The 72089-nt window shown below is 40.6% G+C and overlaps 1 long non-coding RNA gene across 1 annotated transcript; it reads right to left on the reverse strand.

Moving 5' to 3' along the window:
- Positions 1 to 38130: 38130 nt before the first annotated feature.
- Positions 38131 to 48980, reverse strand: LOC144330615 (uncharacterized). The gene is made up of 4 exons (XR_013396910.1): positions 47552 to 48980; positions 45847 to 46006; positions 40550 to 44941; positions 38131 to 40102 (listed from the first exon to the last, which is right to left on the reverse strand). It is a non-coding gene; the product is annotated as an uncharacterized LOC144330615 (long non-coding RNA).
- Between the last annotated feature and the right edge of the window lie 23109 nt (positions 48981 to 72089).

Raw genomic sequence — 72089 nt, forward strand, 5'->3', positions numbered from 1 at the left:
AAGGACATCAGAGATTGAAGATCAACTTAATGAAATAAAGTGTGAAGAAAACATTAGAGAAAAAAGAATATAAAGGAACAAACAAAGCCTCCAAGAAATATGGGACTATGTGAAAAGATCAAACCTACATGTGATTGGTGCACCTGAAAGTGACGGGGAGAATGGAACCAAGTTGGAAAACACTCTGCAGGATATTGTCCAGGAGAACTTCCCCAAACTAGCAAGAGAGGGCAACATTCAAATTCAGGAAATGCAGAGAACACCACAAAGATACTCCTCAAGAAGAGCAATCCCAAGACACATAATCATCAGATTCACCAAGGTTGAAATGAAGGAAAAAATGTTAAGGGCAGCCAGAGAGAAAAGTCAGGTTACCCATAACGGGAAGCCCATCAGACTAACAGTGGATCTCTTGACAGAAACCCTACAAGCCAGAAGAGAGTGGGGGCCAATATTCAACATTCTTAAAGAAAAGAATTTTCAACCCAGAATTTCATATCCAGCCAAACTATGCTTCGTAAGTGAAGGAGAAATAAAATCTTTTATAGACAAGCAAACGATGAGAGACTTTGCCACCACCAGGCCTGCCTTACAAGAGCTCCTGAAGGAAGCACTAAACATGGAAAGGAGCAACTGGTACCAGCCATTGCAAAAACATGCCAAATTGTAAAGACCATTGACACTGTGAAGAAACTGCATCAACTAACATGCAAAATAACCAGCCAGCATCATAATAACAGGATCAAATTCACACATAATGATATTAACCTTAAATGTGAATGAGCTAAATGTCCCAATTAAAGGACAGAGACTGGCAAATTGGATGAAGAGTCAAGAACCACCAGTGTGCTTTATTGAGGAGACTCATCTCACATGCAAAGAAACAAATAGACTCAAAACAAAGGGGTGGAGGAGTATTTACCAAGTTAATGGAAAGCAAAAAAAAAAAAAAAAAAAAAAACAGGGGTTGCAATCCTCAGCTCTGGTAAAACAGACTTTAAACCAACAAAGATCAAAAAAGACAAAGAAGGGCATTACTTAATGGTAAAGGGATCAATGCAACAAGAAGAGCTAACTATCTTAAATATATAGGCACCCAATACAGGAGCAACCAGATTCATTAAGCAAGTTCTTAGAGATCTGCAAAGAGACTTAGACTCCCACACAATAACAGTGGGAGACTTTAACCCGCCACTGTCAATATCAGACAGATCAACAAGACAGAAAATTAATAAGGATATTCAGGACTTGGACTCAGCTCTGGACCAAGTGGACCTAATAGATGTCTACAGAACTCTCCACCCCAAATCAACAGAATATACATTCTTCTCAGCACCACATCACACTTATTCTAAAATTGACTGCATAATTGAAAGTAAAACACTCCTCAACAAATGCAAAAGAACCGAAATCATAACAAACTGTCTCCCAGACCACAGTGCAATCAAATTAGAACTCAGGATTAAGAAATTCACTCAAAACCACACAACTACATGGAAACTGAACAACCTGCTCCTGAATGACTACTGGATAAATGATGAAATGAAGGCAAAAATAAATAAGTTTTCTGAAACCAATAAGAACAAAGACACAACATACCAGAATCTCTAGGACACAACTAAAGCAGTGTTTAGAGGGAAATTTATAGCACTAAATGCCCACAGGAGAAAGCAGCAGAAAAGATCTAAAATCAACACCCTAACATCACAATTAAAAGAACTAGAGAAGCAAGAGCAAACAAATTCAAAAGCTAGCAGAAGACAAGATATAATGAAGATCAAAGCAGAACTGAAGGAGATAGAGACACGAAAAACCCTTCAAAAAAGCAATGAATCCAGGAGCTGACTTTTTAAAAGATTAACAAAATAGACCACTAGCCAGACTAATAAAAGAGAAAAGAGAGAAGAAAAAAATAGACACAAGAAAAAATGATAAAGGAGATATCACCACTGATCCCACAGAAATACAAACTATCATCGGAGAATACTACAAACATCTCTATGCAAATAAACTAGAAAATCTAGAAGAAATGGATAAATTCCTGGACACATGCACCCTCCCAAGACTAGGAAGAAGTCAAATCCCTGAATAGACCAATAACAAGTTCTGAAATTGAGGCAGTAATTAATAGACTACCAACCAAAAAAAGCCCAGGACCAGATGGATTCACAGCCGAATTCTACCAAAAGTACAAAAAGGAGCTGGTACCCTTCCTTCTGAAACTATTCCAAACAATAGAAAAAGAGGGACTCCTCCCTAACTCCTTTTATGATGCCAGCATCATCCTGATACCAAAACCTGGCAGAGATACAACAAAAACAAGAAAATTTCAGGCCAATATCCCTGATGAACATCAATGTGAAAGTCCTCAATAAAATATTGGCAAACTGAATTCAGCAGCACATCATAAAGCTTATCCACCAAGATCAAGTCAGCTTCATATCTGGGATGCAAGGCTGGTTCAACATATACAAATCAATAAATGTAATCCATCACATAAACAGAACCAGTGACAAAAACCACATGATTATCTCAAAAGGTGCAGAAAAGGCCTTTGATAAAATTCAACATCCTTCATTCTAAAAACTCTCAGTGAACTAGATATTGAAGGAATGTATCTCAAAATAATAAGAGCTATTTATCACAAACCCACAGCCAATATCAAACTAACTGGCAAAAGCTGGAAGCATTCCCTTTGAAAACTGGCACAAGATAAGGATGCCCTCTCCCACCACTCCTATTCAACATAGTATTGGAAGTTCTAGCCAGGGCAATCAGGCAAGAGAAAGAAATAAAGGGTGTTGAAATAGGAAGAGAGGAAGTCAAATAGTATCTGTTTGCAGATGACATAATTGTATATTTAGAAAACCCCATCATCTAAGCCCAAAAATCTCCTTAAGCTGATAAGCAACTTCAGCAAAGTCTCAGGATACAAAATCAATGTGCAAAAATCACAAGCATTCCTATGCACCAATAACAGACAAACAAAGAGCCAAATCATGAATGAATTCCCATTCACAATCGCTACAAAGAGAATAAAGTACCTAGGAATACAACTTACAAGGGATGTGAAGGACCTCTTCAAGGAGAACTACAAACCACTGCTCAAGGAAATAAGAGAGGACACAAACAAATAGAAAAGCATTCCATGCTCATGGATAGGAAGAATCAATATCATGAAAATGGCCATACTGCCCAAAGTAATTTATAGATTTAATACTATCCCCATCAAGCTACCATTGACTTTCTTCACAGAATTAGAAAAAATTACTTAAAATTTCATATGGAACTAAAAAAGAGTCGTATAGCCAAGACAATCCTAAGCAAAAAGAACAAACCTGGAGGTATCACAGTAGCTACCTGACTTCAAACCATACTACAAGTCTACAGTAACCAAAACAGCATGGTACTGGTACCAAAACAGATATATAGACCAATGGAGCAGAACAGAGGTCTCAGAAATAATGCCACACATCTACAACCATCTGATTTTTGACAAACCTGATGAAAACAAGCAATGGGGAAAGAATTTTCTTTTTTTTTTTCTTTTTTTCTTTTTTATTTTATTGTACTTTAAGTTCTAGGGTACATGTGCACAATGTGCAGGTTTGTTACATATCATTAAAGACTTAAACATAAGACCTAAAACCATAAAAACCCTAGAAGGAAACCTAAGCAATACCATTCAGGACATAGGCATGGGCAAAGACTTCATGGCTAAAACACCAAAAGCAATGGCAACAAAAGCCAAAATTGACAAATGGGATCTAATTAAACTAAAGAGCTTCTGCACAGCAAAAGAAACTATCATCAAGGTGAACAGGCAACCTACAGAATAGGAGAAAATTTTTGCAATCTGTCTATCTGACAACGTGCTAATATCCAGAATCTACAAGGAACTTAAACAAATTTACAAGAAAAAAAACAAACAATCCCATCAAAAAGTGGGCAAAGGATATGAACAGACACTTCTCAAAGAAGACATTTATGTAGCCAACAAACATATGAAAAAAAGTTCATCATCACTGGTCTTTAGAGAAATGCAAATCAAAACCACAATGAGATACCATCTCAGGTTAGTTAGAATGGCAATCATTAAAAAGTGGGGAAACAACAGATGCTAGAGAGGATGTGAAGAAATAGGAATGCTTTTACACTGTTGGTGGGAGTGTAAATTAGTTCAACCATTGTGGAAGATAGTATGGCGATTCCTCAAGGATCTAGAACCAGAAATACTATTTGACCCAGCAATCCCCTTACTGGGTATATACCCAAAGGGTTATAAATCATTCTACCATAAAGACACATGTACATGTATGTTTATTGCAGCACTGCTCACAATAGCAAAGTCTTGGAACCAACCCAAATGCCCATCAATGATAGACTGGATAAAGAAAGTGAGGCACATATACACCATGAATTACTATGCAGTCACAAAGAAGGATGAGTTCATGTCCTTTGCTGAGACATGGATGAAGCTGGAAACCATCATTCTCAGCAAACTAACCCAGGAACAGAAAACCAAACACTCCATATTCCCACTCGTAAGTGGAGGTTGAACAATGAGAACACATGGACACAGGGAGGGGAACATCACACACTGGGCCTGTCGGGGGTGCGGGGCTAGGGGAGGGATAACATTAGGAGAAATATCTAATGTAGATGACGGATTGATGGGTGCAGCAAACCACCATGGCACGTGTATACCTATGTAACAAACCTGCACATTCTGCACATGTATCCCATAACTTAAAGTATAATTTAAAACATTTTTAAAAATAACTAAATGCAAGTAAATAATTACAGTTTTATGTGACACATGTCATGATAGTGGTAGGAACAAGAGTCAATATTAGGAGCATCCAAAAAATCTTCATTCTACATGGGATGCTGAGGTGGGAGAACTGCTTGAGCCCAGGAATTGAGGAACAGCATGGGAAACATAATGACACCCTGTATCTAGAAATCTTTTTTTTAATTTAGTTTTTTAAAAATTTTTATGGTGACACGTACCTGTAATCCTAGCTATTTTGGAGGCTGACGCAACAGGATCCCTTGAATCCAGGAATTCAAGAGTACAGTAAGCTATGATTGTATCACTGCACTGGAGCCCAGGCTATAGAGCACGACCCTGTATCTAAAGAAAAAAGAAGAAGACTTCCTTGAGCATTGCTGTTCCACTTGGGAAGTGAAGACTGAGTGGGGGTTTTCTAGGTTTACAAGGAGATGTCTACAAGGAGGAGGAGAGCATTGAAGAAGAAGGAACAATATGTGAATGGGTAAAATCAGTGTCTTGAAGGATTGATGATGGCTATGTGGTCAAAATAGGAAATTTTTAAAACTTTCTTTTTAGTGATAGGGGACTTTCTGCCTTGGGTTTCAGAGAAAAACTAGTCTCTCATTTTTAATGCTCTAAAACTTTTTATGTGTCTCAGCTCAGAAGCATTGCAATTCAGTTGCTCCATAGCCAATCACATAATTGAATATTGACTACACCTACCAGATGTAAGGCACAGAGCAAGGCACCATGGGGTCAAAGGATGCATGATACAGCCTCTGTCCTCAATCAAGCCACAGTTTAGATAAACCATCCAGATTAGCAACACAAATTAGAAAGAAATCACTCTTTTCTATCATAGGTAAAAACATCACAAAGTTTTAGAAGAAACTAGTTAATTTCTTAGTTTAAAATGTATAACGTGGTAAGTTCAAAAAAACTGAGACATTAACATATTTTTCTCCCTGAAAAGAAAGATGAGCATTATGTCTTTATAGTAGAAAAGGAAATAGGATGTCAACTGTGTAGTTACGACCTGTTGCTTGCTTTCTCTCACTGCCAGGGAAGACCCACCTACTCAAATGGGGAGGACTGCAGGGAGCACCTAGGAAAGTTGGGTGCAAGGTAATAGGGCCCTGGAGTCCACAAGCCATACTTTCCCCATGTTTTGCATAACAGAAGCAGAGAAGCAGGCCCTTAAAAGTCCATGTAGCCTTATCAGTAGTATCAGCATGGACTCATAACACAAGGCCTAATGTGTATTGGGCTCTTACTATGTTGCAGTGTCATTCTAAGCACTGTATTGACTTATTTATCCTTATAACAACACTACCAGGTAAGCACTAATATCACCATCCTCATTATAAACAGGAGGAAACTGACAGAGAACTGACTCGCCCATGGTCACTCCACTGTATTGGTTTTCTGTGGTTGCTGTAACAAATTACCACAAACTTGGAGGCTTAAAACAACAAAAATTTATTCTCTCACAGTTCTGGGGAACAGAAGTACAAAATCACTGTGTTGGCAGGGTCACAATCCCCCCAGAGGCACTATCGAAGAATCCTCCTCTGCCTCTCCCAATTTTGGGTGGCTCCTGGGGTTCCTTGGCTTGTGACTGTGTCATTCCTATCTCCGCCTCCATCTTCTCATGGTCTCCTGCTCTGTCTGTGTCTTCTCTCCTTCTTCTAAGGACATTTGTCATTCCATTTAGGGCCAGGATGATTGAGAGTCTTAACCTACATGACTTCTGCAAATACCTTTCCTTCCAAATAAAGTCACATTCACAGGGCTGGACTATTAGGACATGGACACATTTTGTGGGGGGTACCACCATTCATTCAACTCACTACAACAGCTATCAAGGAATGAAGCTAGAATTTACAACCAAAGCATTCTGACTCCAGGGTGCTTCCTCTCCAAGCCCACCCCAATATACTGCTTTTTACAAAGACCAAGATATGGGGAAAAGGGGTAAATCAGAGAGAGCATTCCTGGATGTTCTGCATTAGGTAAGATCGCTGAAAACTTTATTTGACCCTGATCAGTGGGGAAGATTATTCCAGAAATGACTGATACATAATTTCTTACTACCTCATGTTTAAAGGTAAGATGGCATTTCTTTAACCCTGGATTGTGGAGTAAACTTTATTCCTGCAACTATAGAGGATTAAAGCATAACCCTAGGTCATTTTTCCCCATTTGCTGGGAAATCAGGTAAATGTTCAAACATCAAAATTCACACTATGTTTTCCAGGCAGTTCAAGGAGTTAAATCATTTAGCCAATCTCAGGAAAGTAGTTTCTCTATGATAATGGAAAAAGAGAAATTTGCATGTTGGGAAGGAATCTCAGCTTCTAAGGAAACTAGACCCTTAAGTTAATTAACCAAAGATCTCTGGTCTGGAAGTTGAGACCTCTAGCTATCCAGGTGTACTTTTCTCCAACAACCCTGGACAAATCTCATGGCATTTTAATAACCTCAGTTTCCTCATCTGTAAAGTGAGATGGTTAGAATAAATAACTCTATCAGTTTATGATTTGCTGTAAAAATTTTTGCTCAGAAAGGTTTTTTTGGGTTGACAACTTCACTACTATGCAAAAAGACCTTGAAGAAAAACCATTATATTTAAATATTTATTTTTCTATTGAGTTATATCATATTCCACTTAATTTTTAGCAAAATTTTTAGCAATGAACTTCCAAAAGAAATTTTCTTTAGAAATTCTCCACAAACTTGAAACGAATTTTGCATACATCAACTGAAAGTTCCACAGAGAAGAATTTCCTCATAAATTAATGATTTTAACATCTGCTGGGAAACATCAACCCTAATTATCTCCTAAAAATCACAAAATAATTGGTAATGGTACAATTTCTACCAATAAATCATTTTCAGTGGTAGAAGCTCCCATTTTTGGAAAGTCTAAATATATCATTGGTAATTCGGTTGTAAGTTGCTAAAGTAGTTGCATGAGAAAATGCACAGGACTTTTGGAACTATTTTAATGCATTCTCATTGCCTCAGTTTTGCATCAAGTCACTTATAAATATCTTTTGAGGAAAGAATACACCTTGAATGGACCAGTAGGTATTAAGTGTCAACTTCTCATATTCAAAACTATCAATAATGATTTCACTGAAGCCAGGTGACTAGCTTTAGAAAATGGTTCTTTATTCTCTCCCCAAACTTCTGAAAAGAGCTGTTTAATTGAACAATGATGTTTCACTCACGAACTCCACAGCCACCATCATATTGTAGGCACTCATCATATTGTAGGCACTCATCATATTGTAGGCACTCGTAGCACCTCAACCACAGTGGTCATTGAAACAGAAGACACAAAACACATTTAATCTGCAGGTAACATACTGAAATTTAAACTTCCCATTTTCTTTGCATATGTTCAGAACTTTAAAACTCAGCCTGAAATAAGAAAATATATGTCAGCAAGAGCATGAAATATCTTGACAACCACTTCTGAGCAGACGCCCTCAATTTTAATGTGAGGGGCTTCACCAGCTCAGTCTGCCATCACTCAAAGTACCCAGCGACAAATAAGGTTAGCCAAGAAAAATAACTTCTTTCTTTTTTTTTTTTTTTTTTTTTTTTTTGAGACAGACTCATTATGTTGCCCAGGCTGGAGTGCAGTGGCACTGTGTTGGCTCACTGCAACCTCTATCTCCTGGGTTCAAGCAATTCTTCTGCCTCAGGCTCCTGAGTAGCTGGGATTACAGGTGCCCACAACCACGCCCAGATAATTTTTTAAATATTTTTAGTAGAGATGGGGTTTCACCATGTTGGCCAGGCTGGTCTCGAACTCCTGACGTCAGGTGATCCACCCGCCTCGGCCTCCCAAAGTGTTGGGATTATAGGTGTGAGCCACCACGCCCGGCCCTTATTCCCAGGAACCAATTTCCCCACTTGTCTCACAGTCAACATTTATAATTTCACCCCCTCTTTTTTTATTTTAATGTCTTATTTTGTCCAGTGTTTCACCTGGATCATCCTAACAACTTTCCTCGTGTTAAATTAAACTCTTGTAAATACTTTACCATCCCCAACCCTTCATTACCTTCCCCAGAGGAAAGAGGTGGAGTTTTCACTCTGTTCACTCCTCACCAGTTTTGCTGTCTCGCTATATCATTTCCCCCTATTACCGGAAGAAGATGCTTTCAAAGTTACAGTAATCTACAAATTGGATTCATAATAAAACCGCTATAGACTGATTCTTTTGTTCTTACAGTATATACAACCCTGGGGTGACATTTAGTTTTTTATATCTGAAGCAACATCACAAAAATAGGGAGTCAGAAAGTATATTGTAATGCATAGCCTTGCATAGCTATGCTTTGAAATGTAATTCCCTGCCTAAACTCTCACTGAGAGAGAGAGTGATCACTTCTTGGCCTTTTGGCTAAGATCAAGTGGAGTGATAGCGTGACTCTTTATAAAGTACATGTGCAGCAGTGTGAGTGCTACAGGGAGAGAGCAGAGTGAGCTGGCAAGGTTAGGGAAGGCTTTGTGCACAGAGGAAGTCCAGGATGGCCTCTGAAATAATGACTGAGACTGCCCAGTTGGAGGATTTTGTGGGAACAGCATGGGCTGTCTACCGTCTGCTACTTTCTTGGTGACTTCTGTCGAGTTATCATAACTCTTTGAGTCTCTGTTTCTTCATCTATATAATGGGGAGGGCAGGCCAATGCCACCATTTAAAAATTCAGGTAATACTCTTCATTTCTAGTATTACTTGATCTTTTTGATGTTATTAGACATAGTTCTTTCTCCCTTGGTGTTTGAGATACCACTTATTTCTTTATTTCATCCTGGTTTTAAGAAAGTTTTCTTTGCCTTAAAGATTGGGGGTCTGGCCTGGGGTGGTGACTCATGCTTATAATCCCAGCAGTCTGGGAGACTGAAGTAGGGGTATTGCTTGAGCCTGGGAGTTCCAGATCAGCCTGGCAACATAGGAGACTTCATCACTACAAAATATTTTAAAATTAGCTAGATGTGATGGCACACCTGTGGTTCCAGCTACTTGAGAGGCTATGGTGGGAGGACGACTTGAGCCCATGAGGTTGTGGCTTCACTGAGCCATGATAGTGCCACTGCGCTCCAGCCTGGGTGACAGAGTGAGACCCTGCCACCAAAAAAAAAAAAAAAGAAAGAAAGAAAAAGAAGAAAAAAGATTGAGGCTCCCCATGATTCTCTCTTTAACTTTCTTCTCTTCTTATTCCCAGGGCAATCTCGTCTATACACACAAATTTGAATAACATCTCCATAGTTACAGTTCCCAGAGTCATGGTTCTGGCTTAGTCCTTTCTCTTCCATTCCATGTTATAAATACTTCTTACCAGACATCTCCACTTGATGTTCCCCAAGCACCTCAACCCATTATGTTCAAAGTTGAACTCATCTTTTCCTCCAAATCGGATTCTCTTCATATATTCCCTGGCTCCATGGATGGCACCACCATTTACCCAGTTGATTGCTTGTACTTGGGGGCCTCTGAAACCATTCTCAGCTTCAGTAATTCTCTAGAGAGGCTTGCAGACCACATAAAATCTGTAATACCCACTGTTACAGTTTGTTGTAATGAGAGGATACTGATTAAAATAGGCAAAGGTAAAAGGCACATGGGGCAGAGAACAGATGAAACCAGGCACAAGCTTCCAATTGTCCTCTCCCTGTGGATTCTTACAGATATTGCTTAATCCTCCCAGTAACAATGTGTGTCAGCACACACCAAGTACTACCGACCAGGGAGGTTCCCCAAGCCTTATGGTCCAAGATTTTTATTGGGGTTTGGTCACATAGTTGTGGCTCACTGTCCACATGGCTAGCATTAGTTATTTAGTGTCCATTCCTTCCAGAGGTCAAGTTGATACTGCATGACCTCAGGCTCCCACCATAAATTGCATTGTTTGCATGGATGACCTGGCACAACCCAAAGCCTTAGGTAAATAAAGACACTCCTAAAAAACAGGATATTCCAAAGGCTCAAGAATTATCTTTCAGGAGATGGACAGGGCCCGGTTGGGGTTTTTTTTTGGAATATGCAGGGTTTGAACAATTCAGACCTGCTAAGCTAATCGTTCACTACACATGATCAAAGCCCAAAATGCACTATTTATAATAAACTCTATTTTGTAGCTTAGCACCCATATCCAACTGGTCTATAAGTCTTGTTTCTTCTATCCTTATGTCTCCATATATCCACACATCCATTCTTATCCACAGCTCTTCCTTCCCCAGCCCCAAACAAATCTGTTACCAAGACTTATTTATTTTCTGCATACTGGTCACCCAATCTAACCCTTTTTCACCTTTCCCAACTACTCCTGCCTTGGTTTTGACCCCCATCATGTCTAACATTGGCTTTTTCTGCCTCCTACCAGTCATCCTCCATACTGCTTTCAGAATGATTCCTATAAAACAAATTTGGCCACATCATTCTGCTTCATAAAGTCTAGGAAGCAAGTATGAGTACCTCTGTTTTGTTCATGCTCCTTAGCATATCCTTGAATAATATGGCTGCCAACTACCTCCCCAGCCTCCTCGCTCATCGTGCTCCAGACTATCCAAAATGCTTATCTCCATGTCTTTGCATATGTTGTTTCTTCTACCTGAATGTCCTTTCCCTCCTACAGTCCACCCATCCAGCCAACAATTTCCTGGGCTAACTTCTACTTACCTGCATGAGTCAACTCAGACAATAGTTCCCTTAGAATGTCTTACCTGCCTCCAAAGTTGTGTCATGTGTCCCTTCTCTGTACTTTGAAAACATTCTATTCATGTTCGTCATTTTACATCTCACCTTATTCCACTCACCCTATATATTTCTTCATCTCCCTCACTGGACTAAGGGGCCCCCTAATGACAATTATTGCATGTTTCAAGTGGCCATCCCTGAAACACAGTGGATGGTAGTCACAGTGCATGAAAGGGATGTACTTCTGAAGACTTGACATAACTCAAAACTGGCACAATTGCAAATCCAATCTTAAGAAAGAATAGCAGGTATTAGTGTTTCTGGTTAAAATGAGGCAACAATATGGCAATGGCATAAACACATTTTACCAATTCCCCATGCCTGCCATCTTTGTAAATATTCAGTATTTTCATGAATTTTTAACTTGGGAAGGTTTGCATAGTTTCAATTTTTTTGCATAGAGTGAAACTGTAATATGCAATTCATATTATTTGAAATTTATATAATTTAAATTCACAACAAATGTAATGCCCACGTCCAGTACCTTATTTATAGTAAGCCCTTAATGTCAATTTCATTTCCAAATTGTCATCCCCATTCCTATTCCTATATCTTGTTTACTTTCTTCATCATTTTCATATTCATCACCATAGTTATCATCAGAATTATTTCCAAAAATCTTAGAAAAATGAAAGCTATATCTTTTCAGTCCTCTCTTATAAGTCATAACAATTTTTCCAAAAATTATGAGTTCCGAAGTGTAAGCAAATACACTCTATATTTCTCGTTTTTAAGAAACAGACTTCTTGTCTCTCATTTATTCTCTATAGCAGAGTTTGGAATAATCATCAGAGAACATGCTTTTAAATCTGCAATGATCCTGGCATATCTGATACCAGATGCAATATGAAATATTATCTCAGTTAGTGAGGTCACATTTTTAAGTAATCTAATCCAGATAAAACCATATCTAAAAAGTGGATTTTAAAGGTTTTCAAATTCTTAACTATTACTTGCATTTTTTTTAAATAGTTGTTGGGCCTAGAGTTGTTGCAATGTGTGGTAGCAATATTAGTAATTTTAAAAATAATAATAAACTTGTATTATCCTGAAACTAAAAATGTATAGATTTCTTTAGCCTAGGCACAAGATTTTTTTCTGTGCATTATAGACTTTTTAAAAAAAACAAAGAATTCTGTTTTAGCTTTATTGGCTGTCTGGCAGAGAAGCAGTATAAAAATCAGAACAAAGAAAATGGGTTTTTTTTTATTTTTTAGCATATAGATTAGTATTAATTACCATGTAATGAGCTGAAAATTCCTGCCAAGAAGCTGAAGTTTGTGGATCCTTTAATGAGTATTTTCTTCCCACTGGGTGAAATAAAATTTTAAAAGTGTTAGGGATTTGCACTTGGAAAACATCTCTAAGCTATTTATACAAGCAAGTCAATAGGAAAAGCACATTTTCCATTTATAGCCTTTGTAGTGCATTTATGGACCTGACGTTCCTGGCAGTGTGTTGCTGCTAGTGGTAGCTCTGAGTTGTGGCATTGGGCAGACTTCAGTGTAGCAGGAGGGAGACCAACATCCTCCACATCCAGACGGGCTTCTCAGGCCAGCCTTGGGCTGGCAGTCACCTAATCTATGTTAAGAGTTCTCAGCCCCCATTTAACTTTCCAAACTGGGAGAAACCACAAAAGTGTGCTTTCTTACTCTCACCTTCAAAATGGATTCAGCCCATGACAGACACATTGACCACTGAGGGACGCCAGTAACAAGAGGCCACCAGTGTCATCATTTTTGGCCTTGTCCTAGTTGAAATGTTTTTGGCCAGTTTGCCACCGCTGCCATCTCTAAGAATATTTTTGAGGAGGAGGAGTCTAAGCACAAACAGATACAAACAAAGCCGGGCTGCTCTGGAGGCCATGCAAATGCACCATGCTCTCTTGCTGCGAGAAATATGACTAACGAATGGCGCTAGTTTCTGGGCTCTGAATCCACCACCACGATCACTGCTCTCAGCCAAAGACCAGGACACATGGCAAGACTGTGCCTGCCACAGCTACTAGGCAAGACCCAGGCCTGAGAATTGCAGAGCTCCTCAGATGGGCAGCTTTGGAGTGAGGACCTCCATCAGCCTGGCCAAAAGCTTTGTAGAACTGCACTGCAGACCGAGACTCTCCCTGTCACCCTCCTTCCTTCCCACTCTCCTTTGCAAGACTCTCCTCACTACCTTTGGCTGCCTCCCCTTTTCTCACCACAGATGTTTTCTCCAATACGTCTTTTACATGTCAAATCCTATCCTGATGTCTGTTTCTATGACAATTCAGACTAAACCAACCATTGTATCTGTTAGGATTATGTTACCTTATATATATTAGAAAATTCAAAATAACACTGTCTCAGTGATGGCTGAATTCCATTTTTCTCTCAAGCCCAGGAGCATAAAGTTCAGTGCTGGTGTAACTGAAGAGGTTTGTTCTGTTGTGTTGTGTTTTGTTTTGTTTTGTTTTGTTTTGTTTTGTTTTCTCCACCATCCTAATACTGGTTTTCATCCTCAAGGTCACCTCATGGTACAAAATAGCTGCTAAACTTCAACAATTCCATCTGCTTCAGGCAGCAAGAGAAAGTAATGGCAGAGGACCGAAGTGGTGTTCCTCCTAATCAAGCTCTCTTTAAAGAGCCTTCTTGAAAGTTTCACACAACTTCCCCTGTAGTTTTATTGGCTAGAACATAACTATATTGGCATATCTAACTGGAATGGGGGCTACAAAAGTAGCATTTGAGCGGAGAACATTGACATCAAGAATAGCACTGGTGTTCTATTACTAAAGAAAATTGAAAGTATGGCTATTGGGTGGCAACCTTCAATCCACCCCTGTCCTGCGCTCCCCACCACCCCCACCCTCATTCCCTGCTTTCTTTGTCCATGTCTTGTAGATAATGAGAAACAGGATGAGGTCTGGCTCTCTGAGAGAGGGAGACCTGCTCATGAACCCATTCATCTTTGTCCAGTGAGGCATCAGCATGGCCCTGTGATTTCTTATTTAGCTTTCCAGAGGCCCAGTCTCAAGATTTCAGGGTGTAAGTGAAAGTCTTTAATTATCCTGACTAGACAGACACAAGTATAAATTCTATGTGTCTTCAAAATTACAGTGTAGTGTTTAAAAATGAATGGGCTTAGATGTCAAAAAGAATTAGACCCAAATCCCAGCTCTTTTTTTGCACTAATGATGTGAACTAATGACCAATAAATCAAGCCCTTTCGCCACATAGTAAATGCTCAATAAATGTTAGTTAGCTATTGGTTTAATATTTTTATGTGCGGTGAGAAGTGAACCATTATAAAAATGTGGGGAGTGTGAAAAACAATCCTATAAGTTCTTTGGCTTATAACTTAGCTCATCCTAAACGCTATACCCCAAAATACCAAATCTGCCCTTTTTTATAATGTTTTCAAGTATCTTTGTAATAGCTCTGCTTTGAATACTTCCTATATTCTTTCTTGTCTCTAGCCCTGTGCTATCATTCTTTCCCTGTGTTTCTGTTTCTGCCTTTTACTTTTTCACTTTTTCATTTTCTAGGCTTCCTGGCCTTCTAGGATGTTCACCAGGTCCCCTTTCTAACCTCCAATAACACAGCCTTGTCTTTTTAGGTTTCTCCCAGCACTGCACACCAGGCATCCTCATGTGGCAGCGCAGACTCACCTGAGCTCTGGGCTTCCTGCTATCTACATGTTGAGGATCACCAGCAAATGGTATTTGGTAAGCATCTGCTCCCTGCATATTTTTAATCATTTCAGTACTCTGAGACCAGAATACATATTTCTAGCCAATTCATTCAGATTACATAAACATACAGCAGTGTTTAGCTAACTTGAACTTAATTCTAGATCAGCCAATGAAGAGACGAGAATAATCTCCTTATCTAAAGGCTTCTTGTAAAATCACATAGGAAAACCTTAATAATCTCTAAGCTTGCAGATGGAATGTTAACTACATTGCATACTGTAACAAAATATAATCTCTCAAAATACTGTGTTTATTTGGATATCATGGCTAAATTTGTTTAAAATTTATTGTTTATAAGTACATATTAATACTTCATCTTTCTGTACTACTAAACTCTGGTAATAATCACTTGCCCACATGCTACAGTTCATCAATTTGAAGAAGAATTTTATTTTTTTAAGTCTTTTTAGATTCTTCATAAAAAGTTATATTGAGGTCAGGTGTGGTGGCTCACACCTGTAATCTCAGCACTTTGGGAGGCTGAGGTGGGCAGATCACTTGAGGTCAGGAGTTCAAGACCAGCCTGGCCGGCCAACATGGAGAAACCCCATCTCTACTGAAAAAATACAAAAATTAGCTGGGCGTGGTAGAATGCGCCTGTAATTTCAGCTACTTGAGAGGCCGAGGCAGGGAGAATTGGTCGAACCTAGTAGGCGGAGGTTGCAGTGAGCCCAGATCATACCACTACACTCTAGCCTGGGTGACAGGGCGAGGAAAGGGAAAGGGAGAGGGAAAGGGAAAGGGAAAGGAAAGGAAAAATATGAACAATAGCCTATTATAGCTTTTGCCTGCCTACAAAGTTGAAATAATTTTTCAACCAGAGATAGCTCCCTAGGATCCTATACTTCTTATGTCTGTGGCCTATGAAAAGTTGCTTGCCTTTCCAGGACTCAGTTATCTCAGTTATCATTTGTCAAGAGGAGTTCATAACAGCTACCTGATGGGATTGTGGTAAAGGTCAGCGACAGAGGCAAGGAAGCACTAAGCCCCGTGCCTCCTACTTGATAGGCGCTCAATAAAAGAGGGCCATGGTGGTGGTGATGATGATGATGATGAAAATGGTGATGATGATGATAGGAGGATGTGAAACTGGAGGAGATGAAGGGAATAGAGAAGGAGGGTGCTTTTGTTTTCTATTGCTACAGTAAAATTTTGCCACAAACTTAGAAGTCAGAAGTTCATGGGCTCAGTTGGTTTCTGTACTTTGAGTCTCACCAGGCCTAAAGCAAGGTGTCAGCAGGGTTGTGTTCCTTCTGGGGACTCTGAGAGAGAAGTTTGCTGGACATTTCCAGCTTCTAGAGGCTGCCTGCATCCCTTGGCTCATGGATTCCTTCCTCCATCTTAAAAGCCAGCAATGGTGTGTCAAGTCCTTCTGGGGCTTTGAAAGAGAACGTCTTTCAGCTTATCTTTCTGACTTGCTGCTCTGCCCTTCTCTCCACTTTTAAAGGCCCACATATTCACATTGAGCCCACCCAATAATCTCCATATATTAATGTCAATAATTTTAATACCACCTCTAAAACTCCTTCTGCCATGTAAGACAACATATCCACAAGTTCTTGAGACTAGGGTGTGGCCCTCTTTAGTGACCATTCTTCTACCTACACAGAGGAAAAGGAAAATATCAGTCATCATAGAAATAATTTATAAATTCAGACATTCTATTCTAAAGAATTCAGGCTTCCTCAGTGTTCAAAGGGAAACACAAGCTTACATGATAAAGTCAGCTTGCTGCAGTGGAAAGAACACTGACCTCAGTTCCATCTCTAGACCCCTGGGTCAGACATTAAGCATTATTACCTGGTTGCTCATCTATAAAACAAGAATGTCAGTTTCATGATATAAAAAGTTGTTTCCAGTTACAAGATTCTATTATTTAGTTAGAATAAATGCAATAGCCAACAAAGAGCCTCCTGGATCCTTCCATGAATTAGAATAACATTATTTCACCAAAACTAAAGACAAATTTAAGATTATGCTATGGTCCATGACCCATGTAAAGAATTATAATGAAGATGAAGCCCTGGTTTATTGTTTAATGGATTAGTCATATTAAAAGATAAGCACGTGTTGTCAATTTCTCAGCATGGTAATTCTCCTGCTGCGAGCAGTCTCCTCTGCGAAAGAACAGAAAAGCCAAGCAAAGCATGATACAGAGCTCAGCCTGAGCAGACAAGAGCCATTATGTGCACATATCTATTACTTCTAGGTACAGAAATGCATTAACATCTGTAAAAATGTGATAGCTATTCCTCTCTAAGTTTCTACGTATAAAAGTGTCCCAGGTGGAGGCCAGATTTTTAGATTTTGTCCACTCTTCTATAATTTTCCATTCTCTTAGGTATTTCCCATAGCTAGATTTTTGTATGGGGGTTTCTATTAGTAAATGCAGCAGAAAGATGTTGGTTTATTTGTAACAGTGCAACCTGTTTCTCAATCAACTAGGCTTCTTAATGGTGTTTTAAAAATAATATTTATCATCAACTAATTCAGAGTGATTTCTTCTCGTCTCTGTACCTCTTGCAGTCATGTGAATTAACCCATCTTTAAAACTCCAATGTGATAGAAAATGGTTTTATTCAGCATCTTTAACTAAACACCCCCTTACTTACAATTTCATTAACATTTACAGAATATCCTATCTATACTCTGCATAAGTCTAGACATTGAAATACAAAGATGACTGGTATGTAGATTTTCATTTCAAGAATCTCAAAGCCTATTAGGAAGAAAGACACATTAAATTAAATAAGTAAAATAATAATAATTGTTATTAAAATGCAAGAGGTAACTGCCATTGTAATAACATCTACACAGCACAGAGACGCCACAATGAATATTGCCAGAGAAGTATAAAGATGTCAGAGAAGCTTCAAAGAAGTAGTCAAATATAAGCTGGCGTTTTATTTTTCCAGGTGCACCAAGGAGGAAAGGGAATTTTATGCAAAATTAACAAAATGTACACAAAGAAAAGAGAGAGCATGCATTTGTTTAAAAACCCTTTTTCTGTCAAATACCAGTGTACATTAATTTATTTCCTTACATTTTTTGACATGGACAAGAAGTTCTGCATATGCAATTTGCTAAAATTGAACATTACTTCCATTGGTAAGAATTCCAAAGAGACCAGGTTTTGAAAAGTGAAAAATTATGTAATAGAGGAGTAGAAATTTTACATTAAGACCTTAGGATATATAAAAGAAATTTTTAAAACACATTGGAACTTCATTCCAGTAACTTAAGAGGCAAGAAGACAGCTGTACAAAGCAAGCTGACAGAGACAAAACCCAAGGAGTTTGGAAGTAAAATAGGAATGAAGGATGGGAGATACGTATGATCAACTCCAGAATCATAACATCTGAAAACTCTTCAATATCTAGAGAGAGGACCAGACTTAGGGGAAAATGTCTTAATATGTGTATTATTTGCAAAAGAAAAGTTTCTAATCATCTCATTAAAGGTGTTAAGAAACATTTTAAAGAGTTTCTAATCAGGAAAGGATGGCATATGGAACAGTTGCCATCATTAATAATTTGTTATATAATTGTTACTATTTTTATTTAGCCTTTTGTCTTTAGTAGTTAATATTATTAGAGTTAATAATATGTGGAAGGTTTATGTACTATTTTTGTTTATTAATAATTGGAGAGTTTACATACTACTTTTATTTATTAATAATTTTATTGTTTTAGAGGAAGCTGCCTGCTTCTTTTTGCTTAAGTGGATAGAAAAACTTTTCTTGAAGATTTTCTTTGTCTCTTCCCTAACACTTGAATGTCTCTTCTTGGCTATGATGATTAGAATAAAGTAAAATAGGATCATCTGTGGCCTAATAGAGACTACTCCTTCCAATAACTTTAGATTTACAGGCCTGATAATGGCAGGGGTGGGGAGAGGAAAGAGCAAATCTTAATAAAATCTAAGGTAAATTCTGGAAGAAAGAGATTAATACCTGAAACATCTGTTCTTCAGTGATCTCATATAACTAGACTCTCTTTAATTGGTTCTCATCGTCTTAACTAAGGTTTTCTGCAAGAAAGGAAACCAACAGCCCCAAAATAAAATTCACCACAAGGCTGGATCAACATATGTGACTGAAGTTTGGAGCAGAAGAGCTAGTTTTGCACAGCATTGATTAACTAGAGCCCTTCAAATAGAACAGCCACACTGTGGCAGCAGTGACTGTACACGAGTGTACGCATGTACACTTTCTGAGGCGGAGTTGCCCCCTGTCGCCCAGGCTGGAGTGCAGTGGCGCAGTCTCGGCTCACTGCAACCTCCGCCTCCCGGGTTCAAGCCATTCTCCTGCCTCAGCTTCCCAAGTAGCTGGGACTACAGACTTGTGCCACCACGCCCAGCTAATTTTTCTGTTTTTAGTAGAGACGGGGTTTCACTGTGTTGGCCAGGACGGTCTCGATCTCTTGACCTCGTGATTCATCCACCTTGGCCTCCCAAAGTGCTGGGATTACAGGTGTGAGCCCCCGTGCCCAGCTGAGTGTACATTGTTTAAAGACCTGTAATGTTAGGAGCTCACAGGTTAAGGCCTACTGTGCAGGTGGCTAGGCCTGTAAGGGCAGCCCTGGTGAACAAGAATGCATCAGACTGTGTTAGACCGAGTTCTCATCAGCAATATTACAAAGAAATCAGATTCTGGAACACAGACTGGGGTGTAAGTGGTTTATTGGGATCACCATTTGTGGAGGGAGGGAGGGAAGCTAGGATAAGCCAGAGTGAGGAATTTAAACGTGAGACACCTTCAATAAAGGCCTCCACTAAATTCACAAGGAGCTTTGTAGCTAAGATGGCTTTTCAGAGTTGTCCCATGGAAGCAAGGAGGCTGGACTTACCTTTATTGGATATGGGTTGCTCGGCAGGAGGGTATATAGTGGGAGGTTAGTGTGAGTTCTTGGGTGAGGTGGATTTCACTGGCCTCGGTCAATCCCCACAGAGGGACTTAGATGAGAATCTCCAATGCTCTCGGCAGCCAGAGTAATGAGAGCCTGGGTCCCAATGGGGTGATCTGGCAGTGCTTCCACAATGGCCACCACAGCTAGCTACCAAAGACCTGGGCTTAGTGAGAAGATCTTCCAGCTCTCAACTATGTGGAATATGTTCGGTGATAAAAATCAGTAAATTATACAATCAGAAAGAACACTTTTTAACTTTTTATTTCTGACAAATGCATGGGAGTGTAGATAAGTAAGAAGTTGTGCTCTATGAGATATCCCCCTGATTTGCTTTCTATAGTTCCATGAAGGCCTACATTTAAAGAATTTTTTTATAATTTTAAATGATGCCTCTCCAGATCATGAAATACTGACTATGAACCATGACTTTTTCTAAGTTCTGTTTTTGTGATTTTTTTAATCCACTGGCCCTATGCTTTCACTCCTCCGCTCCTTTTTAATTCCAACTGAGGTGACTGCCCCTCCCCCCTTCTCTATGTCAGCCCTGTTACAAAATTAGGACTAAAAATGCTCGCAATGAAATTTTGCCAGTGAATTGCAAAAGCAGAGTGGTGAACAGTGTAATCATCAAACCATGACTCCTTGCACCTGACACTTCTTATCCAAGTTCTCTCCAGTGTGCTGTCCTCTGTTTTGGAAAAGCTAGCTAGTATGGGCCCTGCACACTGGTCATCTCAATCCTCAGGTGGTGATTTGCACTAAGCCACATCATACCACCATGCAACAGACAGAGCAGGCAAAGAGGTGGAAATGCTTCCAGGGAATCGAAGAGAGCCAAGTGGAGAGCTCTGATTAGAGGTCAGTGCCATGTAGCCCATGGCTAAGTCCTTCCACATACCCTCAGTCACTAGCCCAAGTAATTTACAGCAATAATGGCTGAAATAATAGACAGAAGATTCAGGAAATAGGCATTGGAAAGAATGTATTAAATACAGCTAAACAACTCCTTGCTTTCTCCTGCTTTGGAAACCATGGAATAAATGGTGTTCTCTTGCATTCCTTAGCATCTGTACTTCTTCACAGAACAATAGCTTTCTGCTCAACTAAGAAAACAAATCCTCAGTTTGAAGCTGAGAAAACACTCACTTCAAATTCAATTTTTTAAATAAAACATAGTTTTGGCCAAGCTTATTTTTATAAACAAAAATATGCATAAAAAGTATTCTGGACTAAATGAATTCATAATTGTAAGTCCTACAATATATTAAACATATTTAATCAACTCAGTTGAGTTCATTCTCAGAGGAAAAGTTACAGTACCTGGCTTTGAGAGTCAACATATGTTCAAACATTTTTATGATACTATTTTCATAAAGCCCAAGTATGAATTACTAATCTAGTTGCCTTGGAGGGAAATGGATGAATAGCTGAGTATGTTACAAGAATTGACAAGGCTCTGGACTAAGCAAACTTATCATACAGAGAACAAGATGGGAATAATTCTACATTGGAAGATCTGCTTTGTGTTGAGTAGTTACATGAATTCCTTCTTTTCTGTATAAATCAGTTTCTTAATTACCACGTTTAATTCCTGGCAACTCGAGCCATTTTGTCTTCTTTGGATTATCTAAAATGAGAATTAAATGGTGAACTTTTCATTTTTTAATGTTCTACATTAGTGTAATTTAACAAAGTTAACCTAACTAGTACTATTTTTCCTAGAATATTTCATCTTCTTATTGATATCTTTCTTTTTACTAATCAAGAATCTTTTCAAGTTTGAAATTCATTTTTTCTAAAAGCTAAGCAATTAATGCTATTTTAGTAACACACACACAAGCACACACACAAGACTTCTCTAGATATTTTTATTCAGAAACATTTCATTTTCTTAATTGCATCAATGCTCAGTAACATAAAATCTGCTCTAATAACCATGAAAAAAAGGAAACAGGTTAAGAACATTGCATCAATTTAGACTAAGAAAATGGATATTTATTTCACATTATAGTGGCCAACACATAACTATATAACTTTATTTAATTACAGGATAAATATCAAATGGATAAAATGTATAGACACCTGAAAAGAAAAAAATCATCTCTCTAAAATTATTATAACCATTTCAAAAATAACAATCCAATGAAATCAGTGCTGCTCTGAGGCCTTTGTGAAAAGTTCAAGGGTATTTTCAGGGGCTCTGCATATCACAAGCCCATGCACAAAATAAATGTATTCAAGTGTACGTGGATATCTTGGTCAGTTCAGAATTCAACATGCAGTGCAACCCGCAACCATTGGTGTTCTGATGTTTAAGAACCTGCTCAACTGGTCAAGGGGACCCAATTTATAATGTGTGCAGATTCCCAAGGTGTAAATGCTCCCCCTATGGCCAATGTCAAGCTCCCAATGTGACATTACAATCTCAGGGTCAGAAAAGATGCTCTCAGTGGATTCTCTAAAGCCCACGTGAGTCAGCTCCAACTAGTGCCTGTGACTGTAACCATCTCCTCATGTGACTAATAGATAGGTCGTCTCCTGTGCCATGTGTCTGTGTATTAGTCTGTTCTCACACTGCTAATAAAGACTACCCTCGCCTGGGTAATTTATAAAGGAAAGAGGTTTAACGGACTCACAGTTCCACATGGCTGGGGAGGTCTCACAATCACAGTGGAAGGCAAAGGAGAAGCAAAGGAATGTCTTACATGGCAGCCGTCAAGACAGCTGTACAGGGGAACTCCCACTTGTAAAACCATGACATCTCATGAGACTTATTCACTACCATGAGAACAGTGTGGGGGACACCACCCCCATGATTCAGTTATCTCCACCTGGCCCCACCCTTGACACATGGGATTATTACAATTCACAGTAAGATTTGGGTGGGGACACAGCCAAATCCTATCAGTCTACTAAACTAAAGGTGACTACCAAATGTTATGAAGTTTTCAGTGCTGGATTTCTGACAGTGCCAGAGACAGATTATGCTTTGGAGTGTGGGGAAGATTTGACAGGTGGAAATTTTTAGGTAAGGAAAAGGATAAATTAATTTGTCAAATCTTTTTTTCCAACCATTTGAATGCAATAGCTTCTTGCATAAGAACATTTAAATATCAAATGATATCAAATTTGAGTAAAAATAACATAAATTAGTGATTCTGCTCAAAATAATAAGTTTTGTAAAATAGATTCATAATAATTTATAAATTATGTATGTTTTATTTGATTACTCATTCAGATATCATTAGCCAATCAACAGAACATTCAGGCAAACACAAGAATAACTTCAGCCATCTTTGGTGTTTTGACAAATTTCAGTCATATTAATAATGTAATTCTGCACATTTATTTTGTCATATTAAGTCCCATTTGTCAAGATAGAAACTAAAATGTATTTTATTTAACAGGTTAATTGATTTGTAACCTTAAATATTTGAACATTACTAATTAATTGGCTACATTATTTATAAAATTGCTTTTCAGTATTATATTTGTTGTGCAAAGGGACCACCAGTTATTCTTTTCAAAATTTTTAAAAAATTGTCAAGTATAGTATAAATATGTAATTAGAAATTTAACGTTGAATTTTTCAAGCAAGTTGTATTTTTCTCTCAAAATTGAATAAAGCCTGGTTATTGGCTATAAATGCAGTCATGTAAGCATTTATATTGGAAACCAGGTTAATGACTGGAACCAGATTAAGGACTTTGAAGACAGGAAGCAATACTTTTACTTTCTTCAAGACTTTCTGAATTCCCAACTCGTCTCTCTTAAAATTCTTTACTTATAATCTATGTATTGTCTTAATTGAGCCTAAGTTGAAATCATGGTTCTACAACATACCTCAAATCAAATAAATAAACTTCCCTGAGTTTTAAACATCTTATCTGAAAATGGGAAATAAGGATAGTAGATATGCATGCATCTGCACTGTAGCTTGGTGTATCATGAGATAATATGTTGCAGCATCTAGCATGAGATGGACTTGCACTAAATGTTTGCTGTCTTCTCATCTCTGGAATATGGTTTCTACAGCAATCGTTTAGCAGGTGTTGATAGTCCAATGTTACTGTTTAACTAGATTTTGACCCATGGAAGAGAGGGACTATGCCTCATTCAGTTCTAAATCTCTTGCCCTAAAGCTTGGTGTCTGGTATGTTTTCCAATGTTGGACAATGTCTACACCTTAAACATAAATCTGTTATGCCATATATTTGCATTGTGGAAACTCAAAAAAGCAATCTATGTGTAAGCAATGTAAATGCTTACTAGGTGATGTGATTCGAAGCAGTCCAGAAAGTGCTGTTTTTAAAAAAATCCAATTCCATATCTCACATTTTGTTATTGGAATTTAATTGCTTTCAGATTTCCTTGCTTAGGTCTTCTTCTAATATGTAAATAATCTTAAGAAGTTAAAAAAATTATTCTCCTTGGGGATACAAGGACAATAGAACCAGAAGCTGGTAGAGAAGTAAACCCAAGGCAAAGTAGAGATTTTTGCAACATTTTGCCAAAACAAACTCTAGGTACTTGCATTTGATGATTGTAAATGACCTATCATATGGATCTTTCACAGTTAGTAACACTGAGATTTTAAAAAATAGATATTACACTTTGGAAGTCATAGTATTTTCTAGCATTTCAAACAAAAATGAGTCATTTGTACTCTATATTTTTGTTCCCACACTGTAACCATTATATGCTGCTCCATCCTTCCAGAGCCATAAAAAGAAGTTAAAAGAAATAACTTTTCATCCGCACTCATCACTCTCACTTTCTTCCTATATAGAAATGCAAATCAAACAAGAAGATGAAAAATTTAAGACATAGACTATCTGCCAAGATCTGGACAATCACAAAAGTTAAGTGGAAAATGATAGAATAAATGAAGTGAATGCAAAAGTTCTTTGTCTTGCTGAGGAAGAGATGGGTAGAGAGAAAAGCAGGGGAGTGATGGGGTGGGAGAGGGGCCATATGTAACACATATGTTACAGAAAAAGTCAAACATGTTTAAAATCAGTTCATTTAAACCCATATATTAAATTGTGTTTGATCCCGCTTTATTAAAGTTGTTGATGTTGTTTCTTGAGTTATTTAAGGCAAAGTCATTAGAGACCATCCTTGGTATACTCTACACAATGGGCAAGCAAGGTTTTTGGCAAGGAATGGACCCATTAATGTCACTGGGAGTGGAAGTATCTTACAGCAGGACCCTTCTGATTCCTCAAGAATGGAATGGTCCTCTGGTGTACAAACACCGTCAGCCATCTAGAATGAGCTGTTTTGTACACATAGCCTATTTGTCAGTTTAGTGTCTACATAGAAAACTATTATCTTTGTTTTGCTTCTCTGATATAATCTAGTTTTGAGAGATTGTTTCAAGCCCGTGAGCATACATACATACATATATATGTATATGCACATATATAAAGTTCCTGTGTGAGGGTGCTATGATTTGAAGGTGTCCCCCGCAAAAGTTCATGTGTTAGAAACTTGATCCCCAAGCAACATCGATGGGGTAAAACGTAAGAATAAGGGTGGAATGCTTGTGAATGAATCAATGCTGTTATTGCCAGAATGGGGTAATGATGATAGTGGGTTGTCATAAAGTGAGCCTGACCCCTGGTGCCTGTCTCTCTCTCTCTCTTTCTCTCTCTCTCTCTCTCTTTCTCTCTCTTTCTCTCTCTTTCTCTCTCTCTCTCTCTTATGCTTACTTCTAGCTTCTGCCTTTCTGCCATGGGATGACCCTCACCAGATGTGGGCCCCTTATCCTTGGACTTTTCAGCCTCCAGTACTGTAAGAAATACATTTTTCTCTGTAAAACACTCTCAGTCTGTGGTATTCTGTCATAGCAACACAAAACAAAGACGGGATAACCAAGAACAGAAATGTAGAACTTGGTCTGGTACTTAACTCTCAATTTCTTTGCTTATTTCATCAAAGTAGATAATCTAGAAGAGTGGCTAGGGAATCTAAATGTGGTAATGTTGCCTACTGTAAAATTCTAGGTAAAATAACTGCTGATATAGCCTCTTTATGATTTTCAATGCACTTCCACAGACATTGCTTCATTCAGTCCTCACAACAACCCTGCATGGTATCAAGAAAAGTTTTATTTTCAGATAAGAAAATGGAGATTTAAAAAAATGATTTGGCTACAGGAGTCAAGGAATCAAGCAGTCAAGCCCAGTCTGTTTCTTTTCTTTTCTTTCCTTTCCTTTTTTTTTTTTTTTTTTTTTTTTTTTTTTTTTTTTGAGACAGTGCCTTGTTCTGTCTCCCAGGCTGGAGTGCAGTGACACAATCTTGGCTCACTGCAACCTCTGCCTGCCTCAGCCTCCCAAGTAGCTGGGACCACAGGCGTACACCACCACGCCCAGCTAATTTGTGTATTTTTTTGTAGAGATGGGATTTCGCCATGTTGCCCAGGCTGGTCTGAACCTCCTGAGCTCAGGTGATCCACCAACCTCGACCTCCCAAAGTGCTGGGATTACAAGCATGAGCCCCTGCACTTGGGCCCACTTTCTTTGTTTCTAAGTCTGTATTTTTTCTGCCATATCATATTGCATGCAAAAGACCCAGGTCTTCCTTTAACTTGGGATCTCTTGGGAACTTGTTTCCTGCATTTTTTTTTCTTTTTCATTTTAAAATCAACTTTATGCCTAAAATTTCATTATTCTAGTAGCTGTTTATTTTTTCACTTCCTTGTTTTTATATCTCATTCACATTCTTCATCTAAAATAATTAATAGATGTGATAGTTAAACTTCATGTGTCAACCTGACTGGAGTAAGGGATGCCGTGATAGCTGGTAAAACATTTTTTCTGGTTACACCTTCTAAGATGTTTCTGGAAAACATTAGCATTCGAGTCAGTGGAGTGAGAAAGAAATTCTGGCATCACCAATATGGGTAAATATCCAATATATTGAGCAACTTAATAGAACAAAAATATGGAGGAAGAGCAAATTCATTCCCTTCTTGGCCTGGGACATCCATCTTCTCCTGATTGGAAATCTTGGTTTTGGGAATTACACCATCAGTTTTTCTGGTTCTCTAGCTTGCAGATGACATATGTGTACTTCTCACCCTCCATAATGATATCTGCCAATTCCCATAATAAATTTTCTCTTAGATAGATATATAGAGAGAAGTAGTTTTTTTTTCATTTTATGCATATATTTTTATGGCCTGAAGGGGCCAGAAGAACAAAAGTCATCTCACCTTCCCTACACAGGCCTCCGTGGTCCGGCACATGCTTTCCAGTTTGCAAAGGGCAGTTGTGGTCCTATGCACTTTAACTCTCAAACTGTCCCGAATTGAACAATAAACTGTTCCCTTGGGACCAATCAAGGCAAATCCACTTCTGCATATGCTGAGGATAAGTGAAGGCATTTTCCTCCCTTTGCAAATCCATCAAAGGACCTTCCTTTACAAGGTTCTATCAGCCTCCCATCATAAAGATGTTTGCTCATTATTCTGAAGCTGGTTCACTGATAAACTGGAATATGTTTTTTGTTTTTTTTAAGACAATATCTCCCTCAGTCGCCCAGGCTGGAGTGCAGTGGTGTGATCATGGTTCACTGCAGTCTTGACATTTTGGGCTCGAGCAATCCTCCCACATCAGACTCTTAAGTAGCTGGAGCCACAGGTGTCCACCACCATGCCTGGCTAATTTTTTATTTGTTGTAGAGACGAGGTTTCACTATGTTGCCCAGGCTGGAATTGCATATGTTTATAGCAATTTGATTAACTGTGACCATGAAGAGAAAGGGGTGCCTATAATCTAAAATGGCATGCTTTTCAAAAGTCATTCATATTTGACTTTGAAATTCATCTTTTTATCCTGTTGCAGCGCCGCTATTTTCACATTATGTTCTACTTTGGCAAGAGTATCCCAGATGCCAATCCACAAGAGTTCAGAGTCCCATAACATAGTAATAGCTGTTCTTTGAAAGCTATTTGTTTCTTACGTTTGAGAAAACCCATGGCAAATAAGATTCTAAAATAAGTATAAAAGCACTTAATATTCTGTTGTGGCCCGTGCATCTTTGGGAATGGAGTGATAGGTAATATGACATGTTTACCAAATTGACTTGACCATGGTACAGAGCTGGAAAACAGTGGCTTAAGCTCAGGTTTATGCTATTATAAAATACTTTTAATAGTGTTTTATATATTAATTAGCAAACTTTTTAATTGATTTTAATTTCCCAAACAGACACTAGCTTAGTGATGATGTTGTTAACAACAAATCACTAGGTTGGGTGACAAAAGTGTTTTGAACTAAAGTGGAAAACCTGCCCTATGAAATTCACCTAGGAAATCCTGGGAAATCTTAGCAGGAAGAGATGTAATCTGTAGTCTGTAATCTGTAGTCACCGCATGAAGAATTAACTGTTTAGCTTTCTACTCAAAAGATGTCCCTTACAAATTATTCTGCTAATATTAAGTGCTATATAGAGGACAGTAATTGACTGAAAGGATTGAGAGGTAAATTACTACTGTCTTACTTTCAAATTTGAAAATGAAGTCAGGTTCAGAACCAGTATAATTTATTTGTACTAATGTGCATGCGTGCATGCACTTGTGTGTGTGTGTGGCGGGGGCAGCACCTTGTACAAGCCTCAATTTTGTAGTATGTACCACACTGTGGTGATGGTTGCTGTTGTTTTTGTTGTTGTTGTTTCCAACAAGTTAGCAATAGATTGTCTTTTTTTCGTCTCTGTAATCCCTAAAACCTATACCAGTGTTTTCTACAAAAGCACATAGATTATGTGAATATGCCAAGAATCTCACAAGCATTTTTAGGACAAATAAGATCACTAATTCTTTCTTATTTATTTGCTTGTTTTCTTGTTAGTAATTTCTGATCACAAAGATGACATGAATTTTCAATATGTGTACAACTAAGTCCTCAAGTCCTCCTTCCTATTAGGTTAGTTTTTATTCATTTGGTAAAGAAAATTTGTCTTTCACAAATATTTATTATATGGATATCTCACTTATTTGAGGGTCTTTGCTGGTATATAACTTATAATGGGGTATTTTAGTTTTCAATAACTGACTTTCCTTGGGGCCCAGGAAAACTATCTTGTTCTAAATTAATCTTTCCAGCTGCAAAGCTAAGAAAACTCTATTAAGATAGATACCTCTTTAGTTTTGGTTAAGTTTTATTTTTCTGTTGAGCAATTTAATATATGCCATCCCAAGTGAATTAGAACTTTTTATATTTATAATATATTTTCCTGTCCAATCCCTTTTTATGTAGTATATTATTTCTATTTCCAAGAGCTATTAAGTTTAACTAACCACACTTGAATCTTCTAATTACCACCTCATGTTATTTTTAGAATGAGGCTAGACATAAATAGACAAATAAACAGAACAGGTAAACATTCTTAAATATTTTTCTTATTAAAACATTTTCCAATGAATTGTGCAATTACGCTTGCACTCTCTTTCTCAGATATATGATAGCATCTTTTGAGACTTTCTCTAGAAATTGTGTTTGTATAATGACAAACATAACAAGAAATCTAAATGTGAAACATTTACTCATTTGTGGCCAATTCAGATATTTGCTTATGTTCAGTTTAGCTTGAAGAGATTATTTTGTGCTTTGACTTTCTGGATTTTATAATTTTTTGATTTAATTTTCTGCTTACTTAAGATAATAATAATAATCGGGGAGTGGTATTAGAGTTGTAGTACTTTGTGATGATTGCATTACGTGTATTCTTTCATTTAATCCTCAAAACAATTCTATGAGATAGATGTTATTATTGTCTTTATTTTATAGATACAAAAGATGAAGCTATGATAATTTAAGTAGCTTTGTCAAAGTATCCAGTTTAAAAATTATGGAGCCAGTGATTAAATCTCTGACCCCATGCATATAACCATAAACCCTAACAAATATTATTTTTATATTGATTCAAGTTTCAATGGTGAGACATTTAAAATGATCTTTTAAAGAAGAATTCATTAAGCTTACTTTACTTTCTACTGTTTCAAAGATAGCATTCTTGGCTCCTAAAAAATATTAAACCATTTGATATTTATAAATTGTGAGGGAAACATTTGTTTTAATTAGCAAGATCCTTTTACTAAACAGAGGAATTGAAGTCAAATTTTTCTTCCCCCATAAAAAAGGAATTAAATTGAAAAATTGTTCTTCTATAAAAAATTAAGAAGAAAATGATTCATAAGAACGTATTATTATATTACATATAATGTTATCTTATAATATTAATATATTGCTAAATTGATGGCTTACAAGATTTTTTTAATTCAGCTGAGAACAATTTAATTTTTCTATCAAACACTAATGCTAGCTGGGTTTGGAGTTTTCCTTTGGCAAGGAAATTGGATTAATGTTTTAGAGCCCTAGGATTTGGCAGTAGGTGGATTCAATATCATGTTTACATACTAGGTCCTTGAATTTCTTTTTTCTTTTTTTTTGTAAAAGAGAATAAAATCTAAGGCACTATAATCTGGAAACTCCTGTAGATAGATATAGCCCAGCAAAGTCAAATACATTCCAATGAAAATGAAATTCTCTATAACCAAAAGATAACATTTTAAATCCTCAAAGTGTCTATTGTATCAAGTGTTTTCCCCTATATTCCACGTGAGCAGTACCCCGAATGTAGAAAATATGGTTTCCTTATTTTTATTGCCCTTGGAATATTATGCCTGCCAGTCTGTGACTTACACATTTTAGACTTAGGAAGTAAAAGAAATAAATGTGTCAGACTCTAATATTTAACAATTCTTTCAATTCTGATGAAGTATCCAACATTATTTATTATGCAGTTAGTTTTACTGATATGTTTATCACGTTTTTTGTGTGTGGTACTAGAATTTTGAAGCACTGTGGCAAAGGCGAGGCTGGAGGGTAGAGTGGTAATATGGGTAGAGTGTCACTGTATTTGACCATTTCATTCTTGAAACTCTCCCACACTTTCTAATTAGGAACATCAACTCTTCCTACACTAAAGGAACTCAGAGTTCATCATGTCTAACTCCTTAGACTTGTGAAAAAACTTACCACTGGTAGTTCTCTTCAACTGCCCAAAGTCAAACAGGAAAGGAAAAACTAGAATTAACTCCAAATCCAATCTTCTTTCCACTACACTGTCTTTCTATGATTAATCTGCCTCTTTTTCCATTACTGGCTTCTCCTCAACTTCATACTGCCTAACTGAGGCTAGTCTGAAAAATCTGACTTTCAAGTCTTTTCTTCAAAGATGATTACATACTCTGAGTCTTCAATTTATCAAATGTGTGCATTCACTCCAAATCTATACTTCTCATGCCTTTTCACACCTAAACCATACTTCAGCTGAATGGTCTATACCATTTTAGTTCATCTTGTGCTGCTATAATAGAATGCCACAGACTGGGTAATTTACAAGGAGCAAAAATGTATTTCTCAAAGTTCACGAGTCTGGGAAGACCAAAATTGAGTTGTCAGCACCTCACAAGGGCCTTTGTGCTATGTCATCCCACTGTGTAAGGTGGAAGGGCAAAGAGAGGGTGAGAGAAAGAGCAAGAGAAGGCCAAACGTATCCTCTCATCATGAACCCACTCCCACAATGATGGCATTAATCCATTTATGGAGATGGTGTACCCATGACCCAAACACTTCCTGCTTAGACCCCACCTCCCGACATTGCCACACTGGGGATCAAGTTTCCAACACATGAACTGGGGAGCATATTCAAAGCATAACAATAACAGCTGGGCACAATGGCTCACGACTGTAATCCCAGCAATTTGGGAGGTCGAGGTGGGTGGATCACTTGAGGCCAGGAGTTTGAGACCAGCCTGGCCAACATGGCAAAACCCCATCTGTACTAAAAATACAAAAATTAGCCTGGCGTGGTCATGGGCACCTGTAATCCTAGCTACTTGGGAGGCTGAGGCACGGGAATCCCTTGAACCCAGAAGGCAGAGGCTGCAGTGAGCTAAGATCATGCCACTGCAGTCCAACCTGGGCTGGACCCTGTCTCAAAAATAGCAAGACCTTTTTTGAGAGCAAGACCCTGTCTCAAAAATAAAAATAAAAATAATATAAGAATACCAATTCATGGAACTTAGTATGGGGAAAACTGAGAGCATTATTTTACTCCCCAAATCAGCATTCCTTCCTACCATATTTTACTGCTAATTTTATCAATACTGCCGGGCGCGGTGGCTCAAGCCTGTAATCCCAGCACTTTGGGAGGCCGAGACGGGCGGATCACGAGGTCAGGAGATCGAGACCATCCTGGCTAACACAGTGAAACCCCGTCTCTACTAAAAAATACAAAAAACTAGCCGGGCGAGGGGGTGGGCGCCTGTAGTCCCAGCTACTCGGGAGGCTGAGGCAGGAGAATGGCGTAAACCCGGGAGGCGGAGCTTGCAGTGAGCTGAGATCCGGCCACTGCACTCCAGCCTGGGCGACAGAGTAAGACTCCGTCTCAAAAAAAAAAAAAAAAAAAAAAAATTTATCAATACTTCCCTAGCCCCTTAAATTGACAACTTGGAGAACTTAAAAAATGATGCTATTTGGGGAACTGTAGCATGAGTTAAGTTGGTAAATACAATAGTCCCCCTGTTAGCCAAGGTTTTGCTTCCTGAGGTTTCAGTTATCTACAGCCAACCAAGATCTGAAAATATGAAATGAAAAGTTTCAGATATAAATGATTCATAAGTTTTAAATTGTGCATCGTTCTGAGTAGCATGATGAAATCTCACAGAATGCCACTTCATCCCTCCCATTACTGTACAGCCAAAAATATATATATATATGTATATAGTGTAAACAGGATCTGGTACTCTCTGTGGTTTCAGGCATTCCCTGGGAGTCTTGAAATGTATCCCCACAGTTAAGATATGTGTAATCTTCAAAATGTTACGTTATAAATAATAATGTACCAAAAAATTGAAAATGGGTTCCCACATACCACAAAATAAATCCATAAGTTCTTTCCAAAAAGTTTTCCATAATGCCTTTCAGATTCAACCCTTTCTTCCCATTCTCACGATTACTGCCCTTTCTTTTTCAGATGTTTATGTCTAATTTATGGGAAATGTTCTCTGGTCTCTTTTCCTTTAGACCAATACCTAACACATGAGATAATTATCCTTAAAGTTTCTTATTATATTACCCCTTCATTCAAGAACTTCCTCTGGCTACCTTTTGACCATGAGATCAAATCTAATTTTTTCTTTCTTTCTTTTTTTTTTTTTTTTAGATGAAGTTTTGCTCTTGTTGCCCAGGCTGGAGTGCAATGGCGCAATCTCGGCTCACTGCAACCTCCACCTCCCAAGTTCAAGGGATTCTCCTGTATCAGCCTCCCAACTAGCTCAGATTACAGGCATGCAACACTACATCCAGCTAATTTTTTTGTATTTAGTAGAGAGAGGATTTCACCATGTTAGGCAGGCTGGTGGCGAACTCCTGACCTCAGGTGATCCACCTGCCTCAGCCTCCCAAAGTGCTGGGATTCCAGGCGTGCACCACCATGACCAGCCCAAATCTAAATTTTTGACCCTCCAACCTGACAACTGTTCTTCCCTTGCTTATCTAACCACTTCCTCATTTATCTCTAACATGATTCCTCTTGGGTTGAAATAATTAGAAAAGGAAGACTATAGGTGGGAGTGAGCAAAGAGAGATGAAATTAACAGCAGAGTGAAGACAATGTGGCAGACTAAAAAGAGCATTAAGGTTTGAAGCTAGACAAGCCTGGATCTTCATATATATCTGTGTGTGTGTGTGTGTGTGTGTGTGTGTGTGTGTGTGTGTGTGTGTGTATACCTTCTATAAAATCAGGACATTAACTGTACTAAGTTGCTCTGAGCATTAGAATAAATGCCAGGCACACAGTAGGCATTCCATGATAATAACTACTGTTGTGTTTATACAAATATTGAAAACATTCACTTTGTATCAAGTACTATGCTAAGGAATTTAAGTATATTAGCTCAATTAATCCTCAGAAAACAACCTTCCAAGTTGTCATAGAATATACTGCTCATTGTTCCCCAATAGCCATTTTCCTTTCATTCATCTAATAAGAACTCCCCTACCTCAAGTTTTGTCTTGAGATGTGGATGCCCAGCACATTTCCCAGGCTCCCTTGCTGCTAGGTATGGGCATCTAACTAAACTTCAACCGAGGGAACATAAGTGGAAGTGACATGTGCAGCTTATTGGTCTTATCCTTCATGGAGAAATTATTTGCCCTCTACTTCCACTTCCCCCACCTCCAATGAGCTGCAGTATGACATGGCCACAGTTGGTGGAATAAGGACAACATTCATGATGGTGGTAAAATAATGAAAGAAGAGAAACCTGGTTCCCTGAGATGACCTTGAAGAGCAACGCTCTCTACCTATCCTGGACTACCTCCCTCTCACTTGCTAAATGAGAAAGAAGTAAGCCTTACTATATTGGAGCTGATTGATATATTTGAGGGAGTTTCTTTGTGATAGCAGCTTAGCCCATGGCCTCATTAATAAAGGCAGGTACTGCTATTACCTTGATTTTACAAACAAGAAATCTGATATCAATGCAAGAAACTTTGGGACAGAAAAAGATAAAGTGAAGTACATTTGTGTCTCAGAAGAGCATTTCTGAATCTGTGAGGAGTGAGAATACTGGGGCTTGCCCAAACAGGAAGATAGAGTCGAGCCAGGCAGCTCAGATACTTGTGAAGCTGTGGCACGAAGTCAGCACGAGGGTAGCTTAACAGGGAAGGAGACATAAGAACCATCTTTGTGTGCAAGTCTCCCTCACTGAATTGCCCCCTGAGCAGAACAAGCTTTTAGTCATGTTCGTACTCAGCTCCTAGGTTAATTTGACTACCTGCAGCTGCAGTGATGAGATTTAGTTAGAAAATTCAACATTACTCCATATCTGGTAGCCAAATTCTGTCCTCATCTATACTCACCTTTTCCAGCAAGCGGGATTTGCTTGCATTCAGTCTCACTGCCAGGAGATTTTGTTCTTTGGTGGAGACATCAACAAAGTGGATTACAAGAGAATCTTAGAAGATTGTCATGTAAATGTGCCTCCCAGAAAACAGACCTCATTATGCCTAAGAGGCCTTCCAGACCACTCATGATGCGCTCAGCAAAACTTTATTGACTGGCAACATTGAGTCATGATTAAGAAGAGAGACTCTGGAGTAATACTGCACCCTTAGCTGTGTCTCTGGGACAGTAATTTACCTTTCTGGGACTCACTGTCCTCCCTTGTACAGAAGAATGTACACATACTCATGGAGTGTTTGTGAAGATTGGATTAAGTAAGTAAAAGCACTTAAAACAGGGCGCAGCACATATGAAGCCCTCCATAAGTGTTAGCTGCTATCGTGTATTTATTGAGCATCTGAGTGTCAAATCCTAAAGAAATATGATCATAATCTTCAGGAAGAATATAGTCTAGGCAGAAGAAACAGACCAATGTATGCGATCTTGTGTTGTAGGTGTGGATTCCATAAAGATCCCACGGGTATTACAGATGGCAGAGCCAGCTTTCTCATGTCAAGGTCATAAAAGGCCTCCTGGAAGACAAACATTCCTTTCTTTGAAGTAGACATCACTGTGCTTATGGTTTTTTTCCCACCAGGACGTATTTACGTAAGTATATTTATGAGGGTAGTGGTGTCGTAGATAGAACACTGAAGTCAGAGTTTATAAATATTAGTGTCCAGTCCCAATTCTGAAGTGTACTAACTGGCTTGGAAAAGTAGCTTTTGAGCCTCAATTTCCACCAGCAAAATGGAGTTAGTAATCACTGTTTCATTTCATTGTTTTTGTGAAGCTCAAATAACATAGCTATGAAAACACTTTATAAGCTATAAAGCACTGTATGAATAAAATATATTATCTTACAAAGTCCATAATACTTTCTCCTCAGAAGAGTGCCAGTTCCAATTATTTGGCAGTGATTGCCTACAATGCTGAGTGAAGATATGAAGCTATATCTGTTCCGTATTGAGAAGAATACCCTGATCAATAAGCAATGATTCCCTTTGGTACATGCTAGGGACAAGGGACATGGGTTATCTCATATTTACAGAGTTTGTTCATACAATATCAGAACCAAAGCAGATAAATGCTTCTGCACGGATGTAGCCTAGAAAAGGAACCTAGTTTTATTGCAGCATTAAACAACAAAAAGTTATACATGTGTGGAAAATAACTGCTTCTTAATGGTTTCAAATTGTTATTTGCTAGAAGCCAGTAAAAATTTCTGGCTTTGTTTTAAAAGGCCTACGCTTTTCACGATTCTTCATACAGGTGACCAAAACACTGATTAGTGCTACAAACTGAATTTTGTTCTCCCACGAGTCCTATATTGAAGTCTTAACCCCCAATGTGACTGTATTGGAGATAGATTTCTTGGTAGGTAAATGAGGTAAAATGAGGTTGTAATTATGTGCTACCAATCCAATAGGAGTTGTGTTCTTATAAAAGGCGACACCAGAGAGCTCCCTTTCTCTCTTTCCATGAGTGCTCAGAGCATGAACCATGTGAGTAAAAAGCAGCCACCTGTAAGCCAGGAAGAAGGATCTCACCAGAAACTGAATTTGCTGGAACCTTGATGTTGGACTTTCCAGCCTCTAGAACTGTGAGAAAATTCATTTCTATTGTTTATACTGCCCCGTATCTGGCATTCTGTTATAGCAACTCTGGCAGATTAATACACCTAGTAATATTCATAATTACCATGCGATATTCTCATTACCAGGAGAAGGTGAGAGGGTCATTCTGGAGCTGTGACATTGTCATTCAAGTACATGGTCACCTCCAGAGTAGCAATCAGGAACATAAAACCCAGATAGCATCAAGGCTGTGGAACGCAGGACAAACCAAGTTATCCAGGAGATAAAGGCAAGAGACAAAATTATCGCTAGTGGTCAGGAAACAGAGAGTGAGTAGTCACCAGGCTTAGGCAGTAAGAATGAGGCTGGATGCTGGGAATTAGTGAAGCCTGAGTGAAAGATCGATGGCCCCACAGCAGTGATGTGAGCCTGGCGCGAAAGTAAAGCCTGTTTCATTGTATAGTCTTCTAGACTTGCTGCCTGGGCAGGACCTGGTATGACAGAAAAAGGTAGCTCTGAATTCAGGGTGAAGCTGGGAAAAAGTCACCACTTTCAAGTGTTCGAGATGAGTACCTGTTGGTAGATCCAGATATTAATTTCTCAGGAAGAGAGGAACCTAAGACTACAGGTAGATAGGTTCCAATGGGTAATTTGCAGTTTTAGAGTGCAATGTGCCACTATATACACAACATATTGCTTGTTTGTGAAAAATTGTAGGTGACTTATTTTACCTCTTTTTTTCCCCAGTAACCACAACTAATACCATGCCTTTACTACTTTAATTAAGCATGGCCTCTTACATAATAGATTCCCTGGGGTGCAAGTAATGGTACCTAGAACAATTTGAAACATGCTTACTCATGCACACTGGAGAAGAAAGGGCACATGAGGATAGACTCCCTTCAGTTACCAAGAGGAGCTACATGACCTTTTTCTGTGGAGCTTTTCAAATACAGAATTACAGCTGCTCCACGGGGCAGGTGTGATCCTGTGGGGATGGGCTTTCCAGTTTCCCCTGTTGCTCCTAAAATTACATACATAGAATATGTTCTCTGGAAACTATCTGCATAACATCTGTTCTCTTCATTTCTTCCTATTCTGTAGAAGACTATTTAATTAGAAAGATAAAATAAGGAATTAAAGCAATAGCGTTTAATGTGTACCATTCACAGGAAATAACTTTTTTTCTCAATTTTCAAGAGACTCCAGGTGAAAATTGAAACATGTAGATAACTACCTCAACTTAATACTTCCACTTGCACATCTTATCACAGTATACAAAATCCAAAATTTAAAAAGAAAGCCTTCCATAAAAATCATGTTTTCTTACAAAAAGATAGCATCGGTTTTTGTAAAACAATTATATTTCTATGAAATGCAAGTAAAAACCAAATGGTAGTTTACACTGTGAAAAGTTAAGCATTGAGTCTGGGAATGTTTCCCAATGAAAGTTAGCATTATCTAATCTAGGTTATATTCATTTCCTGTTGCTGTGGTAACAAGGAACCATGAACTTAGTGGTTTGAGACAATAAACATATTATTTAACAGTTCTGTAGGTTACAAGTCAAGCACAGCTAAAACCAAGGTGTTGGCATGGCTGCCTTCCTCCCTGAAGGCTCTACAGGAGAATCCATGTCCTTGCCTTTAACTCTTTTGCTTGTGGCCCCTTTTCAGCATATTCAAAGCAACTTTGAGTCGAGTTCTTCTCACATTGCATCACTCCAACCTTCTGTAGTCACACCTGTCTCTCACACTGTCCCCTTTTCCTTCTCCCTCTTCTACTTTGAAGGACCTGTTATGATTACATTGGGCCTACCCAGATAATCCAGGATAATCTATTTTATGGTCAGTCAAATAACAACCTCAGTTTTCTTTTACCATCTAACCCAACATATTCACAGGCTCCAGGATTAGCATATGGACATCTTTGGGATATGGGTGGTGAACATTATTCTGCCTACTATTTCTAAAATAGCAACTAAAAACACCATCTCCTCTGAGTATCTCCCAACACAAAGAACATGGACTCACCAATTTGTGAATAAAAGAAATGCAAGATCAAAGCCACCTCCTAACCACAGATCTGGCAGTGGAAGAAGAATAGATTCTCCAGCCCAGGGGAGAGTAAAGGGTTACAGGTCCCATTCAGTTAGAAAGAAGGTGGGTGAGGGAGGCAGCCTAAATCCTAAAAGATTCGTGGGTCCATTTATTGTCCAAGGGATTGATAGAAATATGCCTTGTGAGTACAAGCAAAGGTAGCACAACTGCACGGGCGAGAGGTCCTGCCTTGTCATCTTATGGGCTGGACGTTTATGGGAGGTGCTTCAGAGCTACTTGAGAGAGGCCAGAAAAGAATGATGGGCTGCCCATTCACAGGTAGCTACCAAACCTTTGAAATTACACACCTGAAAGTCAGTCCATCCCTTGCATATCAGAAATACTTGAGTCCGAGTAGAAACTTCCTATAACCCACCCTGCTTAAAGCCTAATGGGTTCAAATACATTAGGAAATAGTTTGATCATAAAGGAAGAAAATTCTGTAATAAAAAATATCTATTTGGGGGTCATAACTCCAAAGGGAAATTATTCTTTGGGCCTTTCAAAATACTTATGAAGTAAAACTTTATAATCTGAATAAAAGGAAATAATCACATGTCATTTAGTTTGACATGTATCCTTAACAATCAAAATGTAACTGGAAACTTTTAAAATTCATTCTGAGTCAACTTTCACATAGGTAATTTGACCCATTTTTGCTCATTGCAATAACTAATATGTTTACTTACAAAGGTGTCAGATTCCTTTATGCTTCTTGATTTTTATTCTCACTTATCCTTGCCTTTATTTCCTGTAGTTTGCTATGTTGACTATGTTTTCTTTAATTTTATTAAAGATTTTTATTAAATTTTAAATTTTATCTAATTGATGTTGTTCTAGTTTGAGGGTCGTGCAGCTGGAGACCCTAGGAGTAGCTGATTTGTTCTATTTTGAGGGATGTGGAGCTGTAGACCTGGGGAGGAGCTGTGTAGTTCTAATTTGAGGGTCGTGGAGCTGGAGACCCACGGATGAGCTGGTGCTGCTGTTGTTTAAGTCTGAGGGTCGTGGAGCTGGAGATCCAGGGAAGAGTTGGTGCTGTGGTTCAATCTGAGGGTCCTGGAGCTGCAGCACCCAGGAGAAGCCGGTGCTGACACTGATGTCTTAGGTTTTGGAACTGTAGACATGTGGAGAAGCTGGGCTGGTGTTCTACTTTGAGGTTCCTGGAGCTGGAATCCTGGTCAGGATCCAGTGATGCTGTTTAAGTCTGAAGTTTGTGGAGCTAAACATGGAGCCACGGTTGGGGAAGTAGAGAGAGAGAGAGAGAGAGTTACAAGATGCTACTTGAAACTATAGATGTGGCTGAATCCCCAGCAAGTTAATCCTGAGAACTTCTCAGTGATCAATGCATCGTTTTTTCTTTTACCCAGTATAGATTTGTTTTCTGTCTCACAAGACAGAAAGACCCTGTTAATACCCTCAGAAACTGAAAAGCTTAAAAAAACTAAATGATATTGGTATAATAATAATAGATATTAAACTATGATTATCCTGACTGACAGAGACAAAATCACACACCACACACAATATGTATCTTTTCAATTAGTTAGTAAAATAAAATATAAATTGAAAAATAGACCCATGCAAAGCTATAAAAAGTTATTTCAGGGAGAAGCAATCTCAGAGATTAATCTGAGAGTTACTATTAATGGGTAAACGTAGAACTTACCATTTTTTCTTGTGAGGTTTCAGTGCTGATACTGATATTCTGTGAGTTCTGGCAGCTGAGTTCGTTCACATAGCCTGGTGATGTAGCAGGTGTCACAGAAGGACCTTGTCCCAGCTGGTCCTGCTCCACTGCTATGATGAGTGCAGCCTCTGATCTCTGACTGCGTCTTGAGGGGAGACCAGGCCTTTGATCACAAGCGTATCCATGGCGAGGTTCCGTGGATGGAACCTTATGGATGTTCCTGATGTTCCTTCCCGACGTTCATCTGCCATCTTGCTATTTAATGCATCTTGTTTATAACTGTCTTCTAAATATTGAATAGAAATGAAGCATTTGTACAATATGGGTAAGGTATAAAGAATATCGACACACATTGGACACAGAGGACCTCCACCAAGTTTAGGGAATAGAATCTGAAGACACATACATTTAGATGCTCCCTCGAGGCCCTGACTGAGTCCCAGTCCCTTCACTTCTCCTACAGAGGGAATCACTTCCTGCTTTAGTCTCTATTATTCTCATACTTTTCTTCATAGTATGTTTCGTTCACCACATATGTGTACATCCCTAAAAAATATGCCATTTTTTGAACTTTCTGTTGTCTTTTTGAGACAGGGTCTTTCTCTGTTGCCTTGGCTGTAATTTTGAACTTTGATGTGAAGAAATTCGCCTGTGTAGCTGCTTCTACACTGTATGGTTCTGAGTATCCGCTCAATGTCTATTTTTGTCCTCCATTCTCTTTCTGAGACCCACCCACATGGACATGATTCATTTTCATTGCTGCGTGACCTCTTGTCGTATGAGAGGACCATGGGAAATGCCTTCATTTTCCTGTTGATGAGTGTTTGGCCAGGTTGAGGCCCTTAGGACTGTGTTTTGCTAGGAACATTCTTGGGCATTTCTTTTGTACACAAGTGCAATTTTTTTCTGGTCAGTAGCTTTCAATTTTTAAAATGTCATCCCAGGTAAGAAACGTAATTTTCCTCATAACTCACAACACACACCCTTTCATATACAAGCATAACAAAAATATATTTCACAACCAATCTCAGTAGTGCCTGATGTTCCTGCTACTCTCCATTCTCTCCAACACTTGCATTGATTGGGTTGTGGGATTTTTGCCAGTCTGGTGGGTGTCACGTGATATCTCCTTCTGTTAGGCTGAGACCTTCTTCATGTTTTGATTAACCATTCTTCCACATTTCATTTTCCGTGGAGGGCTGGTTCAACTCTTTTGCCCAGTTTCTGTAAAATTGTTTGAATTTTTGCCTTTTTCTTTCATTATTACTATTACTATGTTTTTGTGACGGAGTCTCACTCTGTCGCCCAGGCTAGAGTGCAGTGGCACGATCTCAGCTAACTGCAACCTCCACCTTCTGGGTTGAAGTGATTCTCCTGCCTCGGCCTCCTAAGTAGCTGGGATTACAGTCGCATGCTACAACACCCGGCTAATTTTTGTAATTTTACTAGAGATGGAGTTTCACCATGTTGGCCGGGCTGGTCTCAAACTCCTGAACTCAGGTGATTCTCCTGCCTCAGCCTCCCAAAGTGCTGGGATTACAGGCGTGAGCCACCATGCTCAGCCTGCCTTTATCTTTTTCAAGAGGACTCTTTATAGATTATGCCTATTCATTCCGGTGACTGTGTGGCAAAGATGGGTTTGAATCCACAGGATGAACATGCAGGATCTCCTCTCTGGTGGGAGAGGAGACAGAGAGGATAGAAGAGCATGGAGAATCAGAGCTGAGAGGAGGCAGAGTCAGGCGGGAGTTGCAGGCTGCTGTGAGGACTTGGCTCCTTCTCTAAGTTGGGTGGGATTAGCAGAGGATTTAAACAAAGGAACCATGGGATCTCCTTTATATATTTCTGCCACGGTTGGCTCAGCTGAATGCACCTCTTGAATGAGACTTGGCCTTGGACACCCAGAGGTCCATGGTTGAGGGTTTACCTCCTGGCATGGCCACTGACACATCCACATTTGGTGCCCACATGGCTGGGCAGCCCCAAGACCTGCTCTGCTTGGGCCTTTCATTGTTGGCATTTCTCAAGTTTGTCCCCTCTCAAGTCTGCCCCATCCGGAAAATCAAATACCTCTCTCTCCTACATGGAAACCCTCATCAGCACCTCCCGCTAACTCACAGGGCATCCCGTCAACATCACAGTCCTGACTTTCCCACACGGACAAGCCCACGGGAATCCCCAATGGACTAAGACAGTGCCAGCACTAAGACATCTCCTGAAACTCACAGGAAGACCGGACTAAGAAGATGGGAACAGCACAGGGCATGGGGAGCTGCAAACACCCACGATACTATCAGAGATGAAAAAAGTTATGGCCATGGCTGACACAAAATGTTACTCAACATTTATCACAGGCCTAAAAGGAAAACAGAACGCTATAAAACCTTTAGATAAAAACACAGGGGAAAATTTGTGTGGCCTCAGGTTAGGTGAAAAGTTCTTAGACAAGACACCAAAAGCATGATTCATAAAAGAAAAGACTGACAAATTAAGTTTAGTCATAAATTTAAAAATATAATTCTATAAAGCAATATAGGAATCTAAATTAGAGAATGAAACCACAAACTATGGTCTAGAAAAAAAATACTTGTGAATCACACATCTCACAAAGACTGGCATGCAGAATATATGAAGAACCATCAAAACTTAACCATAAGAAAGTAAAAACCCCAATATTAAAGAGAGGGCAAATATTTGAATGGAGGCCTCATCAAAGAATGTGTAAGGAGGGCATATTGCCCAAGAAAGACGCTCAGCATCGTAGAGATATTGGAGAAATGCTAATCAACAGTACCTCTGCAAATCTATTAAGATGGCTAAAAACAGATAAAAACCATGGGCCAACCCAGGTTCTAGTGATGATGCAGAGGACCTGGGACCCTCATAAGCTGCGGTGGGAATGGGAGGGTTCCCGCCATGCTGGAAAGTGGTCCGGGAGTTTCTTATTAAGTTAAGCACATCCTTACCACGTCATGCAGCAACCCCACTCCTGGAATTCCCCCCAAGAGAAAACTTAAATGTGCACACATAAACCTGCACACAAGTGCTTAGGCCGACCTTATTCCTCGCTACCAATAACTGGAAGAAAACAAAATGTCCATCGGCAGGAGAAGGTGTGAACCAACATGGATGCTTCCACACAGGGGACACCAACCAGCAGTGGAAAGATGCGCCCACGATGCACCAGATCTCCCAGGCCACAAACCCGATGAAGGAAGCTAGTTTCGGTGGGCACAGGCCGAAGGATGCCGCCATGTGACATCTTGGAGAAGATGGTGCTACCATGCTGGGGAGCAGGGCAGTGGTTTTGAGGTGCTAGGGGTGGAGGGGCGAATGGAGGAGCTCTCTGGGGTGATGGCATGAGGGCCGGCACCTCACTGTGGGTTGCTGCGGCTGAGAGGCTGTACAGCAAACACTGGCTTCAGTACATGCAGACTGAAGGAGGAAGGATCCCACAAGTCAAAGACAGAGGGTGTCACCTCCACAAAACAAAAACACATTTTAAAAACCTCCTAAAACTAAGAAAAAAAATACAAAAATATTTCCTAGGAGTGTTGGACTTTTAATTGATATAATCTACCTGGGAGCATGGAACGGAACATCAACTGAAGGGGCTCAGTACCTGGCTATCAGAAATAACAGAATTAAAAAGCGGCAGGGAGGAAATAATTTCTGCTAATGAGGTTGCGTTTCTCCAGATAGCTGGCAGAGTAAATTAAAGCAATATAGTAAAACAATGCACATCTTGATGGAATCTCAGGATCACAAAGTTGCGTTGAAGGAAATTTGAAGACATCCAGAAAAGGAAGACAAATCAGATGAATCTTGCAGCTGCCCTTCAAGGGGGGTGTGCGCCAGGTGACAGTGATTCTACGTGATGTTGCAGGAATTCTCCTGGCTGGGTCCTCAGGAGTCTTTTCTTCCCATCCACACTCACCACCCAGGGTGACCAGTGTGGATTCCTGGTGGTCATGACTGCACTCAGGGCAGGGGGCCTGCTGAGGCTGCTCTCCCTGTTACCGAAACGCAGGGGTTTGGTCCAGATCCCGCTGCTCACCACACAAAAAGCCAATCACTGAGACAATGGTTACTGCCAATGAAGAAGGCATTCATCAGGAGCTGCAGCCCAGGAGATGGGAGATCAGCCTCAAATCCATCTTCCTGACTGGCTATGTAGCAGGGAAGAAATGTGACTGTGTATAAGGAAAACAAGAATTAGGGAGAGTGAGGAAGAAGAGTTGGTCAGGAGGAGGCAGGTGGCTGGTCAGGCACTCATGACGGCTGAGGGGTCTGGTGTCTCACTGTCCAGATGCCGTGATCTGGTGAGTCTGTGTTCCTTCACACTACCCAGGAGGTCTGATGGTCAGTTTCCTGAGAAAGGAACTCAAATAAGACAAATGTCAGTTTCCTAAGTTTCAAAGACACAAGGATCCATTTCTGTGTTACTCAGAATAACCATCAACATCAGTTCTATGGGAAAATTGGGCCAATTCAACACTAGATCTGATCTGCCACGATGCCTGCTGCTCAGTCCTCAGATAAAGCCCAGAATCCAATGTTCTCTCCCCCACCCCAGCCTGGCCCCACACCCACACCTCCCCACTGCACCCTGGGCCTCATTGCTCTCTGGTTTCAGAGGGGTCAGGGAGCTGTACATGGCCTGCATGCACCTGGGCACATGGCATATTTCAGATGCACCTGGTGTCGTGTTCGCACAAACGCAAGTGGGAAGAGATCCACATGCATGTTCACCACAGACAGCTGAGGACGTCCCAGCAAGTCCCTCAGTGGAGTCAGCCAGCGCAAGGTGAGTGAGGGACCTCCAGACACGTGAATGGGTCTCAGACAGTGTGTGAGTGGATGAGGCAGCAAAAACACATGCTACTAATTAACTCAGTTCTGTTGAGCTCATAATAGTCCACGTCAAAAAGACTGGGGCTGCAGGAATTGATGTACAGTTGCAAACAAGGCAAGGGAAGGAGGAACAGAGAGGTGAGGAGGATACTCCCTTCGGGGGTGGAGCGAGTAAGACCTGGCATTGCACGTGAGTTGGGGGGGCTTGTCAAGGCCCCTCTTTGCTTCTGAGACTCTGTTTTCATGGACAGTCTTCCACAAAATGTACATGGCAGCTTTTCGGGACCAGGGTCATTGGGATTTGTCTTTACGCCTCCCCAGCCTGGGAGGTACCACCTCCACCAGCCTGGTCTGCACAGTCTTATCTCAGGTTCCCTGGGGCCCGACCTCCCACGCACAGCCTCCTGGTCTGGGTGTCTCACCTCCATCCACACAAGTGCCTCAGGGAGGGTGGAGTGTCTGGTGCTCAGCGCTCGAGGCTCAGCCCACACTGGGCTGGGCCATCGCAGGCCTCACAGATGAAGCATGAACAAATCCCGATCCTGTTATCACAGCTTCTCCCCATGCATCCCCAGCAGAACACTGTGTAAAAACCACACCAGGATTCGTATATGTCAGAGGACTGACTTTCATGTGTTGAAGATAATTCATCTTCCTGAATCACTACAGATCTACCATGCAGTTAACCACAGAATAAACATGGGGGAAGAGTCTGAGCGCTGACCTAACAGAACCTTACACTTCTTCAGTTACCCTTTAAAATTAAAGGGTATTGACTTCATAATTTTGTTTCTCTTCTAAATGAGACTGTCATGGAAAAATCAGCGATGTAGGCAATGACTTTGTATACCTTTAGATTGAAATGTCAGCTCAATTATTTCAAGGGTAAAAGTGTTTCAGCTTTTTTGAGGTGTAATTGATATGCAAAGAGCTGCAGACATCTAATGTGCACACTTTGGTGAGGCTTGACATGAGCAAACACCCATGAAACCATCACTAAATCAAAGCAATCCAGGAGTTCTACACTCCTGGAGGCTTCCTTGTGCGTGTGCCCATGGTGAGAACACAGCATGAGATCTTCCCTCTCAGACAATCGCAAATGGGCAACAAGAAAATAACACTGGGTTGCCTTATGAACACACACCCTGTGAATTAACTGTTGATCTCTTTAACCTGGGCCTCACATTCTTCATTCAGAATATGTCAAAGACTTTAGAAGTCATCTAAAGTATCAGTAATTTGAAGTCCTTTAATACAAAAAGTAGAGAATATTACCTTTTGTCACATAGCAATAGGGAAATGAAAAAAGAAAATCCACTTATGTTCTGTAATGGCTAGGAAAATATTCTTAAAACGATGTCTCATCTGCAGGTGAATCTAACAAATGACAAATTTATTTCTTTACATAGATAAATATAAGGTTACACCCATGTAAATAAATGAATCTATTAAGGGTAGAGTCCCACAGATCACAGAACTGACCCAGTGTCCAGCTCTGCTAATGATTTCAGGGAGTAATTTCCAGACAGAAGTTGAGCTGGAGAAGCTGGGGACCCTCGTAGCCCCACTGTCCTTCCTGCCTCATAGGGTCTCTGAGGGGTGCCTGGAACATTTCCTCTTGGGCTTTGAAGATCATTTCACTTAAATGCGACATTTTCCAGGTGCCATGGACCCGAGCCCAGAAACTTCACAGTACCAGGACCACCCGAGAGCCAGGGTCAACTGAGAGAGAGAGGGCAGACGGTAGACTGTGGCTCCCTAGGAGTGAGTACCAGGCATTGTCAGGGTTTCTCTCCCCAGCACATTTACAAGGGGACTTGATGGGCTCTTCACCCTTCAGGAGCAATCCCAGTGGGCAGAAGGAGGGGAAGGGAAGCCTGGCAGACTCTTCTCCCCAGCTCCTTTCCAAGATCTATGGGGCTCTGGCAGGCCCAACTCACCTGCAGGTGAGGGATTAGGATTCCTCCCTGGCCTCGCTGCTCTCAGGTCCTCATGGGCACCTCTCCCCATCCTCTCAGCTGGACAGCAACACACACCCGCATTCACAGCCATGCTCACTGCACACACACATTCACACACACAAGCACTTGCGCAAGTTACACCTCATATACACTCATGCACACTCACATGACAGATGCAAAATCCTTGTGTTCCAGCAGAGAATATGAGGCTGCAAGGGTGAGCATGCGGCTGTCCGCCCCACCGTGCGTGTGCAGGTGTGTCTGTTCCCGCCTGCGCGCCAGGTGTCTCTCCTCCGCGCCAGGTCCTGGGGTGAGTGTGTGGCTGCCTGTCCCGCCGTGCCGTGTGCAGGTGTGTCTGTTCCCGCCTCCGCGCCAGGTCCTGGGGTGAGCACACGTGTCTGCCTGTCCTGCCGCGAGTGTCTCTCCTCCGCACTGGGTCCCGGGGTGCGTTGCCCGTCCCACCGTGCGTGTGCAGGTGTGTCTGTCTCTCCTCCACGCCACGTCGTCTCTCTGCTGCTCCCCCATTTTGTGGCTAGGAAAATTGTGGTATCTGTGATTTTTCTCATCAGTCACAACTGGAATCCGCACGTCTCTGTCTCACACCCATTCACTCAGCTGTGAGGACATCGACGTGCAGCCTTGACTTCCTGCGGTGCATTCGTCAGGCTCCCGGTGGCCGCTGGGCCATTGTCGGGACCTGGTCACCCACCTAGCTGAAGCCTCCCCCTCATCACCCCCCTCACCGGAGCAACCCCGACTCACAGGCTGTTAGGTGTCACCATCAAGCACGCCAGAAATTTTTAAATGATTTCTCTAAGCCAGGCACAGAAAGACAAACATTGCTCTCTCTCACTTATTTGTCAGATTTAAACATTGAAACAACTGAATTCATGGACATGGGCATGGAAGGACGGTTGCCAGAGGCTAGGAAGGGTAGCGGGTTGCTGGAGAGGCAAGGACAAAAATGGTTGCAAAAATAGAAGAATGAGTAAGATCTGGTGTTTGATAGCACAACAGGGGAACTACAGTCAATAAGAACTTGACTGTGCATTTTAAAATAACATCAGGAGTGTAGCTGGGTTGTTTGTAACCCGGTGGATAAGTGCTTGAGGGGACAGATGCCCAGTTCTCCGTGATGTGCTTATTTCAAACATCTCACGCACCCCATAAATGTATACATCTATGTGTCCACAAAATTTTAAAAAATCATTTATCTAAGGATAAAAGTGAAGGTCCCTTCATTTCATGCAGCTTCTCTTTTGTGCTTTTGTTTTCAAAGATGAATCTTCCTCACTGGTATTGTGGGCACCAGGAGTCTGTCCAGGACAAGCTCCCACGATTTCTAACCACTCCCAGCTTCAGGGGAGGCTCTGGAAACACATGTGTTTTGTGGTATTTGGCTGACATTTTGATATTTTTTCAGAGGACTTGGAACTACTATAAGAAATCAATGCATGACATACAAATTCACACAATTTTGGGGAGGGAGAGACAGCAGATTATGTTGTGGCAGGCACCTGTAGTTCCAGCTACTCAGGAGGCTGGGGCAGGAGAGTAGTGTGAACCCAGGAAGCGGAGCTTGCAGTGAGCCGAGATCACGCCACTGCACTCCAGCCTGAGCGACACATTGAGACTCCATCTCAAAAAAAAAAAAAAAAATCATGATTTTAGTTGTTTTTTTCTTTTTAGAAGATTTTTTTCTACTTGAGATATTTGACTCAAGCATTGTTAAAAATGCAACTAAATCATAAAAGTTTGGTGGTCCAAAAAATAATGTTGACACAAAATTCTAGTGCCTCTACACTTGGACAGTTTTAATTTTTTAATTTGGTAACTCTGGTTACAGAAGCCAAGTGATTTTTCAGGCACACAAGTTTTCAGCGCTTGGCAGGAATTAGAAAACACTTCTAGAATTTTCCACCATGCAGACCTTCAGGGCGTATGTGCCTGTGTCTATATATGTATGTATACACATATGCACAGATGTGTTTATGTGTCTGTGTATGAATATGTATGTGTGTACATGTGTGTGTTATTCATGGATTGCCTTTGCTAAGTATCAGATAATGTAGTGATTCCAAAGGAATTTTGAGCTCATCTTTATTCTTTCTTATTTTGCTGAGTGAAAAGTACAGCTATAGGGCAACGTCCTCCTTTACTTGCTATGTGAGACAGACATCACACAGATTGACTATAAAACGTAGCATGCATGACATATGCAATATATAGAAAGAAAACCAGATGAAAATAAAAGTAGAATAAAATTGACATAAATGACCCCAAATCACACCTGAAACACACTCTGTGGCCCACTGAGGGCTTCAGGTGCTCTGTGCTCGGGAGGCCTGGAAAGTCCCAGCTGTGAACCTCTCCGTGGCCCTGTGACTCAGTTCACCACATTGCTCAGACATCCACGCCTCCCATTACTTTACCATAAGCCTTAACTTACTTTTAACCTTTTAAAGTTAAGACTCGTGATCAGTGAGTGTCACTCTGTGGGGAGTCACATGTTTGGGACGGGAATTTCCACAGGCAGCTGACAGAAGGGGAAGGAGTGGGTGTTTCTCCGAATGCTGGTGTCAGATGCCTCAGTGAAGGGGAAAGGGTTAATCCTGAGAAAAGAATGAGCTCATCTGTGGAAGAAACAATAATTGTCTCACCACAATACAGGCCTTCAGGAGCGGTGCTGAGTCCAGGGAGCATTTATTAAATGCCATTTATGTGATAAGCGCAAAGCTAAGGACTGTCCAGTCTGCGGACAGCAAATCTCCTTCCCACCTTGTAAGCTGACAAAGTCAAATCATTAACGACCATTCATGTGAGGAGGGTGGAGCTGCCTCCCCAGGTACACATAAATCCCGTGGCTTTTCCCAGGCAGCCTCTGAGGTGGATCTTGGTGGGGAAACAGTGATAGATGTGGGTGATTCCCAGGGGTCTTGTGAGAGGCCATGGCCCAAGGCCTGGAAGGAGGCAGGAGAGGGAGCTGGTCCACTCGAAGCTCCAGGGTGGGCTGGAGGTGTCCAGGTGGGAGTGTGCTTGGGAATACAGGTACCACCCATTGGGAGCTGCTGTTCTAGAGATGGCCATGGGGGCCTCTGGGAACCCAGGAGACCCAGTGACTCACAGTTCTTACCACCTGGCTTCACAGATGGGATCTGGGACTTGGGAGTTAAACTGCTCAGTGAGGCTCCATGACTGCCAGGTGGGAGGGCTGGATTTGAATCCCAGAGGGCTGTCGCCTCCATCTTCCGCCACCATAGCCCCAACTTGCTGCCTCTCCACCCTGGAGACAGACAGAGGGAAGAATTTTGGAGACCAGGGTGAGTGGGTGTGGCCTTTCACGCTGGGTTCTGAGGCCTCCCTCCTCCCCTGACATGTGACCCCCAGGGCCTGCGGGTGCTCAGACGGCCTGAGTTCACAGCACCCTACGGGGAAGGCTTTGCTCAGCTGTGGAAGTCGGGTAGAGGACACTGGGATTCCCTCAGTCGATGTCCTAAATCAACCTTTAACCTCCAGAAGTGCTCTAAGGCCTATTTGAAAAGGGGAGGAAAAGGTAAAAGTTCATGGTGGGGATGGGGAGCCCTGTTGGCCCCAGCCCGGCCACTGTCACCACCTCAGATGGTCACTGTGGCTCTGGGACCCTGGCTCCTTACAGATACATTGGCTGGAGCTTTGGAGACTGACATTTACCCCTGCCAGGCGTCCTAATTACAGCCTGGAGGCACCAGGGCAATGCACTCCTAGCTCTGTTTTTCTTTTTCTTTTTTTTTTTTTTTTTTAGAGTCTCACTCTATCACCGAGGCTGGAGTGCAGTGGCACAATCTCGGCTCACTGCAACCTCTGCCTCCTGGGTTCAAGCAATTCTCCTGCCTCAGTTTCCCGAGTAGCTGGGACTACGGGTGTACGCCACCATGCCAGGCTAATTTTTGTATTTTGTTTTCACCATGTTGGCCAGGATGGTCTCAATCTCTTGACCTCATGATCCGCCTGCCTCGGCCTCCCAAAGTGCTGAGATTACAGGTGTGAGCCACCACTCCCGGCCACATGCCCAGCTCTTTTTCCTCTTTCTCTCTGGAGTTTCGTTCTCCTCAGTTGTCGACTCAGCAAAGATGAATCCAACCTTTTAGAGAATAAAAGTCAATGGGGTTCGTTCCACCAGCCAACTAAAGCAGAGAGGGTGCAAACGAGGAGCATGTCATGCAGAAAAGTGAGGCCCACAGAGGACGGAGGGGCTGCAGATGCCCAGTGCCGCTGCGTCTGCAGAAAGTGAATCCAGCCTGCAGGGCTGATGCTTCTCTGATGCAGCAAAACTTGAAACACCACTGTTGAGTTTTCTTCCCGGGGAGGATGGACCCAAGAAGCCCTCCCCCACTTGGATGACAGCCAGCAGTTTGCACCCCAGACAATGGCCCTCGCCAAAGGGACATCTGTGTCTATGCAACACATGTACAGTTAGACACACACACACGTGTGACCCAATGCTAGGAGGAGAGAGGCGCAGAGCCCACAGGAGGGAGAGCTCAGCGGGAATCGATGGAGAGGAGGACTCAACTTTCCATGGCCCAGACCCAGCTGACCATGTGCTGGCTGCTCTCTGCCCATCCTGGTGGACACAGGCAGGTGATGTCCACTGCACACCTGCCCAGCAGGGTCTTACTATCAAGCGTGCCCCAGGCTTACCTGCCCACTCTCAGGTGCTGCAGCAGTGACCTGTCCACCCACTGTGAGCTGCTGGAGCCCTGGCGTGGGTCCCTCAGCCTCTGGACTGAAGCTTCCTCACATCATGTCAACAGCAGGCTGGGTGCACTGTCATCAGGCTGAAGAGCATTGTCCCGGGTGTACCTGGAGAGAGCAGAGATGTTAGCTCCTGCGGGTCATGCCTGTGGAGGGCCCGGCCACCCTGTAGACTCGCCTGTGCATGTGTGGAGCATCGTGAGGGTCACCAGGGCGGTGCTCACTTCTAGACACAGCCACTGAGCCTCCACTGCTCAGTAAGGACAGCATGGATGAAGAGCTCAAACAGTGGCCTCTAGGGTGTGGCCTCCCGGCCAAGCCAGGCATGCAGAGGAAAGTGAGGGCTTCAGCTGGCTGTCGGGGCCCTGGGTGGTGACACAGGAACCCTGGACCCTGCCAGTGGGCCTAGAGCAGCAATGCTGGAGCACCATGGTCAGGACACCTCTGCGCCAGCAGCTAGGCTGCAGACCACACCTGGGCTGAGCAGGCCTTCACTCCCCCAGGCTTGCTCACTCCAGATTTCTTTCCAACTCGGGCCTCCACCTCCCCTGTCCAGAGCATTGACTTTGGAAAATACAAAATTGTAAACTCTCTCTGCCCCTTCAAGGTGTAAATTCTTCTTCTAGCTGCTTGCCAGTTCCACAGTTCAGGAAATGTCCTTCTCCAGGCCTGGGAGCTGCCTTGGAAAATGAGGCATCGAGAAAGAAAGGGCCCAGCCCCCTAGGCCCTGTGGGAGGGCAGGAGCCTGACTCCATTGAGGAGGATTAGGGGGCCGGCCCCTTGCTGAGGCCTCCAGGGCTCTCCCACCTGCTCGCCGGCCCCTCAGGCCCCTCAGCCCTCCTTGTGTGCTGCAGAGGAGCTGGGTGCTCTCCCCTACTGTAAACGTCTTGAGTAAAGCCTTTCTTGCTGGTTTAAAACCATCTGATGAGAACAATTACTTGTTCTCATAAGAGACCCTGCATAGGAGTGGCTGTACCCACCCTGTGGGTGGAGATAGGGTCCTGAAGCCCACCTGCATTCGTCACCAGGGTGTGCACAGAGAGTTTCAGAGTTACCCTAGAAGCATCTGCTCAACACTCAGGAATAAAGCAACACCAACAAAATTTAAAAATAATAGTAAATGGAATGGCACCTAAAAGAAGAGTATGATTAATATAAACGAGAATAACAGATGTGCACACATGTACCTGTCTGCACCCCAGGTAGAGATGCCCATAAATCACATCAGAACATTCTCTAGGGCCAGAGAGGTGACAGCAAGGGACACGGAAAATGGGGATGAAGGGAAAGGGTAAAGAAACCCACCTGAGACAGCGGGTCACCTTGTGGGGGCAGCATCCTGCTGGGTAGGGCAGCTGGGGCAGTAACCCCTCCAGGCATCTAGGCAGAAAGTCACACAAGGGGCTGAGAACCCACAATATGAGAGGGTGGATTCTAGGCTGAGCTCCAGAAGTGATTTAGGGATTAAGAGAATGGCCACATCAGGATCCTCACCCCTGAGGTCCCCTGGCCCCCACCATGCTGCACTGCAGGGTCTTTCCAGCCCCCAGCTGCTGTTGCCACCCCTGCTGCTGCAGAAACCTGGGTCCCATTTAAACCCTGATATGGTTTGGCTGTGTCCCCACCCAAACCTCGTCTTGAATTGTAGCTCCCACAATTCCCATGTGTCATGGGAGGGACCCAGTGGGAGGTGATTGAATCATGGGGGCAGGTCTTTCCTGTGCTGTTCTTGTGATGCTGAATAAGTCTCATGAGATCTGATGGTTTTAAAAAGGGGAGTTTCCCTGCACAACCTCCCTTCTTGTCTGCCACCATGTAAGACGTGCCTTTCACCTTCTACCATGATTGCAAGGCCTCCCCAGTCACGTGAAACTGTAAGTCCAGTAAGCCTCTTTCTTTTGTAAATTGCTCAGTCTTGGGTGTATCTTTATCAGCAGCACGAAAATGGACTAATACAAACTCCCTCTGGTGAGGGCCAGTTGTGACTGCTGAGCCACTGGGGAAGCCTGGGTTCGCTGCCACAGACTCACTGGGGTTTCCAATTCCAATTCTGGCTTGGAAGATGACTGATGGGCTTTTGATCATAGAGTTGGACATACACACATTTGTGACTCTAAGAAATAAGGCAAGAAGCTGTCACTGTGTGCCCCATTAAAAGTAAAAGCTAATTTTTTGTGAGAGAACTGAAGTCTCCGGTGTGGTATTTGGAACATGGAGCCACTTGATAGGAAGGTAAGGAAGGCCCCAAAATGGAAGTCCAAACATCCTGGTAGGCAACAGAGCAACAGAAATAGAAAAGGAGAAAAAGAACAGAAAATTAAATGAGGAGCCATGCAGAAAGGAAACCAGGATGGAGCAGGTGTGGCTGTTACCCATGAACTAAGTGCAGCTCCGCATCAGAGAAGAGAACACAGTGAATAGAGCAGTCCTTGAATTGACAGGCTTCACATTTAGAAATATACCCGCCATCGTCACAATTTCATTTGCCAAATTAGACACATTTTACTGACACTTGTGGAGGTTTTATTGCTTTGCTTTGGATGAAGGCAATCTCCTATGGAGCTTCTCCGGACACTATTTAATCAGACTTCCTTAAAGCTCCCCTAAAAGGGGTCTCCTCCCTCCCCAACACCAACATCTGAGAAACCCCAGCTGCTCACACAAATTCAAGTTATTCATCACCTTTCCCAAATGTACAGTTCTGGCTCCTTTTATACTCTGACGTGGGGCATTTTGGTCGGCAATGCCCTCACAACCCCAGTGCCTCCTCTGATCAAATTCCACCCATTTCCTTGGCTTTCCTTTCCCATAAATGTCATCAAAACACTCAGCTTGCCTCTTCATGGAGTGATTTTATGCAAATTTCCTTACTCATAATTAATTTTAAAGACCAGCATTCATCAAGGAAGGAAAACTGTTTCCAAAAGGCACACCCATCTTATATGAAACATTGCTTAATACAAGAAGATCTGATTTTGTGGGAAGCATTGCTTTGAAATAGTTTTTATATCCAGTGATTTGATGCCATTCTATGAGACTTTAAGACAAAGAGAGCCTCTGTTAGGAGAGCTAGGGCGGGCCCGGGGGGAACTGGGGTGGGTCCGCGGGGAACTGGGGCGGGCCCGCGGGGAACTGGGGCGGGCACACGGGGAACTGGGGTAGGCACACGGGGAACTGGGGCAGGCATGCAGGTCCAGAGATGCTCACGTTTGTTCTCAGCCTGCACATCCCAGAATGCATTTTCGCCTCACGCTGTAACGATTAGAGAGATCCTTCACAAGGCAAGGGCTGATGAACGTGCAATTCTGGGGAATCGGAAACAAACAGCTGGAAAGGAGAAGGCAGCCAGGCCGAATGAATGTGCTCATCAGACACACTCGCCGAGGTCTGCCTCATCTGGCCACCTTGTTCCTCCTAGAAGCAGGGGCCCCCCAGAGCTGCCAGGAGTGGGACAGGGGCCTCCATAGACATCTGGCTGGGGCTTCACTTTGAGCCTTCTCCACCATCAGGGCAGGTGAGTGGGGATGCAAGGAGCCTGGACCTTCCCGCAGGAAGGTCCCGCAGAGGGGTGCAGGGTAACCTGTGGGCCCCCCAGCCCAGACATGGAAAGCTGAGCTCATCCTTCGCAGGAGCTGAGCTTCCTTCGGGAATCTTCCTTCCTGACACACACTCCGTGTCGGGGTGGGGGGGTCACTAACCCAGGACTGACTTGGAGTCAGAAATAGCTGCAACCTTTTTTGTGGCCCATGAATATGCAAAATCAGGTAGATGGTCAACCGACCTCTCCACACCCAGCGTCACCTCCACACAGGACCCACAGGCGCCCTTGGTCCAGCACACCATTGACCAGCCTTGTGGACGAGGCCCCAGGCTGTTACAGCGTCAGAGGCAAAATTATAACAAATCTAGTTTAAAGATTGAATTGGCTTCTATTCGTGATTCTAGACTTGAAAACACCTGGCCCTGGGAGCAGGATGGGCACAGTGAACTGAGTGGGGGTGTCTCAAACTTCTGGGCTCAAACAATCCTCCTGCCTCAGCCTCCTAATTAGCCGGGATTACAGGCACAAGCCACCACACCTGACTCTGAAAAAGTAAAATAGTCCCAACACAGATGAGAAATGTTAGACCCTTTCCTCAGCCTCATTTCAATTAACTTCCAAATCTTTATTAATATACTATATTAAATTATTAATATATTATTTATATTTATTAATTATTATTAATATTAACCTAATATTGCATCACTTCACATTATATTTTCATTTATTTTTAAGGGAACCTTTTTCTTTTTTCATTTATTTTTATTGTGCAGACCGAACCCAACATTAAAATCATCTGTTATCACCAATTTTGTATAGACACTGAAGGAAGAACTTTACATTCGTTATATCATTTAACACTTAAACTCAACAAAGAAATAAATGCGTATGTATTTTGTTCTTAGCAGAATAGTGGAACAGTGTACAAAATGAACTTAGCTGTTTTTATTTTGCTTCTTGATTCACAGCCATTCTACCAGCACTTTCTACCTTCAGCTTACCGACGAGTAAGGAAGGACTGAGAAGAATCTGTGCCTTGCCACATCTTTCCCTTTCCTCTGTCATAATTTTCAGCATAAGTTACTGGCTAATATAGGGAAGTAACACATTAAGTGTATTGGTCTGCTAAGGCTGCCAAAACAGAGTACCACAGACTGGGTGGCTTACGCAACAGAAATGTATCTTTCTCATAATTCTGGAGGCTGGAAGTTCAAGATCAAGGTGTCGACAAGAGTTCGTTTATTTTGAGGCCTCTCTCCTTGCCTTGCAAATATCTCCCTTCTCCCTGAGCATTCAATGGTTTTCCCTTTGTGGGTATCTGTGTCCAAATTTTCTCTTCTTACAAGGATAACAACCACTGGATTAAGGCCCAACCTAATAACCTCATTCAACTTAATTACCTCTTTAAAGACACTCTATTCCAATACTGTCTTCTGAAGTACTGGAGGGTTAGGACTTCAATATGTGAGTTTGCAGGGAGACACAGTTCAGTCTCCAGGATATGATCATCTTCCCAGGTTGTTCATGTTTCTTAGAGTGGCATTGCCTCTTCCTGCATTCAAGGAAAGTTCTGGATCTAATGGATAGCATGGCCTTTTGGGCTGTCATCTTCTCCAGTTGCTCAGCTGTAAACACAGCACACTCATTTGTAAACTCTTTGAGGCCCACTGAACTTTCCCACAACGTGGGTCTCCTGGAGCTCTGTGTTCATGGGGATTCTAAGGCTCTGTGAGAATTGTGTGGTAGACAGCAGCAGGTATCTTGCATGCATCTCCTCTGCTCATGCACATGCTCCATTGTCCATCAGACTTCACAAACAGAACACGAGATTAAAGACTGAATTATTAAGAATTTGGAGATGGTGACAGTAGAACGTTAAGCCAAGTGAGAGTCCTTCTAGGAGCAAGGCCCCAAGAGTAAGGTGAGCATGTTATAGAATCCACTTAGTGGGAATAACAAATGCTATATGTGAATGAAGCAGCAAGGGGCTATGGACACGCATATTACCTGGATCTCCTCTATTCACATATGTGCCTCAATGTCCTGTCAGACTTCACTTATAAAACACAAGTTCAAATGCAAAATTATTAAAAATTTCAAGATGGCAATAGCAAGGCATCAAACCAAGTGCTTCTAAGCATGAGGCCCCATGTACCTCACAGTTGGATGCCCATGAAGCCGATCTTGAAAATAGATGTGGCCACCCACAGAAGTGTTGACCTTGTGGCCAGGTAAGCCTTCTCTGCTTAGCCTCACCTCTGAGTTTGCCCATAGATGTGACATAGTTGGAAATCATTTATCATCTTTCTTAGGATTGCCATGTGTTTTCAGCAAAAATATCAGATACACCTGATAAGAATGTATAGACAAAAATAGACAATCTACAATGTATGTTAATAGTAACCCCTATTATAGCTGCTACATTAAGTACTGCAGATTATATAAGTACATCTTATAGACATAAATATTTAATAAAATAAAACAATATATTGCATGGCACTGAATGTAAGTCATGTTATGACATAATAAAATGGTCGTGATTTTTTCAACGACCATCTTTATATCCCATCTTTATTTCAACAGCAGAAAGCTCATATAGACAATCAGCTTCCAAGCTGGAGACATGGGCCCCCTAGCTCTTTTTTTTGTTGTTTGGCTCTGCTGTTCTGTTTCAGCAATTTCAATGTATGTGTCAGCCACCAATGGCTTGTCAATCCAGTTCCATTTGTGTTGTGGTTACTGAAATTCTTCCCAAGGACTGGCAGTGCATTATTTGATATTTCTAGTTTTCAATGTTGTTGGATCTCTGCAGCAATTTTTATGCTTCCAAGAGTTTTCAATAGGAGGGTCAGGAAGGGCAAATCAGCCAGCTGCCATCAGAGCCAATAAATCCACCTGCTATATTGTCATTTAACAGCAGTGAAAGAGCCATGGATTTTCTAGGGTGAAATAAAGCAAGTGCTGTGTACTACTTTATACTATTGGAGCACATGTGTGCATGCACACACACACACACACACACACTAGATGTTATTCATGTAGGAGACACTCACTCAAGGATATAACCAAGATTATCATCAATTCACGGACCCTATCTCCAATATATTGGACTCTGCTCTTTCTCATGAGGCAAGATACACAATAAACATATAAATATATAACATATCAGGAGACGGAAGTGTTACAAAAATTTAAACAGAGTTGGGAATAAGAGAATTCAGTAGGAGGGGCATGGGAGGTGGTGTGCTATTTTAAGTAGGGTCACCATGGACATCCTTTCTGATGGGGTGACATTTGAGAAGAGACTGGAACGGCGGAAGCACCCAGATACCTGGAAGAAATGGGTTCAGAAAGAAAAAGAGCAAAGGCAGGAGCTTCATTTGTTTGAGGAAGAGGACAAAGCCAGTGTACGTAGAGGACAGCAGGAGATGATATTTGAAATTCATTTTAATTTTAAGATAAATATCTGTTGGCACATTTGTAGTAAGGGGTGGTGTGATCTGTCCACCCCAGCTGCTGTGTGCTGACAAGATCCAAAAGACCAAGCGCTGAGGCAGGTAAACCACTTAGGAGAATGTAATGCAATGATCCAGGAGAAAGATGGTGGTGGCAGCCCCCAAAGTGAAAGTGGTGGAGATGGAGAGGTGTGGTCAGGTTTGGGATATAATCTGATACATTTTCTAATGAATTAGATTTAGGGTGTGGATGAAAAAGCACTGTCAAGGATGACTCCAAGTTTTTAGCCCACACAACTGGAAGAATAAAATTGCCAGCTGTAATTTTACACTTTTCTTCCTTTATTAGGAAAGTACATTGCAATGCAAGTAAGCTTTTGCTGTAGTGACAAAGGACAACCTGCAATTTGTTCTAATTTATAAAATAAAGGAACATTTTAAAACATTATTTTTCTTGACCATTAAATAGAAAAAGAGGCCAGGTGTGGTGGTTCATACCTGTAATCCCAGCACTTTGGGAGGATCACTTGATCCCAGGAGTTCAAAACCAGCCTGGGCAACAAAGTGAGACCCTGTCTCTAAAAAAAAATTTTTTTAATTAGCCAGGTACCATGGCATGTGACTGTAGTCCCAGCTACTCAGGAGGCTGAGGCAGGAGGAGCCCTTGAACTCAGCAGTTCAAGGCTACAGTGAGCTATGATCACACCATTGCCCTACAGCCTGGATGACAGAGTGAGACCTTGTCTCAAAATAATAATCACCATAATAATAAAATACATGTAACATACTTCAGCATAGTTGTGACTCAGTACATAACACCACATTTAGAGTTTCTGTCAGTTCTTTATTTGGAGTCTTCAAGAATAAATCAGAGCCAGGTGTAGTGGTGCAACCTGTAGTCCCAACTACTTGGGAGGCTGAGACAGGAGAATCACTTGAGTTTCAGAGTTGAAGGCCAAGCTGGGCAAGATAAGGATACCCATCTCTAAAAGAAAAACATTAAATATTTAAACAAAATTTTAAAAATAATAAATGAGCTTCCTGTGTTCCTCAAATGAAAGCCTACCTTAGGCTATTGCTTTAACTGGAAACTGCTTTGGAGAACACATAACCCCCATTTTGTAAAGATGTATATTCAGACATGAGCTATGACTGGGGTGACCATATAATTCATCATCCACACTAAGGTATTTTTGGGTGTGAAAGGGGTGTTATAATCATTGTTGCTGTAATAATGGGCATGTACAGGACTGTCCTAGGCTTTCTAGTTGTGGAGCGTCTTGGCAACAGATATAGCCACCAGCTCTGTGTAGTCAGCATGATCTGCTGCAGAAGCCTGAGGGATGTGACAAAAGCAGACCTGATTCGAGCTGGGTTTACAGCACAAGATGGTCTAATTTAATGGCAGGACATGATGGTAAGAGTTTCTAGGCAGAGGCAATGAAGATGGTATGGTTCTAGGAGAACCATACAGCCTCTGGTGGCATAGTACAGGGTCGAGTATGAAGAATGGAAACAGAGATTATCAGAGTCTGGTCAAGAAAGCTAAGATTTTGGATAAGGCTGTCATCCAAGTAACAGTCACTAGAGTGGAAGTCTAGTCCCAGTCACCAGCCCTCAGTCCCACGAGGAGCCCTCATATGACGTAAGACAACTAGCCTATCCCAAACTTACCATGTTGTTGGGGGTAGTAAGATTCTTAGTATTCTCCTTGCCTTGCCTAAATGAGCTTTGAGAAGGCTGCAGCAGCCTCAATAAGGAATGACGTCTGAAGGGGATGTGCAATCTACATCATTTTATACAAGTAGAGGCAAGACCTGGGATAAATTCTATAAAATTCTTAAACATTTCAAAGGTTACCATCACAAGGCAGTTAAAATGTATATTATGAAATATTTTCAAACACATATAAAAGAGAGAAAATAAACACCAGTGTACTTACCAATCAGCTTTGCCAAACCCAAATATTTTGCAACATTTGTTTCAAATATTGTTTTTAAGAAGCAAAATATTATAGAATGCAGCTAAGTTTCCTCCCCCAATCCCATCTCATTTATCTTCCTTCCTCCCCAGATGTAACCACTATTCTGAATTCACTGTTTCTCATTCACATGCACACTTTTTATGTTTTTGCTAAATATGTATGTATATATTCAAAAACATTATTATGCTTTAAAACTCAGTTTAAATAGTGTCATAATGCTTACAGTATGCTGCCATTTTTCTTATCACATTAGATTTTTCAGATATATCTATTTTGATGCATGTAGCCAATTTATTATTTCAATGGTTTTCATTTCATTATATTAAACATACCACTATATATGGTACACACACAGATAAATAGATAATATAGACAGAAAAAAAGACAGGTGAATAGACAGAAGATAGATAGGTAGATAGATAGATAGATAGATAGATAGATAGATAGATAGATAGATAAACTATTCTTCCATTAATGGATATTTAGGTTATTTCCAATTATTTGCTATTACATATCTCACTAACAGTGGTTGAGAATTTTAATTGTTTCACATGCTTGCCAACTCCTGAATTTTCACTTTTTTTAAGTTCTGCCTATCTAATGCGTATGACATAAAACCTGATTGTTGTTCAATTTCCATTTCCCTGATACGAGCAGGATTGAGAATAAATTTCATATGTTTGTGGGCCTCTCAGGGTTCTTCTGTGAATTTCTGGTTCACATCATTCACCCACTTTTCTCCAGTTGTTTTTATATATTCCAGACCTAACCATTTTTTCTTACATGCTTTACTAATGTCCACCACTCCCTGGAATGTCTGTTCACTTTGATTTTGATGTCTTTTATTCTATGAAAGTTTTTCATTTTAATGAAAACAGATTCATCAAAATGTTGCTTTTTTGCTTATGCTTTTTGTGTCTTACTTTTTAAGCTCTTTCCTGCTTCAAGTTTAAATTTCTACCAAAAGTATTGATGTTTTACTTTTTATATGTGTGTGTTCCATAAAAAATCCACTGAGCAGATCCACTGCTCAAGTTCCATAAAAAATCTACAGAAATGTTGATTGGAATTGCATGGAATTTGTGGATTAATTTGGAGAAAAGTGGTATCTTTACAATATCAAGGCTTTCCATCTATGCATTTGTATCTCTTTTAATCAAGTCTGAATTTGTGTTATGGCAGATTCTGCTACTTGCCTTCTCAACAAACTGCTTTCTTCCTTGGTAAGAAAATATAAATATGTTTCAGAGATGGCAATGTGTTCAGCTTCAGGTGATGAATACACAGTAGGCATTCAATAAATAGCAACTACTTAATTATCATCATCCCCCTGGTCTACCATTTGGTAACCAAAGCAAAATAAAGTTCTAAGCAGGGGTCAGCAAACTACAGCCCGCAGTTAGTCTGATCCACTTACAATTTTTATAAAGAAGTTTTTCTGGAACACAGCCAGACCCATTTGTTTACATGTTGTCTATCTCTGCATCCACACTATAGCAGCAAAGTTGAATGACTGCAACAGAGACTATGTATAGCCACCAGAGCCTATCTGGCCCTTTCACAGACGAAGTTGGCCAATCCCTGCCTTAGACGGTATTCTTTGCCAGATATTGGTTTGGATGGTTCTATTCCTCTATGCCAGATGCTTATTGTTCCATACGTTGCTGCAACTAAGTGTCCGTGGGGCCCAATGTTGGCTGAATGTTTCTGGAAATACTTTTAAATTCCTGAGAAATGTAATGACCATAAAAGAAAAGCTTGCTATCACCAACTCTTCCATCTATATCCTGCCTCAAACAGACTTGATGCCTGGAACTTTGAGAGCTACTTTGCAATTATGGGGCAACTCTTATGCAGGGAGGAGCTAAAGGGCAAGCAAGAAGCTAAAGATGGCAGGCAGAGCTAGCTGTATAATTTGCAAATCCCAAAAAAAATTAAAATGCAGGGCCTCACCCAAAGAGCAGAAAGAAGTGTCATTAAAGGTACTAAAATATAAAGCATTTTCCTTTCTTCCATGGACTCTTTCTCAACTTGCCATAGCATTTTTAAATTTTTTTTTGAGACAAGGTCTGGCTCTATAGCCCAAGCTGGAGTGCAGTAGCACTATCTCGCCTCACTGCAACCTTTGCCTCCCAGGCTCAAACCATTCTCCAACCTCAGCCTCCCAAGTAGCTGGGACTACAGATGCGTGCCACCACGATGGGTGAATTTTTGTATTTTTTATCGAGATCTGGTTTGCCATGTTGCCCAGGCTGGTCTCAAACTCGTGAGCTCAAGAGATCCGCCCCCCTTGGCCTTCCAAAGTGCTAAGATTATAGGCATGAGCCACTGCGTCTGGCTCCATAGTATTTTTTATTTACTACTTGACGATATTATCAGTAAAGAAAAAATAAACTTTAATTTATTAGCATGAATTTTATCATTGCAGTTTATATTGTTTAATGCCAATATTAAATGCAAGAGCATTTGATTTATATGCAGAATCACCAAAATTATGCTACTTGCATTTCTTAGCTCGTATATGCATGCGTGTGTATTGCTTTCTTACCAAACACTGAGGACACTGCACAAGAAAAACTCAGTTGTCTTTATTTCATGTTTTGATTCACACACATAGTCCCAAAACTATCTACTTTCCACTTACTGATGAGTAAGGAAAGGACTGAAAAGAAAAGGTACAATGCATTTGCCCTATTTTTCCCTTTCCTTTGATGTCATCATTTTTGGTATAAATGAAATGGCCAATATAGGGAAGTGACATGAAAGTGAAAGGATATATGACTCCTTGGTTATTTATGGTCCTTAGAATGGCACTGCCTCCTTTTTATATTTGAAGCAAGTTTTGGTTTAAATGAAAAGTGTAGCCTCTCTGGAATATCATCTCCCCTACTTAGTGATAGATGTAACATGTTTAACTTGTGCTCACTTTGAGTCTCAATGAACTTCCATGCTTCCTGGGTCCACTGGAATCCATTCCAGACATCACAAAGACTATATGCAAATGGAGGGGCAAGGAATGACAGACACTCATATTGTATGTATTTCCTCTCATTACACACATGTTCCACTGTCCCATCAGAGTTCATTTACTCAACACAAGTTCAAAGATAAAATTTTCAAGGCATTCAAACAGCAATAGCAAGCTTTAAACCAAGCAAGAGACCCTTCTGAGTATGAACCCTGTATGACTTTACAGGTCACACGCCCACGAAGCCACTCTTAATGGCAGAACAAAAACGGGCAAATCCTAGACCACCGCCGACATTGTTGAGTTGCCAGAACAAACTACCTTCAGATATTTGTTTAACTAAATAATAAACGCCCTCATTATTTAAGCCCACTTTTCTTTTTCAAACAGCTGAAACTGCTCTGTTTTTATTAGATTTCTCAACATAGAATTTGTATTGCTATTGTAAAATATAACCTTTCAAATTAATTATTTGTTGTTGTAGTATGTTAATATATCGAATTTTTGCATACAGATATTCAGATTGCTGAATTCTCTTATTAGTTCTAATAAGATCCTCTTGGCTTTAATCACAAATTTATAAATATTATATATAAACATTGACAGCATTTTTGCTATTTTTCCAATCTTTATGCCTTTTTTCTGGTTGTGCTACAACTAGTTTATATCTCCAATATAATAATTAGTGAGCTTCCTGCTGTTGTTCCTGACTTCAATGGGAATTATTCTGTTCATCATTAAGGATGCTATTTGCTATATAGCATTTTGATAAATTCTTTTTATGAAGTAAAAGAAATTCACTGCTGTTGCTACATTGCTGAGAGTTTCTATAGTGAAAGAATATGAAGTTTTATCAGATGATTTTTCTGCATCTATTGCAATAAATGTTTTATGTCATTTAATATTTAATAAAAAGAATTACATCAATAGAGTCTATAATTTTAAGCCTCTATATATTCCTGAGCTATGCCCAATTTGACCATGATGTGTTATAATATTGTACACAAATAGTGACATGCACACCCATAGAAAAATATACAAATATATACATACATGTGAATATAATATGAATGTCTATTTCATAATTGTTACTAAACCATAGTTTTTCTTTCTTGTGCTGTTCTTGTCTGATATTGTTATCAAAGTTATACCAGCTTCATAAAAAGAGGTGGAAAGCATTCCCTCTTTGCTCACTCTCCTTATTCAGTATTCAGTAATTAATATATTTAACAAACACTTATTTATAACATGCTGTGAAATATATGGATTATCTATTCCTTAAATGTTGGGGAGAATGTGCCTATGAACAATCTAGGCTTTGTGTGGGTTTTTTCTTTAGCTGTTTTTTTGTTATGGTTGTTGTTACACTTTTAACTGCTGCTACAATATCTTATAATATGTTTACTGGTTTATTTTTCCTTGTTTTATTTATATTTTAGAGATAAGGTCTTGATGTGTTGCCCAAGGTGGACTCAAACTCTTGGACTCAAGAGATCCTCCCACCTCAAACTTCTGAGTAGCTAGGACTCCAGGCATGTGCCAGTAAATATTAGTAAGTTACATTTTCCTAGAAATTTTCCATTTCACTTGTTCTTAAAATTATTACATATTTTATACAATTTATTTTTTCTTAACTTCATTGCAGCAAAGTCATTAATGTTATTTATTTTTTATTGACAAAAATTTACATATTTACGGTGTACAACATGATGTTTTTGATATATATACACCTTAATTTTTAAATGTGTGAATAAGGTTCTTCATAACTCCATCATAACAATATTTGTATTTCTTACAATTATAATTTTTAAATTCACATTCCTACTGGATTATAAACTTCTTTAGGCCAGGCACTAGATAAATTCTGTATATGCCTTAGAACTTAGCACATGGCAGACACTCATGTACAAATTATTGAGTGTGCAAATGTATGAATGAATGAATGAATGTCCTCTTAAAGAAAACAATATGAAGCCCTTTTTTTAATCTTCAGCTCATAAGTTGTTTTTGTACATTTTTGTCGTTCTCTTATTTACTACTTTTTATTACAATGCAGAAGCTAAAGCAAGTAATTTATGAGAACTTTGCTGCATTTAAAGGATAATTCAAACTCATTTTAGAAAATCATTTTATTACATAATGTAATATTTTATATTTTTAATAACTTGATATCCCAAAACCAAATTTCACTGCAACATGTTCAGAAAGTTTTCTTCCTTTCATGGAAATTGAACCTTTCTAGCCAAGTAACAGTTGCTAAGGGATTTGGAATAGAGATTAGCACAGATTTGGGTGGCACAAGTGATCCTTTGTGCATGGTTAACAGTCTACTTTTCATTTATAAAATTAATATCCGTGTCTGTGATTCCCACTAAGCCTAGTTTGAAAATAAGCTAAATATAATCCTCTTCTCTTTAATTTCCATGGGGCCAGCACCACTTGATCTTATTATGTAATGACAAAAAACTCAAGTTTTACTGGCAGAGTGCATAGCGTGCCTCTGTTCTAGTGCTAACAAGAGCCTTCAGCAATTAATTAAACTTCTATCTCTTCAAGGAGATTCACAACATACACTCAGGGGCAGGCAGTCCAAGAAATCTGAATGTAGAAACATTTTAATTTTGTTGCCTCCGAATTTTGGAAATTACTCAGATTTATTTCTTTCACAAAAGAAGTCTATAATTTTGTCTTATAGGTCCACATGCTTCCCACCAATCTTCCTCACTTTAGATCCTTATCCTCTTTTCCAAGGGTAGCATTTCCACTACCCCCATTTTCACTGGCTACAGACCTATTGAACCAAGGCTCAGGTTTGGATCTAGCAGTAGGGAGAGCTACCTATCTGTGGCCACTCCAGGTCTCACAGACAAGGAAGCCAGGTCGGGGCAAGGTCACGTGGACAGTCATGAGTCCTCTCCAGGATCTCATTCCTAGGACTCAGTGAGTACCTCCAAGTGTTTTGGGGATTTCCAGGCTCATCATAAATGTCCAGATAACTCCATTTAACCAACAAGATTTTTATGTCTAGATATGCTCCTCAAAGGTGGTTTTATCACAGTCACAAAAGACAATAATGTGAGCCATGGAACTTCCTAAGGTCTACCAAGAGATGATAGAGCTATTCCAAGATGCAGAGCAGAACTAAGAACCAGCAAAACAAAAATGAATTGTTAGTTAGACGGTTGCTAATATTGCACTTGAATACATATCTGTGTGAGAGGAACAACCTTAAATATTAAAATACTAGATCTTTGCAAACTTTGTGAGTAATTCAGCAATATTTATGGAACATCTGCTGTACAGTTGGCATCCTACTAGTTCTTGGGAAGAGTACAAAAATCATGTCTCTGTGGAGTTTATAATCCACTGAGAATGGTACAATATATCCTATAATTATATTTAAAAACATAATCTTAATTACTTTGAATTCTACCACTTATCCTCATGTCAGAAGAGCAATTGTGCACATATGCTTCTATATTCTTCACAGCTCCTCGATTTCTAACTGTCTTCCAGGGGGAAAAACATGTTAATTTCTCTCAAAATAAACCATAAGCAACTGGAGTACAATAACACACAGTAATACCGGAGACCAACTCGAAGGAGAAACCCTTAAGTTGTGTAGCGTAAGGAGTAAGCCAGTGATTCTCAAACTTGGTTAAGGGCTGGCTACCTAATTTGTGGGGCCAGTGCAAAATAAATTGTAGGGCCCCTTGTTCAAACACAGGGGGGAAAAAAGTGTACTAAAGTGTGAAATTTTCTTTTCTTTCTTCCACATTCTCTCTCTTGACTAGTAACGGTGTTTTTATTTTCTATTGTCATATGGCAACTTGGTATTCTGAGTACTTTGATCTGAAGGACATTGGAAAGGCCTCATAGCCAAGGTCTCTCTGATCTTTGCCTACCTTCCTGTCTCCTGACCCTCTTTCCCCTCTGAAGGGAGCCACAGAAATCAGAATTCCTCTTCCCCATGGTGATCCATGGAAACTAGAACTCCTGTCACCCAAAGCATGTCATAAAACCTAAAAAGGTCACCTCCTCCCTCTCCCTTCTCCCTCGAATACCCTCATTCCAGAGCCATCTTGTCCCATACCCAGGTAGAAGGAGTAGAAGCAGAACAGTGGTGATCTCCTTCTTCCCTATCATAAAGGTCACGGCCCAACCCTCTATAACAAAGATTAATGAGAAAAACATAACAAATTTATTGGATCACTGTTTTATGAAACACAGGAGTCTTCAGAGTGAACACCCAAAGATACAGGGAAAACTATCCGTTTTTATGCTTAGGTTTAGCAAAGAATGGACAGCCATGTAGAAATGTGACTGGACAAAAAGGTTATGATCTATATGCCAGTAGACTGTGTGGGGAAACCAGTGAGGCCTGTCCATATTCCTGTTGACTTTGTGCAGCATTTCTTCCTCCCGGTTATAGGGTAGGATGCCTCTGGAATGAGGGTCTTCATTTCTTTATGACCAGTTGTTACACAGAAAAGCAGGGGTAGGGAAGGGGGAGAGTAACATTTTTCAACTTTATGTCTGGCTTTGGAAAAAAGGCGTTCTATTTTCTATGGCCTGCCTTAGAGGAGAATGGAACCGAGAGGCAGGAGAAGGTAAAACAAAAAATTCTGCTTCTGAGGCTGCTTCCTAGGACTTGACTTCAGAGCATTGTTTTCTGAGCCCAAACAGAGGAATGCTACATAGAGAGGCCAAAAAGAATCTGAGCAGATGGGCCTTGCTTGATTTCCCCATCAGTCTATTACCATGGTATCAGATCTTTTGGTCCCATCTCTTTCTACATGGCCGTCCATTCTTCACCAAACCTAAACATAAAATTAGACAGTTTTTCCTAAGTCTTTGGGTCTTCCTTTCTGAAACTTCTCATGGCATGTAAAATTTTTATTAAATAAATTTGTTATGCTTTCCCTTTTTTTAAGCCTCTCTTTTGTTAACTGGTGACGGGTGAGGAAAGATACCACACCTTTTTGACCCTACACTATTTGATCATGGTTTAAGAAAAGATAAAATCTCTAATTATTACCATTAATTATCTTTTTCCTTTATATTACACAATGCCAGTTTTAAAAGCAAATAGAAGAGCATGTAACTCATGTGCAAAACACCAAATTACCCAATTTGCTTTTCATACCTCATGCAGGAATACACTGTGTATTTTTTTGTCACAAAAACAGTGGACATACCACACAAAACTAACTTCATTGTCTTTATTTCACTTTTCAGTTCACACACATTCTACCAACACTCTCTACCTGTGGTTTACAGATGATTAAGGAAGCTCCAAGAGGAAAAGGTACTATGCGTTGCTCTCTCTTTCCCTTTCTTTCTATGTAAGAGAAAGGCTCAGTGTAAATGAAATGGCTGATATGACGAGGGGCATAGTATAAAAGGATTCAATGGGGCTCCTTGGTCATTTGTAGTCCTTAACACATCATTGCACTTTCTGGTTTGAATGGAAAGCATAGCCTCTCTGGACTGTCATCGCTCCACTTACTCAACTGTAGATGTAACCTGCTTAACTTGTGCACACTGTGAGTGTCACTGAACTCCTACACATCCTGGGCCCAGCAGAATTCAGTGCTCCTGGGGCCATAGGTGAAGGCAATATGTGAATGATGTAAGATGGTGAAACCCCATCTCTACTAAAAATGCAAAAAAATTAGCTGGGCGTGGTGGCACGCGCCTGTAATCCCAGCCACTTGGGAGGCTGAGGCAGAGAATTGCTTGAACCTGGGAGGCAGAGGTTGCAGTGAGCTGAGATCGCACCACTGCACTCCAGCCTGGGCAACAGAGCAAGACTCGTCTCAAAAAAAAAAAAAAGAAAGAAAGAAAGAAACATCAGACACAAACATAATGTGCATCCCCTATGCTCACAGGCAGGCTTCATTGTTCCATCAAACTTCACATGTGGCTGGTCATAATGGCTCACACCTGTAATCCTAGCACTTTGGGACGCTGAGGTGGGTGGATCATCTGAGGTCACAAGTTTGAGACCAGCCTGGCCAACATGGTAAAACCCCCATCTCTACTAAAAATACAAAAATTAGCTGGGCATGGCGGTGGGCATCTGTAATCCCAGCTACTCAGGAGGCTGAGTCAGGAGAATCACTTGAACTCAGGAAGCAGAGGTTACAATGGGCCAAGATCACACCACTGCACTCCAGCCTGGGTAACAGAGCAAGACTCTGTATCAAAAAACAAATAAACAAACAAAAACTTCACATGTAAAAAACCCAGTTTCAAAAATAAAATGATTATTAACTTCAAGATAGTGACAGCAGAGCCTTAAAGTAAGTGTGGGTTCCCTCTAAGAAGCAGTCCATGAAGCCAACCATGAACACTGGATTCATCTGAGGAGCTTTAAAACTATTGAGGCCTGAGACTCATCTGCATAAGTTGTGATTTAATTGTAGCCTAGGTTTGATCATCAGAAATTTTACAAACTCTCAAAAGATTCTACGTGTAAGCAAGGTTGGGAAACACTGGGGTTAGAGGAATCTAATGTTATTTTTCAAAGTGAATTAAAGAACTCAGTAATAATCAAAAAAGTACGTATTAGGACATAAGTTACCACTTTATACCACACCATTAGAAGGATGTTATCTATTTTTTCATTAAAACCGTCCAGGGTTTGTCAGCGTGTTAATAATGAGCCTTCTCAAGTTTTGCTGAAATAAAAACTGGTCCCTGTTTAGAGGACATATTAATAGTACTTACCAAACTTCTAATTAGCGTTCATTACAGCAGCATTGTTTGAGAAGGAGAAGGAAGAGGAGCGGGGAGGGGGAAGAGAGAGAGGAAGAAGTAGCAGAAAAGGGACAAGAGGAGGAGAGGGAAGGGGAGGGGAGGGGAGGAGGGAGAGGAGAGAAGGGAGGGAGGAGAGAGGAGACAACTTAAATGTCCAAAATAAGAAAATTATTAAATAAATTAGTGTATGTCTATGTAAAGATTACTATGCAGTCAGTTTTTAAGATGTAGAACTAAATATGCTGACCTAGAAAAAAAGTCCATGATATATTGTCAAGAAAAAAGTTTCAGAACTATGTAACTTATAGAGTCTTATTCTTATAAAATATATGTAAATAAATCATCCTTATACCTATGATGTGTGTGTGTGTGCGCGTGCATGTGTGTGTGAGAGAGAGAGTGTGTGTGAGTGTGTGTGTGTGTGTAGGCTAAGAAAAAAAAATCTGGAAGGATAGCAACTAAAAAGATAACTGTTGTCAGCTATGGGTAGTGGAATTTGTATAACTTTCATTTTTTTTCTTTGTACATTTTTATTTCATTCAATTATGTATTACAATTATGTATTAGCAAAGAATAAGACAGAAAATATAAGTGGGAATACAGCAGGAAAAGTCACTAGATTTGTATTCCAAAAACATTATTTGTATCCACACATTCGTTTTCCACAAATTATGAAAAACAAATGCTTTAGTTTATCATAAAAATAGGAATGATGGTTACAAATCTCTTCTCGGATATGAGTGAAAGTATTATGTGTTGTCTATGGGTCAAATATGAATTCTGTCTGTTACTATTATAAATATTTAGTATACATCTTCACTTTAAAATATTATAATCACATATAAAATATTACAAAACAAATCTAAAACTAATATGGGTTTCCTGATTTTGTTCTCCAACAAAATCAAAGTCATGCCTCTTAGGCAAAGGCCACCATCCAAAGAACTCAGGGTTTACACTGCAAAAAGCAGTAGGTTTGTATGTTAGGATATTTAACAGGTCTAGTCTCACTCAACTCCTTGCTATTGTTCCCAAAGATGTCCTTATTCCTTCAGAAAAAGATAAATGGTTGCAATTGTCCCTATTAGGATGGAGAATAATCAAAAGGAAAGCACTTCCTCACTAATTCCCATCTCCATAGAAACCACTCAGCTCCCAAGCTCCTTGTCCACATCCATCAGTCAACAGGGTTTTCTGATATTAGGCAGTCAGAGCCAGAATCCTGCATTCCTTCACATTGTGATACCTTGAAGGGTGAGT

This window comes from Macaca mulatta, chromosome 8 (assembly GCF_049350105.2).
Source record: "Macaca mulatta isolate MMU2019108-1 chromosome 8, T2T-MMU8v2.0, whole genome shotgun sequence".
Taxonomy (NCBI): Eukaryota; Metazoa; Chordata; class Mammalia; order Primates; family Cercopithecidae; genus Macaca; species Macaca mulatta.